General features: G+C 35.3%; 6 protein-coding genes, 2 long non-coding RNA genes and 1 pseudogene across 11 annotated transcripts in view; 5 read left to right on the top strand and 4 right to left on the bottom strand.

Moving 5' to 3' along the window:
- Window positions 1-3,421: 3,421 nt before the first annotated feature.
- Window positions 3,422-6,108, bottom strand: LOC148934149 (uncharacterized; annotated as a pseudogene).
- Window positions 6,109-8,445: 2,337 nt separating this feature from the next.
- LOC125223849 (trihelix transcription factor GT-3b-like) lies at window positions 8,446-11,767 on the top strand. The gene is made up of 2 exons (XM_048127149.2): window positions 8,446-8,957; window positions 10,881-11,767. Exons 1-2 carry the CDS (start codon window positions 8,592-8,594, stop codon window positions 11,454-11,456), a joined length of 942 nt encoding a protein of 313 aa, XP_047983106.1. The 5' UTR covers window positions 8,446-8,591; the 3' UTR covers window positions 11,457-11,767.
- A 120-nt stretch (window positions 11,768-11,887) lies between these two features.
- LOC125220063 (uncharacterized) lies at window positions 11,888-14,243 on the bottom strand. The gene is made up of 2 exons (XR_007176284.2): window positions 14,055-14,243; window positions 11,888-12,174 (listed from the first exon to the last, which is right to left on the bottom strand). It is a non-coding gene; the product is annotated as an uncharacterized LOC125220063 (long non-coding RNA).
- A 1,179-nt stretch (window positions 14,244-15,422) lies between these two features.
- LOC125222675 (LRR receptor-like serine/threonine-protein kinase FEI 1) lies at window positions 15,423-22,720 on the top strand. Its single transcript, XM_048125415.2, has 14 exons — window positions 15,423-15,691; window positions 16,448-16,682; window positions 16,962-17,097; window positions 17,394-17,465; window positions 17,553-17,624; window positions 18,209-18,280; window positions 18,683-18,754; window positions 18,838-18,909; window positions 19,031-19,125; window positions 19,846-20,010; window positions 20,097-20,429; window positions 20,818-21,063; window positions 21,501-21,634; window positions 22,169-22,720. The coding sequence occupies exons 2-14, from the start codon at window positions 16,589-16,591 to the stop codon at window positions 22,385-22,387; spliced, it is 1,782 nt and encodes a 593-aa protein (XP_047981372.1). The 5' UTR covers window positions 15,423-15,691; window positions 16,448-16,588; the 3' UTR covers window positions 22,388-22,720.
- A 4,336-nt stretch (window positions 22,721-27,056) lies between these two features.
- On the top strand, window positions 27,057-30,375 carry LOC125185426 (F-box/FBD/LRR-repeat protein At1g13570-like). 2 transcript variants are annotated; one of them, XM_048081953.2, is made up of 6 exons: window positions 27,057-27,271; window positions 27,842-28,652; window positions 28,739-28,900; window positions 28,968-29,262; window positions 29,496-29,638; window positions 29,952-30,375. In XM_048081953.2, exons 1-4 carry the CDS (start codon window positions 27,162-27,164, stop codon window positions 29,259-29,261), a joined length of 1,377 nt encoding a protein of 458 aa, XP_047937910.1. In that variant the 5' UTR covers window positions 27,057-27,161; the 3' UTR covers window position 29,262; window positions 29,496-29,638; window positions 29,952-30,375. The 2 variants fall into 2 exon arrangements, with proteins under 2 accessions (XP_047937910.1, XP_047937909.1); XM_048081952.2 differs by having other exon boundaries at window positions 27,058-27,271; window positions 28,968-29,257.
- A 298-nt stretch (window positions 30,376-30,673) lies between these two features.
- On the bottom strand, window positions 30,674-32,989 carry LOC125219313 (protein NUCLEAR FUSION DEFECTIVE 4-like). Its single transcript, XM_048121254.2, has 3 exons — window positions 32,594-32,989; window positions 31,310-32,184; window positions 30,674-31,236 (listed from the first exon to the last, which is right to left on the bottom strand). Exons 1-3 carry the CDS (start codon window positions 32,900-32,902, stop codon window positions 30,741-30,743), a joined length of 1,680 nt encoding a protein of 559 aa, XP_047977211.1. The 5' UTR covers window positions 32,903-32,989; the 3' UTR covers window positions 30,674-30,740.
- Window positions 32,990-47,937: 14,948 nt separating this feature from the next.
- LOC125220372 (uncharacterized) lies at window positions 47,938-49,110 on the top strand. Its single transcript, XM_048122541.2, has 4 exons — window positions 47,938-48,144; window positions 48,220-48,323; window positions 48,744-48,918; window positions 49,000-49,110. Exons 1-4 carry the CDS (start codon window positions 47,941-47,943, stop codon window positions 49,108-49,110), a joined length of 594 nt encoding a protein of 197 aa, XP_047978498.2. The 5' UTR covers window positions 47,938-47,940.
- Window positions 49,111-49,966: 856 nt separating this feature from the next.
- On the top strand, window positions 49,967-51,106 carry ATLEA4-1 (Late embryogenesis abundant protein, group 1 protein). The gene is made up of 2 exons (XM_048127786.2): window positions 49,967-50,057; window positions 50,667-51,106. The coding sequence occupies exons 1-2, from the start codon at window positions 49,971-49,973 to the stop codon at window positions 50,943-50,945; spliced, it is 366 nt and encodes a 121-aa protein (XP_047983743.1). The 5' UTR covers window positions 49,967-49,970; the 3' UTR covers window positions 50,946-51,106.
- A 1,248-nt stretch (window positions 51,107-52,354) lies between these two features.
- Window positions 52,355-55,042, bottom strand: part of LOC125219302 (uncharacterized) — a 3,825-nt gene continuing 1,137 nt past the window's right edge. The window contains exons 2-4 of one of the 3 annotated variants that reach the window (XR_016136743.1): window positions 53,901-55,042; window positions 52,904-53,455; window positions 52,355-52,772 (exon numbers count right to left, since the gene is read on the bottom strand). The exon at window positions 53,901-55,042 is cut by the window's right edge and continues 457 nt beyond it. This is a non-coding gene — a long non-coding RNA (uncharacterized LOC125219302). Of the gene's footprint in view, window positions 52,773-52,903 lie in introns of all 3 variants that reach the window. The other 2 variants (XR_016136744.1, XR_016136742.1) reach the window with 2 other exon arrangements.

Genomic DNA, 55,042 nt, shown 5'->3' with positions numbered 1-55,042 from the left:
TGGTTTAAGAAAAGTGTTTGAATATGTAATAAATAGAGCGTGTTAATAGAATATGAAACTTTTTTGGTATAAAAATTGATTCATTGGATTTGTTAGATTAAATTCAATATGAAATTAAATTATGATGGTTAAACTCGAATGGTGGTGATGGTTAAGAAAATTTGATTGGTTAAATTTGATTAATTAAACTTGTTGTTACACAATTAAATGGAAAAAAAGGGAAACGCACGACAAGTTGCATACAAATAAAATTTGCGTTCAAATTTATCCAAAAACGAGGTGGGAAGTTGTACAATTCCATGGAGGGAAAATTTACATGACATTCAAAAACCCATCTTCACCTATAACAAGAAGGGAAACCATACCGCCATTAATGAAAATTTACAAGAAATTTAAAAGTCAATCTACAACTACAATAAATACATTCATTTTCATAATCAGCTGCTCCACTCTATTCCACCGATCAAAAAAGGGAAACATACTTAAAGTTGGAATACCTTCATTACTGGGCAATGGAGCAGGAGCAACACGCCACTTTGTCCTTGAACTGCCAAGAGAAGAACCTTGTGCAGTTTCTTCTACAGGAAAGTCAAGCTGGAGTGCTTCCACGTGGTTCTTTTACAGAGGCACCCAAAAAACTCAAAATCCATAGAAGGACAACAATGAAATTATGGAAGATCACCCAGTAGCAAATGAAGAGAGGGGATCCTGTTATGATGAAAGGCAAAGCAAAAGGTTATCAGCACCAAGATAAACTCATGCTTGATGAAGAAAGGGTTAGAAACTTGTCTATACTTTAAGAGATCAACAACAAGGAAGCTTGCTTCTAAGATTGACATAAGCAAGTCAACAGTTGGTAGATTGGTTAAGAATAAATAGATAAGACCATACAAGTGTAGTTGAACCTACACTGGCTCAAGCAAATAAAATTGCAAGGATGAGATGGTGTCTTGCCTATATTCAGCCAACAATAGCTGAAAGTAAACTTCTTTACCATTCAATGCACAACACATTTCATATCGATGAAAAATGATTCTATGTGACAAAGGCATCACACCAATACTACTTGTTGTCAGATGACATGTCTTTGTAAGTCCAAGATATTCCTCACTAAAGTGATGTTCATGTGTGTTGTTAACAGGCCACATGTTTGGGAATGATGGGCATACCATATTTGATGGTAAAATAGGCATATTCTCATTTACACAACAAGTACCTAGAGGTGCCCACGGTTCAGGAACCGGCGGTTACGGTTCGGAACCGCCGGTTCCGGTTTTAGAAATTGTTGAACCGGAACCGAACCGCGATGGTGTTTCACGGTTACGGTTACGGTTCTAAACCGCCGGTTTAGGTTTCGGTTCGGAACCGACGGTTTTCCGGCATTTTTTATGGTTTTTCACGGTTTCGAATCACCGGTTTTTTGCGGTTCCGGCTTGGTTTCAACGTTTTCCGGCGGTTTTTCACGGTTCCAATTTGGAACTGCTCGGAACCGGCGGTTTCGGTTCGAAAATTTTTGAACCTGAACCGAACCACGGTTCAAAAATCGACGGTTTCGGTTCGGATAAATTCTCACGGTTTTGGTTTGGAACCGTAACCGGCGGTTACGGTTTCGCTTTTAACCGCCGATTCGGTAAACCTTGGGCAGGTCTACAAGTACCAGCGTGAAGAAATTCAAAGAACAAGCCGAAAGGGACACTCAAGACAAAGCCTATTCAATCAGTGAAGAATGAAGTCATGAAAGATTGTCTCCTCGACCAGGTATGGCAATTATTTTCTGTCACATTACTATAAGCATTATTAATGTCATCACTTAGTTATATACATACATCATGTACAAATTATACCAACAATCAAGGCTAAGTAGCCAGCCAGTGCAAGCAAGCAGAAAGGCATCCAACAATATAATGCAAAATGATAGGGTTGACAACGGAAGAACAAATAAATCAGAGAATTAGATCTATTTAGCTTATTATTTAGACAAAATCTATTCGCGTAATTATCACATGGATTATGCTCAAAACTTGAATTAAAACATGCTTTTGATTAATTGAAACCTAAAACATGATTTTCTACGGAGAGCAATGTTATGGATGTCGTATGGCGGCTTACAGGGGTAAGCCAAAAAACCGCCACAAGGATATGGCGTATCGGTATGGCGATCGATAAATTAATTAATAAAATATTAGTAATATATGCATACATAAATTCAAAAAATTGAAAAATAATAAAAATTGTAAATATCAACTACTAAAATAATAAATAAAACAGAAAGTCATAAGCAATTATATATTATGATTATAATAATAAGTCCTAGTTCAATAATTAAAATATAATGTTATCATCGTAATATATATAAAATCTAAATTAAAACTATCCTCAATCATCACCATCCACAACATAATCATCCTTCCCAACATAGTCATTCTCATCCTCATCCTCATCCTCATCTATATCATCGTCCTATGGGTCTTCCGGCTCCAACGAAGTATATCCTTCTTCTTCATCTTCCGATTCTTCGTCCACAAGTTCGCTTTCTTCAACCACTGTCAATCTGCCTTTATTTTTTCTAGATATGCATGTGGTTATTGAGGCTTTCCTAGAACTTGATGATGTAGAAGTTTCTTTTCTTTTCTTAGACCTAGACCCATTACTCCCTCTGTTCCATAGTAGTGGAGTCATTTTGCCATTTTGGTATGTTCCGTAGTAGTAGAGTCATTTCTCTTTTTAGTAAAAGTCAACACGTTTCTTCTCACTTACTGTTCCCTCTCTCTTACTTTATTCTCTCTACCTTTTCCTTTCACTTACTTTATTTTTATTTAGTGCATTACACATCATTTTCTTAATCTTTATGCCGAAAAGAAATGTGTCTCCACTACTATGAAACAGATGGAGTATAAGTGATAGGCTCTTCAACTCCCGACGCCTCGTACACAGTATCCCAATCAAGCGAATCTCCATCAAAAACCATATCATTTCCTTCACCTTCAGCACCGTCGAACTCTCCAACCAACCACTTGTTACAGTGATCAAAGTAATCGAGTGAAAGAGGATCGAGTTTATTTCTTTGTTCGTACCTCTATAATTTTTTTGGTTGTATTTCACATAAACCAAATCATATAACTTTTCATGCTCGAGCCTATTTCTCTTTATCGAATGAATCTGCCACATAAATATAATAATAGGTTTATAATTATAATATTATATTATAAGTTTAAAATTGAAAACTAAAATCTAATAAAAGGTTTGTCAATTACCTGCTAAAAAACACTTCAATTACGCTCACACCCTGAAGCACTACTTAAACCTTTCATCGCGGATTTTTGCAATAGAGGAGCTGAGGCGCCATGCAAACTCCACCAATTAGCTACAAAGCCAAATAAAGTACCTAGATTAGAAATTAGAACTCGGAAATTTAATGGCGTTAAGTGTAAAGATTCAGACCAGAAGGCAATTCTTTAATTTGCTCTTTTGCAATTTCATCAACAAAAAAGCATGATGCAGCTTTGTAAATTTCCAACTGCTTCATTGTCTCTTTTTGGACTTCTTTCTTTGGAACAACTCGTTTGATGCATTCAAACAACCCTGAAGTTATCTCAACATCAAATCGCATTTCTGGATGATCATAAAAGATGGCCAGATTCAAAAAGTAGCCAGCTGCATGCAATGGCCTATGGAGTTGGCAATTCCACCTTCTATCAGTGATCTCGAAAACATTGGAGTATCTTTGCTCAAGACCATTAAAAGACTTCGCGATTGTTTCATTTGCCTTCTCCATTGCCTCAAAAATATGGCCCATTGTCGGTTTCCTTTCACCACCCACCAATCTAAGAACTCTACAAGGGGAGTCATAACTTTGAGAATGTAAACCACATTATTCTAGAAAAGAGAATATTGTGTTGTCCTAGCTGCTTCCTTCCCCTTAGCTTCTTTTGAAAGCTTGTTTTGGATCCATTCATTAGAAATAGACATTTTCCTAATGTTATATTTCTCCTTTTGCAACCTTTCTAATGATAAAAAGGATGTAGCAAACCGAGTGATGGCCGGCCTGCTGGGGTTTGGTGCCCCTTGCACAGCGGAAGACTTGTACAAAACAAATAAATCAGACGTAGGATCTATTTGACCGATTATGCGATTAATCAATTCACATGTTAAACAGATAATTGCATGCTAGAACGCAAATAATATATGCTCAAAGAAAGTAAATCCTAAAACATGAATTCTACGGTTTAGAGTTACTGATTTGATTCTCCAAAGAATCGTCGATTGCTCGCGCCTTTTCCATGTGATGATCTTCAATACTAGACCACGGATCTTCTCTCTGGTTCCCGAACTGTATCTCGATATCAGGGTGGGCTGATCTCATCAAAATACTAGGACTCGAATAAAGAAGACAGAAGAAATCCTTCTCCAATTAGGAGAGAAATTCGAACTCCTCTAGGTAGAGGGAGACGAAATTTTGCTATTGGAAAAATTATAATTTCTGTCTCCTTTATTCTCCTATTTATATTAAGTTCCTTTTGGGCCCAGACAGAGATCTATGGAAGGTTTTGGATATGGGCTCACCCCAATTAGCTTTTTACTAATTAAATTGAACCCACAATTTAATACAAGCTTATATTGGAATATTACGAGCAGCTACTACAGAAGTAATATTGACCTCCCCATCCAAATCCGAAATTACAAGTAATCCGGGTTTCCGTTGTTTATATTATTTATTTCCCGCGCTTAAGATATAAATGTCGATTAATTAATTAATGTCTGCTACGGACTTAATTAATTAATATCTTATTAAATCCAAGAGTAGACTTAGCAAGAAACACTTATTTATTATTCATAGAGTAATAAAACTCCAACTGACCAGTTTTCTTAATAATAAAACCTTGTTCGAGCTCCTCTTGAGGACATTATCAAACGAGACTCACCTCGCACACGATTCAACACAATAGCAATCCTAGCACCACTAGATATTAATCACCACTGCCCAATATATCAGGATTATTGGGTTGCGAAAAACCCGCACCATTTGATAAGTCAAAGTAGCGCATAATCAATACCGTATGCTCAATGCTAACATATGTAGATTAAGAAATACTCCCTCCGTCCACGATTAATAGTCTCATTTCTAAATGGCGCGGGTTTTAAGAAATGTTAAGAAAAGTGGGTGGAAAAAAATTAGTGGAACATGGGTCCCACTTGTATATATTAGTTTTAAATGATATGTGAGTGGAATGAGTTAGTGGAATGTGGGGTCTCTTTACCATTTATGGTAATTATGAACCGGGACTCTTATTCGTGGACGGGCCAAAATGGAAAAACGGGACTCTTATTCGTGGACGGAGGGAGTAGTATTTTATCATGACCTAGTTTTTCAGCAGATAGCATAAAGACACGTCTTGCTGTTAGATCCGTTCAGTGCTATACCACACCAATGTCATCTTATTTCAGTAAGGCTTAGAAATATGCGGACTGACATTGCAACCTTTCACGATAGGTAGCCAAAGCTTATCTATGTTGTGAAATTCTTCTTTCTCTTTTGCAAAGCATTGCATAGAACTGGTCGTGTTACCTTAAAGTGGACGTCGCCCACAACCGGTCTACTAAGCAAAAGACTTAGGCTTTGTTTGCTTCTTATATATATAAATGTTCGTAAAACATCTTATAAATGCATAAGCAAACACAATGTAATAATAATAGTGATTCTATTCGTGCGAAACTTCTCGAATAATACTGAATCGGGTTAAAAGTAGATTGTAGAGTTTTTCGTTTACAAGCAAGATTCTATTCGCGCAAAACCTGCTCGAAACATGCTTTTCAGTATACCAAACCTAACAAGGAGATCTTTGGTTTTGCAATAAAGCTTCAAGGCCTACACGTGGAAAAATAGCAAATCACTTCGATTCTTTGGGGAATCACAATTATAAGATTCAATATCATAATTTAATACTATAAAATTATGTGATTAATTGCGCATTAGCCTGTCTCTATATGTTGAAGCATGAAATTGAATTGATCCACATAATCACCTAAATAGATTTTTTTTTGTGAATTTATTTAATTTGCAAGTTCTTCTGTGCAAACCCCAACAGACTCACCCCACACACGATTCATTGCAATAACAATACTAGCACCTCTAGACATTGATCACCAGTACCCAGGATATCAAGATTCTTGGATTACGAAAAATTCACACCATTTGATAAATCAAAGTAGTGCATAATCAATATTGTATGCTCAATGTTATGTCAACAATGATTAAGAAATAACAATCACCAAGACCTCGACTTTCATTAAATAGCAAAAAAGACTTATCTCAATTGTTAGATCCTTTAGTGCTATACCACACCAGTCTCGTTTATTTCCTAAGGTAAGGAAACATGCGGACTGACACTGTAACCTTTCGCGATAGGTGGCCAAAGCCTATCTAGGTTGTGAAATTTTGTTTCTCTTCTACAAAGAACTGATTGCGTCACCTTCTGTGAACGTCGTTCACGACCAATCTACTGTTAGAGTTTGTATACTAGAAATCACCTTTCGAGTGATTGAATACTGTTTAAACTCTTATTTTATTTTCCAAATGAATAAACAGATTATTTTTGTCATAATGTTGTTATGTTTAACATTTAATGGATGTTTATTACATGTTTAAATGTATAGGTAACTTAACAAAGTCTAAGTCTTTGTTTTAGTAGACCGATTGTGGGCGTCGTTCACTTTAAGGTAACACGGTCAGTTCTGAACAAAGAAAAAGAAGAATTTCACAACGTAGATAGACTATCGTGAAAGGTTGCAATGTCAGTCCGATTATTTCTAAGCCTTACTGAAACAAAATGACGTTGGTGTGGTATAGCACTGAATGGATCTAACAGCGAGACAGTCTTTATGCTATCTACTGAAAGACGAGGTCTTGTAAATTATTGTTTCTTAATCAATGTACGTTAGCATTGAGCATACGGTATTGATTATGCACTACTTTGACTTACCAAATGGTACGGGTTTTTCGCAACCCAATAAGCCTGGTATATTGGGTAGTGGTGATTAATATCTAGTGGTGCTAGGATTGCTATTATGTTGAATCGTGCGCGAGGTGAGTTTCGTTTGATAACATACGATATTAATTGAAAACTACTTTGACTTATCAAATGGTAAGGGTATTTCGTTGCCTAAGAATCCTGATAGATTGGGTAGTAATCACTAATGTCTAGGTGGTGCTAGTATTGTTATTGCAATGAATCGTGTGATGGGAGAGGCCAGTCTGATAATATCCTCAAGAGGTGTTTAGAAAAAGGTTTTATTATTCAGAAAATTGGCCCGTTGGAATTTATTCCATGAATAATAAATAATGATTCTGAACTAGACCACTCTTGGAAAAAGAAATTAATTAATAAAAGTCAGATAGCAGACTTGATATTAATTAATGGATATTTATATCTTTAACACGAGAAATGATTTAATTAAAGAGGAAGTCCCGAAATACTCGTAATTTCGGTTTGGACGGGCAGTCAATATTATATCTATAGTGGATGATAATAATATTTAAGTTTGGGCTTGAATGAAATTAGTTTTAATTTAATTAGTGAAAGCCTGAACTGTGGCCCAATCCAATCCTCCATAGATCCCTGGTCTGGCCCAAAATAATTAACTCAATATAAAAGTGAGAAGAAAAGAAGACAGAATTATTATACCGATATTATTTTTCTCGTTCTCTGCAATCAAGAGTGAAGGGTATTTAGGGTTCTTCTTAAATTCTTCTCCTGCTTTTGAGGATTTGACAAGCTTTGCCCACACAAAGGTCAATTCCGAGTTAAAGGGAACAGATCAGAAGATTTGTGGTAGAGATCAATTGAAGAAGGAGTTCGAATTCAATTACTTGAATCCATACGGTAAATCTTATGATTTTAATTGCATATATTCAGTACGATTTGTGATTATATGCTTATGAACATATTTCTAGTTTTACAATCTGATAAAAGCACGGGCGCCACGTCGTCCGCGGTCGAACTTTCGGGTTAGGTGCTCGTCCGTCACCGTGCAGTGGGAGGACGAGAGCAGATGAGGCGACGAACGATGGATCGTCCGGACGAAAATCACCCCATTGTGGATGCCTAATATAATTAATCGTCCTTCTGTAGTAGGGGTGTTTCTTTCACGGAATTTAAGAAAAATTGTATTAAGTGAGTTAAACAAAGAGAAAATAAATTTTTCTATAAAAAAAAGTAAAAAACTAAAGAAGCAATAAAATAAGAGAAAATTAAAATTATCTTTTTTTATCAAAAAAAATATGACTCAGCTAAGATAATCCAAAAGAAATACTATCTCTGAGTTATTTATTTTTCTTACAAAATTTCCCCCAATGTCTCCCGCATTAAATTATCCTCTGTAAGAAAGTCAAACTCCGAAAACATTCATTTTTCTTGTCCAAAAATCATAAATGCAATTTTAAAGAATAGTATGGAGAGAGAGTGGATACCGGACAGCGAGGAGTCGAAAATTAGATACCAATCCGCATTATAATCATGTACTACTACTTGTATTCTACACTGATGGAGCACTACTAAATTAATCGAAAACCTTCAAATCCCCCCAAAATAACCATGTACGGCAACATCGGAGATGTCACCACCACCCATCACCACCTCCTCCCAAGCAGCAGCGCCGGAAATCCCAATACTACATATCCCCTCCTCCACCAGCAGCAGCAGCAGCAGCTTCACCAAACCATGATGATCCCCCTCCCGCCACCTTTTGACGACGAGTTCCCGACGAGAGACGAGAGGCTCCCGCCGTGGAGCAACCAAGAAACGAGGGACTTGATCGAAATGAGGGCTCAGGTCGAATTGGCCGCCAAAACGAATACAAATTTGTGGGAAATGGTCGCAGACAGAATGAGGGACAGGGGCTACTGGAGAACTGCCGATCACTGCAAATGGAAGTGGAAAAATCTTGTTACTGCATTCAAGGTCTTTACATAATTACTTTTATTTTATTCTAAATGTGTATCCATGCATTACTTTTTTGTGATTATTTCTTGATTTTTGACATAGTTGAACTGGTAAGTTTGCATTTCTTTTGTGTTTATGAAAGAGATTATGTAGGGATTCCCTTTCCCTTTCCAAAGTGTGAGTCTTTGTCGAATTGGACTGTTTCTTGGTTTATGTTATGTCAAGATTGATAACAAAGATTTGATTTTTATTCTACTTGTGAGGTTGATGTGGAAATTTTGGCAATGCAATTAGGGTTTTGTCTGATAATCTGATTCTTGGCCTAAAGATTTGTGCTTTTACATGCTAGAGATAATGATAAGTTAGAGAGAAATCAATTTTTTAGTTGTTCGTGCACTGCCCTTTTTGCCGAGGTGGGATGAGGCAAACCTAGATGTTGTAATGATGCACCCGTTGCTTGTCTGGCCCGTGACTTCTTCAGTCCTGCTTTTGGCGAATTATGTCGAGTGATGTAAATAGTAACATCCAGGTCGATTTAGTGAATGCTCAGCATGCTAGAGATAGTTGCTCTTGCCATGATAAATTTTAATGAATGTAGAGGCATTCCATATGCTATCTTTTTTATCTGTAACTTCTTCAAGTTATGGTTTTTGTGGCGACTTTCTGGTTTTTTCAGCAATTTGTCGCATCTTGTCCTAATGTGTGAAACCTCATGATTTCTTGCCGTATGTCATGATGAGTAGGTCGGTCGAATGAGTCAGTGTCGTGGAGAAATAAGATTCGATTTAGCTGGATTCATCTCCATACAACGGATATGACTTTTAAATATGCTGAGCTAATTCTACAGTTCTGATTCTATAGTCAAGCATGTCGTTTAGTTTGATTCTCCGGTTAATTTTTTGCTATTTGTTGACATATGATTGTGTCGTAAATATAGTGAAATTTCTGTATAATATAAGAACAGAGTAAGCTATTTGGAAACCATTTAAACAAAATGCCATAAATACAAGCATCTCATGCTAAATTTACCTCATTAAAAGAAAATTTTAGTTAAAGATTGGTTGAGAAATGCTAACTACTCCTGCAATAGCTTAATTAAACAATAAATTTGCCATGTAAATAATGAATTCAAAGGATTCTGGAATCTGACTAGGACTTGTTCAACATATTTGAAAGGATTGTCTCGGAAATAAATATGTCGTTACAATGGAATGGGAATATTGATTTTGAGTCATAACTTTTATTGAAGGAAATGAACTCTTTACTGATACTTTGTCTCGGAAGTCTCATACCTCTAGCTCCTGCCCCGCACTTTAACTGTGACAGAACACAGTGACATATTTCAATATGTAAATTGAGTATGTGTAGCTAAGTAGTGCCGCATGACATGTTTATCTAACAAGTGACATTTATATATGATCATTCAGTATATTGCCGAGTGATTTTTTTTGTTATGATCTTTTACTTTGATTTTATTCGACATTAAACTGTTAGACCTAAATACATGTAAGGAGTCGTCCCCAATTTCTTGTCTCTTTATTAACTTCCCAAATTTTTGGTACTATTCAATTTAATAAATCTGTGCAGTGATATGTTTCCAACATTTTCCTAGATTTCTCTTGCATAGTAGTTATATAACGGATATTTTATCTTGCATACACCTAGATTTCGATGCTCTCACAAATATGGAAACGGAGTAGTATTTGCTTTTCAAAATTGTTTGGATCTTGAAAGTGAGAACTCATTTCTGTGGCAAGTGTTGAGTAAATTCAGATTAAGGTATTCTTTAGATCATGTAAGGTTCTTATTTATTTTTGCGAAGTCGTTTCTTCTTTTGGTAACAACATGCTTGTTGATGTAGAAATAGTTAGGATAAAGCAGTGATGGATGGATTCAATTCGCTTAGGGTCGAGATCTGAAGATATGTCTTCTATACTGCAGGAGCAAGAAGCATCTAATGTGGATACTGTTCACCCTTTTTTCAATGAACTGCACGCAGTATTCACAGCCAGGGTGAACCGGATTCAGCAAACTCAGGCCAAAGCTGACACTGTCATTGCCAAAGGAAGAAAGAGGCTTAACAGTGCTTCAGGGGATCAATCCAATGAAGAATTCATTGAAGAGCAGAATGATGATGAAGAGGTTGAAGTCAATCATCAGGCTGGGAAAGTGAGAGCGGTTCCAAAACGAAAAGCTGGAACAGAAAAACGACAAAAGGCAAGAGAGCCACTGCATAATGTCATTGGGGAGGTAATGAGGAATTTTATGCAGCAGCAACAGATGATCGATATGGAGTGGAGAGCGTCAATGGAGAAGCGTGCTCAAGAGAGGGAACGATTTGAGCAGGAATGGCAGCAGAAGATGGAGAGGCTCGAACGAGAGAAGCTGATGATGGAACAAGCGTGGAGAGAGAGGGAAGAGGAACGGAGAGTGAGAGAAGAGAGCAGAACTGAACAGAGGGATGCGTTGCTAACAGCACTGTTGAACAAGCTTATCCGTGAGGACGAGACTGCTTAGGCATAATCTAGACGAAGGCTTAACATCCCATTTTTCAATTGCTTATATCATGGGATCACATATTGAAAAAGAATGAAACTACAGTTATATCAACCTGTGTTGGGTTTTGAATATTATGGCAGCATATTTATCTTTGTTCTTATACATCTGCGTTGACGATTTCGTTTTAGGTGCATGATCGTTGTTTGAGGTGAATACTGAGCATTTTTTACATTAGCTTCCATAACTGCTGAACATTTAAGGATTTTGTACATACTGAAGGATTCAAATTTTAACAAGAATAAACATCGTCGTATGATTTCATTCGATAATGTTTATGGTTGCTGGTTAGAAAGATTTAGGAGCACATGTTCAACTACTTTTGAAGGGATCACCGTGTCTGTAACTCACTAGAGGCCCGGGAAACAAAGGAAAGATGTCTACGAGTGAGATATCCAGAAACAAGAAGAATTAAAAGGTGCCCAGGGCCAACCATACAAAGCAGAGAGTACAATATATTCATTTGTAGATTCCCTTGCAGGTAATAATTGGGGTACATTCTTATAAACAGAACAGGGGAACTCAACATCATGTGTTCTGGAGTTAAATTACATTTTGAACCAAGAAAACCAAAAGCTTTTAGAGTCGAGAGCTGTTATCCTGAGTTGCTTGGAGGCTTTTCTTTTGGGTGCTTGGAGCTGTAATGATCAACAAGCTGATTCTGATTCGCTAGCTGGGCCTGCAATTTCGAACCATAACTGAGTAAGATGGATTGTCAGATAGAGCAACATGGCAAATTATATTATCAACCAGATGTTTAGGGTACAGACAAGAGAGATTTGGCGGTTACCACTGAAACTACTCTAAGCCAAAATTTAAGTAACAACACTATCATATTCTTCCAAAAGAAAATTCTGAAAGCACACAGAGATTTTCTAGGTATGTTTCATCGTGGGTTCCTTGTTTTTTATATTAACATAACCAGTGCATTACGTTGTAGAAAATATACAACATGAGATTTAGTAAAGGTCACCACTAAAGCAATTACAGTGATGCTGAAACCAATCCTCCTGGGAGAGATTATAGATGCCCAACATTAGACGTGCTTTCAGCATCTTGAAGATCTCCCTTTTAGCTACTCCTCGACCGAATCCTTGAGTTTATGTTAAAACACATATCTAGAAGCTTCCTAAGCATATGATGTTGACGTAAAAGGCTAAACGAGATAATGGGAACGTAATTCTATGCAAGGAAGCCAGTATCCCCATGTAAAAGGCTTAACGAGATAATGTGAACTTAATTTTATGTAAGGAAGCAAGTATCCTCATGTAAAAGGCTAAACGAGAAAACAGTGTTTTAGAAGTAATGATATCAATAGGAAAAGCAATCCATCACATTATGGAATGTAGGTTGCCTAGACCATTACTCCTTCATTATACTAACATATGCATGTGGGAAACCAATGCAGAAGTAGAAAATCGAACAGAAAGGAAAAAGAAAAACGGGTCACAACTTCGCTAATCCTCAGGGATCTACAAGGGAAAATATCTATGGAGAGGCATTCCTAAATGTAGAATGGCACTATCAGTGAGTTTCTCTAAACAAAGAACCAGACACTGAGAAAGTAGAAGTGGCCTGCAATTTAAGTAGTGGAATCTGCCTTGTAGCCCTAACAGTTTTGCCTTACGATTATCAAAGATTTTGTATCAACTACATTTCAAAAAAAGAATCCAATAGAAGCTGCATTATAAAATCTCCATATAACTATCCTCGATATCAAACAGCTCCTTATTCTATCCCAAGCTTATTCATAAACAGTGTTGCAATCACAAGCTGAAGAAGAAGAGGACGCACGCATAGGTGGAAGAATAGGAATGCCATGTGGAGAAGTGAGTTGGAATTGACACATCAGCAAATAAAAACGTGTATTCAACAATCTAACAAGCAGGAGAGAGAGAGAGAGGGCAACTAAATAAAAGGGCATCTTGGCAGCTGGTTTGGCATTCAGGAAAATAGTGTGTTAGCTTGCGAGTTAGGGTCATCGTGAGAATCCGGTGATTCGGTGATTCTCCCTTGAGCTCGGGCTGAGGATCGTGGATCCGAAGCACTTCTATCTTAGCTTAGTTCGCATTTCATTATCGTTCAATTCCTTTGTTCTTATTTGATCATCTGAAACTATCAAATCATCCGTATTACATTCGGCAATTGGTGTTATTAGTTGATTACTTGAGTTCTCTGTTTTTGTATAAATTGTGGTGTTGATCTTGTTGATTTGGCATTGATTGTTGGTGTTGTGGTGTGGATTGTGGAGTTGTTGTGTCGATTATGCTGTGGATCGTGCGTAGGTGTGATTGAGCTTGCGATTTCAGTTCTTCCATAACTAAAATCGCAACAAACAGGAAACTCATGATCCAAATTACCAGATACAATCCATAATTCACCAACATTTGCCCTAATTTAGATCAACACACTTTGACATAGAGCAATAATCCCATAGTTCAACTCATTTACAAAGTTATCAAACACAATTATTAAGCAATAGTAAAAGAGAAGAGAAAAGAAAAGAGAGAAAGATGAGATTTGAATCTTCAATTCGACACATCTATCGGAAGAAATTACCCGACAAATAGAGCAGACGACTTGGAGGCCGACGGCGCGGGCTTCGATCTGTGAGCCTTTGGACTTCTGATTCTTTTCGGCGTTCTTTTTCTGAGCTTCGATCTTCTGTTTCCCTCTCTTCATCTCCTTTATCAAACACCTTCACTGTGTGCTGTCTTGTTTGCGTGTTGTGATGACTCGAAATGTTCCGTTGAAATTGAAGAATCAAAATTAGAGTATATATATTTTTCTTCCGTCCCAAGATAAGTGAGCCAAAACTTTTCGGCATCGAGATTAAAAAAAATGGGGTTTTGTTAGTAAAGTGAGAAGTAAATAAAAAAAGAGAGTAAGAGCATCCACAGATCGTCCGTCATATCGTCCGCCACTGTGGAGTCGCGGACGATGGGTTAACCATCGTCCGCGGACGAAGCGCGGACAATGCTCATCGTCCGTCGCATCGTCAGCCATTGTGGCATCGCGGACGATGCGACGCGTTTTTTATTTTTAATTTAATTTTATTTAATTTTCAAAACCTATATATTCTCACTTTTTTTCACTCATTTTTCACTTCTTTCACTCTCAAATTCACACTACATATTCTACACTTCAAACAAAATGAATCTCGGAGATTACCCAAATCCGAATAGTCCGAATAAAGTAGAGAGAAAAAAGTAAGAGAGAAGATGCCAAAAAAGGAAATGACTCGCTTATCTTTTGACACAAGAATTTAGGAAAGTTGAGAGAAGAGAAAAAGTAAGAAAGACAAAGGAAAAAAATGTATAAAATATGAAAGAAAGTTTTCATTTTTGAAATTAGACTATTTTTCGTGGACATCCTAACTAAATGAGACTTTTTTCATGAACAGATAGTAGTATTTTTTTACTCTTTTCGTTTCCTAAAAATAGGAATTCTTTCATTTTTTCATCTGTTTTTAAAAAATAGAAACTTCTTATTTTAGAAAATAGATTCTACAATCTACTAACATTAAATTTACTATTTTTTTTTTCATTTCTCTTATTATTTCTTCTTTTTTTTACTTAATTGATTTTGCATTAAAATTTGCACCATTTTCAAAATTTCTATTTTTAAAATACTGAGAAAGTATAATACTAACATAGAATAAAAATGTGTAACATTCTTCGAAAATTGATTAAGGAAAAGAAAAGTACTCGCACAATTGCATTTTTCCTTTTTATCAGGGTGCGAAACGATAATAATAAAATCTCAAGGTGGCGAAATGTAACACTAGAAACTAGTTAAACGGGCAAAAAATAGAATCTTGAAATCTGCTTGACAGCAGATCACCGGCGTCGGTCACACGCGCGAAGTATCGCGGTCGCACGTGCCGCCACTCTGTTCTCATTCGCTGATACTGAATTCCCTTTTAATTCTCAGAAATCTCTCTCTTTCTCTCTCTATCTTCTCTCACTCAAATCCAGCAACACTACACTCTTGCCGTTCGTGCCGATACATACATGCACGCTATATGTATACAGACACAGATGCATGTATGGTTTTAGAGAGAGAAACTGGACGGTGTTGCCTGCGATTATCTGCTTCGTGCTATTGAACACCTGCAAAGCTCCTTCCTCAATTTCCATCAATTTCTAATTTATCTCTGCGCTGAATCAATTCTGCTTCTTCTACTGCCGTTTTAGGTTTTTATCTAATATTTTATCATCTGGATGTGTATTCTGTATCTTCTTTGTCACTATCTAGCGCTAATTCCGTTTTTGCTGTTGCTGTGATGCTTCTGAAAGTTGTCCATTGGTTTCGCATTTGATTGTTGGTTTAATTGGAAGAGATGTTGGCAAAGTAAATATTGTTTGATCCTAGATATTAGTTCAGTACCGGTGATTGATGCGTTCTCTGCCATTGTTGTGGCTATATATCTTTTCACCCTGTTGCTTGGAAATGACTTTCATCATGTTGGTAGGTTCTGCAGTAGCCACTAAAATGCACTTAAGCTCCTATATCTGAGCTCAATCATGTACAGATCTTATTGTGAGCTGAATTGGAGCTTGTGGACTATCACTCCTGAAAAGAACCTGAACCATCCAAATTTAGACCATATTTTGGCTGGAAAAAGGATTTGGTTGAACTTGCACGGTGCATTTTTTGGCGTCATAAAGTGTTAACCAGAATTACGTGCGTGTGTGACAAAGCAAAAAGACGATTGGAGTTTAAATTGAAAAGCAGATTTTTCTCAACAAGTTTTGAATTCGTAGTATTGTGCTTGCATCATATGAAAATTGGTTGTGTCTGGTTATAATTCATGAGCTTCTGCATGCTGCATTATTGCCCAAATTCACAATCACAAACGCCAAGTTTGATGCGTGATGTTCGTTTTTCTTGACCTTTGCTCTTTCTTATTGTGTATCACAATCAACTAACTATGCTAATTTTATTTTCAGGAGGTTCTTTTACTGCAACCTCTAAAATTGGTTGCTCTTGAATTATCAACTTAGCAACCACCAGATGTCCTGTAGAGTTATATTACAGCTCTGCTCCTCTGATGATTTAAGCTTATCATATCATGCGTGATCAACACCACAATGGGCAGCTTCCCTGTGAATTATTGGCAGTTGCTTTCATGGATTCTATTGCTTTACAATCTGGCAAAAGAGCTTGAAGCTCTCACCCTCGACGGTATGCTGGTTAATCATTAGTTCAACATATTTTTTGGTTAGCTTAGTAGAGTGAGAGATGAGATTGGCTGAGTTTCGTCTGACTAAGTACTCTAATAACATAAACTCAAACACATTGATGAATTGTACAGTGATTTCCCCTAGAAAAATCGTGTACTTTTAAGCAGTTAACATTTCTATATCGTATCACAGAGAATTTTTCTTTACTTTTTTTGTTGACGTATGTTTGGAACTGACATATCACGTATGGGAAGCTCATGGTTGGACTTTTGGTTTGCAGGTCAGGCTCTTGTCAGTTTTAGGACAGCGGTAACTAGTCCAGATGGTATTCTGCAGCAGTGGAGACCAGAGGATGAAAACCCATGCAGGTGGAAGGGAGTAAGATGTGACTTGAAGTCAAAGAGAGTAACAGCCTTGTAAATTCCTTGATACTTCAGATATTAATCATCTACATAAAGAAACACAAAATTCTCATCTTGTCCTTTTAGAACTGCAATTTATGAGGACTTGTACTTAGTTTCTCTTTGCTCTTTACCATTATTCCATCTTTTGTGTCTTTCTGAATTTGTCCTGTTCTTACTTGAATGACCTTTCTGATCTAGTTGCTGAAAACATAATAAGAAACTCTGCATGTTGATTTGATTTATAGTAGAATGTTGTGCATAATGCATATAGCTAACACATAATGTGATTGACTTCTTATATAATGCAGGATCCTTTCGAACCACAAATTGAGTGGATCTATATCTGCTGACATTGGAAAATTAGAAAACCTGCAACTTCTGTATGTATCCTTTTTCATCTTTTGCTATTATTTTTTTCCTCATGACCCCACCTGTTATTGTTGATGACATGAACTACTTGTTTGTAGAGCTCTTCATGACAACAATTTTTATGGAGCAATCCCTCCAGAACTTGGGAACTGTACACAGCTGCAGTCCGTGTAAATTTTCTGATCCTATTATCTACTCCGTTCTCAAGATTGATGTAATTTTAAATATATAAATTTGGACTGTCCTCGTTATTTATATTATGTTGATGACCATCTGAAGTCTAAAGAGCTCCTATGTACTGTATTTGGTGTGAAGTGAGCGAAAGCTTCAATATGCCTATATGCCGTAAGTGTAGAAACTCTCGTTAAAGCTACGACTACCGACTGTTCCACGGTCCATTTGTAGAAAGAGAGAGTGAAATAAGTATGATAAATTTCTTCTAAATATGTGCAGACGTTAAGCACTTGTGTCCTGATTAAGAAGGTCTTCTCAAGTAGTCTCTTCTCCAATTTCTTTGAAGTTAGAACATAAAAGTATTCCTTGAGTAGTTTAAAGAAATTAGGGTGGGTTAACCAGGTGATGCTGGGTTTAGCTCAGCATATTTGTCTTACATTGTGTACTGATCTTTGATTATCAGAATAAAGATGTAGAGATCGCTGCATTTTTTCACTTGTATCGTTGTCTTTTTTTCCATCTGCTTATCTTTTGGGGAGTATAGATCTAGAGTGGTAATCTTCATTTACTTTTTGCACAGGTATTTACAAGGTAACTACTTTAGTGGACCAATTCCAAGCGAGCTTGGGAACCTGTCTCAGCTTGAAAATCTGTAAGTAACTTTAAAGACTGAAATATCAATATTTTTTATGTTCAATCTTTCCTCTGTTAATTGGAGTGCATAAGAATAGACGTTTGTTTAATGGTACTTGACGTTCTCAAAAGACTTTCTCGTTGTGTCGAAGTCATATTTAACACTTTTTTTTTTTTTTAAACTCTTTGACAATGTGCTCTCCCAGAAACAGAATTCTAGAACCCTTGATCAACTAGATGAGCTTTTGATGAATCATTTTCCCAATACTCTATTATGAGAAACAATCTCTTTTCATTAATATGAGCAGAATCTGAACATTTTGGTATATATTTTAGACATTGTATTGCTTAAATAACCTCTTTCATTGGGTGAAAGCCTCCTCCTTTCTGAAGGTTGATATTGCTATGTTGTTTTCTCTAGGGATGTCTCGAGCAATTCTCTTAGTGGAACAATTCCTGCTTCACTTGGAAATTTGAACAAGCTTTCAAGTTTGTGAGTTGACACTGGATTTTCAAGTAATGTTATTCTTATACTATTTTCTTTAGCCTAATATGTTATCCCTATGATGTTTGAAGCAATGTTTCAACAAATTTTCTGGTGGGGCCCATACCTTCTGAGGGTGTTCTTGCAAACTTCCAGAATAATTCGTAAGTGGCTAATTTTGTGTGTAGCTACATTGCCTGCTTGATCTGATCCTAGTAAGACGAATTTGCTTTCATGGGATTTTATTTTTTATATTGCATTTCTGATTTAAGTTTCTCGGTGCAGCTTCGTAGGAAACCGGGGGTTGTGTGGCAAGCAAATCCAAATATGCAAGAGTAATGCTAGTGGTTCTTCCTCGTCTTTACGGCCTACAGATTCAGGTACAAATGTAAAATGTTATGATGGAGGAATATTTATAGCCAGTACCCTTCCTAGCCAGTTTTTATTCTGTATTGGTATCTTTTCTAGTGCATGATAAAAAGTCCTGTTTGTAGGCATTAAACAAGTATTCATTAGCTCTAAGCCATACGGTTCTGATATTAGAAATACAAATAAGCAGAATATAGTTGATTTTATCATATAAGTGTCACTCATTACAATTTCAGGTGATGAAGTCAGATTACATGTTCTTTTAGCTGGCATTTGATTTTTTGGTTTCATTCCTTGATTTAGGAATGTAATACCTGGACCTTTTTTCACTAGTTTTTTGACTGTATGTATAATTCATGCTCTTTTCTGAAAAGAGTAGACACTTCAAAACGTTAGTACAAACTCATTGGCTTCAATGTTTGAATTGAGAGGCATAATTTGGGGGATTAATGTGGCATTCAGGACAATGAAGGGTCATTCTGATCCACAGCATAAATCCCATATGTTACAACTGTATATATTTTTAAAACTTATCAAGTCTGCACTGTGCAGTTAATATTATAGTGGTTGGACATTTGTCACATTTCTTGGATTTTTCGAAAGATAAATGCGATGCTGAATGCCTTTTAAGATACTTGAATAAGATGATGTGGTTAGCTACTTTTATTGTATTTTCCAATCTTGTCTTTTCTGAAGAATTGCATGACCTTGATATTTTATGATACTTATAGCTTCATTCCAAGCCAAGAAGAAATATTCAGGTAGGCTTCTAATCAGTGCACTGGCCACAGTGGGTGCCTTGCTTCTGGTAGCCCTCATGTGCTTCTGGGGTTGTTTCCTATATAAGAAGCTTGGTAAAAACGATCGAAAAGGCCTTGCTGTTGATGTTGGTGAAGGTACGCACTAGTATCCCTGCATAGAAAAATGATATGCAACTTGTATCTGATAATTCTCCATGATCCATGCTTATGTTTTCCTTCAGGAACATCAGTTGTCATATTTCATGGAGACCTGCCATATTCTTCAAAGGACATCATAAAAAAATTGGAGACTTTAAATGAAGAGCATGTAATTGGTGCAGGCGGATTTGGTACTGTTTACAAGCTCACAATGGATGACGGCAATGTGTTTGCCTTAAAAAGGATTTCAAAGGTCAATGGAGGCTTTAATCGCTTTTTCGAGAGGGAGCTTGAAATTCTTGGAAGCATCAAACACAGATACCTTGTGAACCTGCGAGGATACTGCAACTCCCCAACATCACAATTGTTAATATATGATTTTTTATCTGGAGGCAGCCTTGATGAAGCTCTACAGGGTTAGTACCCTTCTGTTCTCGTTTTCTTTTTCTTTTTAATACTTGAGTTTCTGAATCTTGAAATTCCTGAACTGGCTTCACTAAAAAAATTGCATTATGCTACATTTCTTGAAGCAAGATAATTTTATTTAACTGACTAATTTTTATGGAACACATTTTTGGAGTAAAACTTGTTAGAATTTCAACTTCTCTGTGGTTTTCGAGTCTGTTGCTTGAGCTTCATCACACTCAATTGTAGACAGTATAACCCTTCAAAGTGAGTTCCGTTATCATAGGTCTCTTTGAGGGTTTTTTTTTTTTTACTATTAGTTTAAATCCCTTGCCTCCCTCATTCAGTAGCTTTTGTCTTCTTTCTATTTATTGATTATTTATTTTATCTCTTTTGCAGAGAGAGCGGAGCAACTTGATTGGGAGACTCGATTAAATATTATTATGGGAGCTGCAAAGGGCCTAGCCTACCTGCATCATGATTGTTCACCTAGAATAATTCACCGAGACATAAAGTCAAGCAACATTTTGCTTGATGGAAATTTTGATGCTAGAGTTTCTGACTTCGGATTGGCTAAACTATTGAAGGACGAGGAATCCCACATCACAACCATTGTTGCTGGGACATTTGGTTATCTGGCTCCAGGTTAGTGTCATATTTTACATGATTTTAGTTTTCTTTTAACATTTTTTTCAGTCAAGGTAACATGCAAACACACTGAGAATGATTTTCAAATCTTGAGCTGAAGATGTCACTTATGATTTGTGGTTTGTGATGCCATTTTCTTTATCTTCATGCCAGTTAAATCTTTTAGTTTTGAATCATCTGGTTACGTCGGACAAACTTGGAATTTCCATTCTCTGAATGTGGTGTGGGTGTTTAATCAAGCTCTACTATACTAATATTTGTTGTAATATCATAGCCAAGCATAATAAGATGTATCTTTTCTGAACTCGCTTGTCCAGTTATTATACTTTGCCAATGTTACCTACTTGTACAAGAATTTCTTTCTCATTCATCTTCACTGATGAGATAAATTTATCTTTTGATTCTGACTTCTTTGTCAATGTATTATTGGCCAGAGTACATGCAGAGTGGTAGAGCTACTCAAAAGTCTGATGTTTATAGTTTTGGTGTTCTCTTGCTTGAAATTGTGAGCGGAAAGCGGCCTACAGATGCATCTTTCATCGAAAAGGGCCTTAACATTGTTGGATGGGTATGTCTACGCCTTCCAGTACTTACGAGATATACTCCCTCTGCCCCATAAAATAGGCCGAATTTCCTTTTCCATCCGTCATAGAAATATTCCATATCCATTTATGGGAACTTTTTTCTCCTTTTTTTACTTTGTCATTTATGGGTCCCACTATCCACTACATTATTTCAACCATTTTTCCTCTTTACTTTACCAATTATGCATTAAAACCTGCGCCATCCCCAATTAGCCTATTTCTATGGGACGGAGGAGAAGTTTTGTTTTTATAGTCAGCCTTTATGTCCTTTCTAAGTTTTTGTAGTTAAGATATACAGGGAAAACGTAGTACAAATTTTTGGTTGCGGTCCATTAGGTTTTCTAGGAGAACTGACATTAGCGCTCTTGTAAAATTTGATATGCTGTTGGAGTTTTTTCGCTAGTCCTTCCATATAACATCAGTCTATTTTAGTGAAGGTTCATAAATTTCTGTGGAAATCTGTTGCTAATTATCGTGTAAAGGATTACCAATAAGAGTGAAATCTATTTGTTACACAGTTAAAATTCCTGGCTTCCGAGAACAGACAACGAGAAATAGTCGATCTACACTGTGAAAGAGTGCAGGCCGAAACCTTCGATGCCCTACTTGCAGTCGCCGCCCAATGTGTTTCTTCATGCCCCGAGAATCGTCCCACAATGCAGCAGGTAGTTCAAATTCTTGAATCTGAAATCATGACTCCGTGCCCTAGTGATTTCTACGACTCGAGCTCCGACTGAGGGTATTCATCCATGTGGAACCAAGAGAGGTCGACCAACTACATCAACTGCACCACCACCTTGCAGCAAAGATCGGAAGCAACGAGAAGATAGAAACCAAAAGTTAATTCATTCCTTTTGTGATCGAATATGATTTGAGTGATTGGTCTGCCATTTCCGCTTTCCTAGTCGTGCCTCCGATTCTTCTGCTGTTGGTGTTGATAGATAGCTCTGACCGTCAGCCTATATCCTGGTTGCCGGTGTCTTCTTTTCGTTGTAATCCTCAGACTCAATTGTATATGAAATGGTTTAACTTAATTTACAGTCTGCAAATTGAAGGATCTTTATTGTTGATTGTGGTTTCATGTGTAATATTTGTAATTTATGGAGTATGTATGAGTAACTAGTGTTGAGAGTTTTTGGTTATGTAATGTGACAGATGAGTACACTACATGGCATGGTTTTATTTCAATAAGAAGACACAGAAGTTTGAAACAGAACACAGTTAGAGAAACACACGAGAGAGTAAAGAAATGCAGACGTTGAGTTGTGCTAAGAAACTAAGAAGGCATGATTTAGTAAACTGAAAGAATTTGTGATGATGGATTTGCAACACTAATTAGCTCCATTTTCACCCGTCCAATAAAAATATGGGCATTTCCATTTAGGAAAAGTTATAACCAATTCATTATCATATATATCAATTTATTTAGTATTTATACTAATATGACTTACAATTACAATTCATTAAACACTAATAATAAAGCAAGTCTCACTATCCACCAACACTACTTTAATTACTCTTCTCCTTATATCTCGTACTTTACCAATTGTACACTAATCCCGTACCATTTTAAATGCCCATATTTTTATGGACGGAAAGAGTATTAGAGCATCGGTGCTCTTGCTGAAGAGCACCACCGTGCCGAAGAAAAGGGTGACACGGCAGCGTTCCATTCGGCGTGATGCCCAATCGCCCCATGCGCGATTGGCATGTTTTATTTCGTTATTTTTTTTTAAAATTCATAAAAAAATTGAAAATAATTTGAAAAATAATTTTTTTTTTCAGATTCCCATAAATATAGCCATTTTTCGACCTTTTTTTTTTACATCAAAGAGTAGTAATATCAGTCAATGTTTCTCATCAAATGTCAATTTTTACTTAAGATAGGTATGTTTTTGTTTATGGTCGCAATTCCCAATTTTGTAGCCTATATATATATATATAAGCCTTTTCTTGTGTCTTCAATTAGGAAGTAACAAGATTCATCAATTATTCAATTAGGAAGCAACAAGATTCATCAATTATGTAGTTTTTAATTTTTTAGTAATTTGTAATATTATTTTGGGTATTTTGAATGTATTTTAATATTATGAAAATGTTTTTAGTAATTGAAGTTTTTAAATTGAATAATAGAATGGTGAGACCCTTAATAGTGTAAGAGCATACTTTGTGGAAGAGTATGTGGGTGTTGTGCTCTTGTGGAAGAACAAATAATTAAAAATGAATAAATGTGGCTTCGGGCCCACATCCATGCTCTTGCCAAAGAGCATGGATGGGGATAGAGCTGCTTAAGGTTTACCGAACCGGCGGTTAAAACCGAAACCGTAACCAGCGGTTACGGTTCCGAACCGAAACCGCGAAAAATATTCCGAACCGAAACCGTGAATTTTAGAATCGTGGTTCGGTTCAGGTTCCAAATTTTTTGAACCGAAACCGCGACCGAACCGCCGGTTCCGGACGGTTCCGAACCGTCGGTTTCACGGTTCCGAACCGCCAATGTAATGATAAATTTAAACATAGTTAATCCTTATATTAAAACAATACACCATTAAATAAAAAATTGTTGAATGATCCGGTTTATGAGTTTTATATTTATATAAGTAAATTTCATTTTTAGATTTGGTAATATCCGTAGAAACAATAATGTGGGACAAAATTTTATAGCAAAAATAACTTTATAATACTATTTGGTAAAATTGGATTGTAATTTGGAAAACATAAGAGAAAAGATAACAAAATAAAAATAACTAAATTACAAGATGGAGTCTATGGAGTATGGTTATGGTAATAACTTTATAATACTATTTCCGATTTTCTTAATTAACATAGTTTTTTACGTATGGAGTCTATAGAGTATGGATCATTATTAATAAATATTTATCGAACATTTTTTAATAAAACTTAGAAGAATTGATTACTTTAAATAAAACATAATACTCAAATTAACATTGGTTAATGAATTTGTAGTCTTCAAAATTGATCAGTTGAGTCTTCAAAATTGATTGGTTGGCGGTTGGCGATGGCTGCGTTATTTAAAATTGATTGCACAAAACACCATTTCTTTTATTTATTTATTCTTAAATGTTTATTTTAAATTCAAATTGGATCTCATTTCTCTCTATATTTATCTATAAATTCTCCTCTCTATCCTCACTTACACTCGCCTCATTTTAGTGTTAACAAGAATTTCTCTCTTCAATCTCTCAATTTAAACTATCCATTTCCCTGTTCCAATTTATTTTATAATTTCAAACTATATGACAAAAAATTTAAGGAAAAAACTGTGAAATCGCAAAACCGAACCTAAACCGCTATGAACCGTTTGAAAACCGGCGGTTCGGAACCGAAACCGAAACCGAAACCTTGAAACAGCCTCACGGTTCGGTTTCGGTTCCATATTTCCCAAAATCGGAACCGGCGGTTCCCAACCGAAACCGCCGGTTCATGAACCGTGGGCAGGTCTAGATGGGGATGCTCTTAGTCATTATATTACAGAATTTGGGAGAATTTTTATACGAGTACTCTCTCTGTCCCAAGAAAGTTGAGTAACTTTTCTTGCACTCGTTTTGAAAAAATTGTACTCCTTCCGTCCCAAGATATTAGACTCATATACCATTTTGGGGTGTCCCAACATACTTGAGTCATTTCTATATATAGTAAAAATTTACTTTATTAACAACTCCACTTACACAACTAAACAATATATCCTAAATTCCTGTGCCCAAAAGAAAGGGGTCTAATATCTTGAGACGGAGGGAGTAATAAATAGTTAAAGTGGGTAAATAGTAAAGTAAAAACGAGAATATTGCACATAAGAATCTTATCTACATTACTTTCTCTTATACTTTACCCACTATGTCTATTATAATTTGTCACCACTTGATTAGTTACGGATTTTAAGAAATGTAATAGAATGAGTTGAAAAAGTTAGTAGTATATGGATCCTATTTTTATATATTAGTTTTATAATAAAATATGAGTCAGAATGAGTAACTGGAATGTAGGGTCCACTACCAAAAATGATAAAAGTGAAAGGTGACAAATTTTGAGTGACGGATGAAAATGGAATAAGTAACAAATTTTCAGAGACGGAGGGAGTATTATTTATCCACTCTATTTATTTATTATGATTTTTTCAAAATGAGTAGAAGAAAAAAAAAAGTGACTCAATTTTTTGGGATAAAAGAAGTATGACTATTTTTCATGAATTTAACAAGTAAACAGAAATAGTCATGAATCACTGTGTCAATTTTCTCAAAAGTCAGTTTTCGAACAAATCAAATCGTAGATATTGGAATGTGTCGGTGGAATAGAACAATCGGCAAGATGAAATATTACCTAACTTGAGAAAAATAAGAATGTTTTAATCATGAAACATATGGTAAAAGAAATTTAATTTAATTTTAGATTTGACACCTTCTCCATACACAATTAAAAATCTCAGCGGATAAGGTCAGTTGTAAATCGCCACATTTCTCCATTAAATCCCAAATGAATGAAATCCTTCTTCCTACCATCGCCTAACATTTTCTTGGAACCTTCGACAATCATTGGTACATGTATGATGTATCTGTATGCGTGTTAACATAGACATGAAGTGACGGAGAGGAGAGATGAAATTTGGAACGAAATTTTTGACCGTATTAAAATAACTACATCATTCCCATTAAATATCTTATATTTGACGGATAATAAATTTAAAATTTTGCTTAACATTGGAAACTTTTTGACCGTATTAAACTACATCATTCCCATTAAATATCTTATATTTGACGGATAATAAATTTAAAATTTTGCTTAACATTGGAAACTTTTTGACCGTATTAAAATATCTTCATCAGATCCATTAAATATTTTATATTTGACGGATAATAAATTTAAAAATTTGTTTAACATTGGGAACATAAGTGGATGGAAATAATTAATGGAATGTGGATCTACTTTTATATACTTTTATTGTCTTTTTAGGAATGAGATTTAAGAAATTGATATGGTGAAATTTAAAGTAAAAAAAAATTAAAACAAAAGAGATGAATAGAAAGTATAATAGGAGAGTATATAGACTTTTTTGCTAAAAAAAAATGAAATGACTCAATTACTTTGATACATATAACGTAGTACTCCGATCTCCGTATTAGTTTTATAATAGTAGTAATTATGCATAGAATGAGTTAGTGAAATATGATATCTATTTATTAAAAATAATAAAAATAAAATAAAATATTTATTTAAAATCATGTAAATAAAAAAATATGAGACATTTTGAATTTTCTCTTCTTCATTCTAATTATTTATATTTATCGTTAATACTTACTACCACTTATAGAGTAAGAATGGACCAACACGTGTGATTTGGTTTGATTATAATATTAAATTTGGTACAACAGCCGATCACTAAAACTATAAACAAATAAGATATCTCTATAGTGACAGTTTGGCAAATCCTTATCGAATCAACAAGAAAGAATCGAAATTTATATGATTTGCTGGAGAACTTGTTAACCCACATCGATGTCTCCCTGGTTATACATTCTAAATGGTTTGCTGTTCCTCGCTTTCTTCCTCAAATTGTTCAATATTCTCACCAGAAGCAAACTTTCTCAAGAGAGAGGACATTCTTGGTAACCAATAAAGCTTCTTTTTTTTTTTAATTTTAATTTTAATTTCTGGGTTTAGGAGTACGCTTGCTTTTATTGGTTGATTCTTCTCGTTCTTGATTTTTGAAATGGGAATGTGTATATTCCGATTGTAAGTTGTTTTTGTATGAGAGTATGAATTGAGAATCAATGGAGTTTGTAATCTGGTAATATATTTGACTTGCCTCTGCTTGTGTGCGTGGGAGAGAGAGAGAGAGAGAGAGAGAGGGATGTGAGAAGTGTAGTATTATTTTTATAGTAGAGAGAGAGAGAGGGATGTGAGAAGTGTAGTATTATTTTTATAGTTCTGCATAATTTGATAGATTAGGGTGGTGTTTGGTTTTCTAGATAGAATAGTACCAAGATATAATCTAGGATTAAGTTGTGAGATTTGACTATGACTAATTATCACGTGATTATCCATCCAGTATGAACCAAAACACACTACATATTTAATCCGAGATACAATCTTGCAAACTGTGGATTAGGGGTGTTTTGAGATGCTTGTTTTTGTGTATTAAGAGTGGTTTCTGAAGTTTGGTGTATTGTGTCCAGTCCTGTCTATGAGGAGATGGATGATCTAGCATCCGGGGTGGACACGATCACCACTTTGCCTCGTAGCATAATCGAGAACATTCTTAGTCGTTTGCCTCTGCGAGAGATGGTGAGGACTAGCCTATTATCGAGGGAATGGAAGCACAGATGGCTCACCTGCCCAGAACTCGTGTTTGATGTTTGCTTCGACCAGATGTTCTTGAAAGGTCGCGAGCTTAACCCAATTATTCACCATGTTCTGAGGCATCATCGAGGACCTCTTCTGAGATTCACGGTCCAAGTCCCTTCTCTCAGAAGTTGCCCTGAAATCGATGAATGGCTTCACCTCCTCCCAAACGACACCCTCCAGGACTTATTTCTCCGTGTCTCCATTGGTGGGGAACATAGGCTAACGACTCATCTCTTCACTTTCCGACACCTAAGAAACTTGAGGCTCGAGAGCTGTACATTTGACCCTCCTCTCGGATTTGAGGGATTCAACAAGCTTGTGACCCTCCAGCTTCAGAATGTTGGTCTCGTTCCCGACAGGTTTGGGGATTTCTTGGCGTCTTGCTCTGCAATCCAAACACTGATACTGTTCCACTGTACTTCCTTCAATTGCCTTGAAATCACCGGTCCCAGATTGAAACTTTTCGAGTTTAATGGGATATTTATTTCCATTTCTTTCAAGAACTGCCCCCTTCTTAGAGATGTTAGATTGGCTTTCTCGCCCGAGTCCAACGTGGAAAATGGCTTCTCGTTTAGCTTGGCAGAGTCCCTAAGCTGTCTCCCTGCACTTGAGGAGCTAGAACTGCAAGCAAACGCGTTGGAGGTATCAAAACTTGTCAATTATAGCTTCTTAACTCTCTCATCATATTAACTGTATTTGCATTCCCAACTGATTCTTCGGGTTTATAGGGCCTTTTTAGGTATGGTGCAGCGCCCGAAAAACTGGCCGTTGCATTGAAATCACTGAAAAATCTTCACCTCACCAATATGTATTTCGAAAAGATTGCAGAGATTGCATCTGCAATTTCCATCATCAGAAGCTGTCCCATTTTACAGAAACTTAGAATCACAGTAAGTTTCAGTCATCCTTCAAATTCTCTTCTCGGTGAATTAGATCAGGTATGGTGCTCGCTTGCAGGGTTATACCTATGAAGCGGTCGACTCAGTTGCCGGTTTCCTGCGATCACAAGAACCATTGAAGTGTTTGGCTCGGCTTAAGTCCATCAAGATGCAGCTCTTCTGTGGGAACGACTCCGAAATGGAGTTCCTCAAATATATGTTATCCTCTGCAGCTGCACTCGAGGAAATAGCAATCGCTCCTCACCCAGGTTGCATCACAGACGGGGGAGAGGCAATCTTGAACGAGCTTAAACAGTACCCTCGAGCATCCTCAAGGGCCGAATTCATCAGCCTAGACGGACACACCCGGTAAAGTAAAGTTTCTCTTAGCTCTGTTTTATGTTAGATTTATTGAGCCTGATGAAAGTCAATAGAACTTTTCTTGAAGAAAAAAACACATTTTTTCAGTAGTAAAGATACTTAGCCATAATTAAACACTTGATTTAGGCAAAAAGGTCACTTCGTTCTTCACACTCAATGTGAAAATTCATCGGATGCAGATTCCCATAAATAACCGAATACTGCATTCTTGATATGTGCTTTATAGGTGGTGAGGTGAAACCACCTCATTGCATAGAACATCTTGAACATCAATCGTGCATCTGGACCACGGGCAAGATGCTGCTCCGGATGCGTTGGACTCGCGCAAGCCAGGCAGTAAGACAGACACCTGAGAAGGATTCAAGAGAGGTAAAGTTTGGTTGTGTATAGTGTTGTGTTAGTACTACAATTTAAAGAATTTGTGATGATGGGATTGAAAGTAAACATGAGTAGCAGGCAAATAAATTGTGCGTACATGTTTTCTGAAGATTAAAAAAAATTGCAATGAATCTAATACAAATTTGGTTCAACTGCTGCCTTCAAACAAAAATAATGTAATTGTTGCATGTGTATCAAATTGACGATTATAAGCAGTTGACGTGAATCAAATTGTAGTCTCGTTTTATCATGTTTTTATGCACTTGTTAAGGTGAAGTTTAGACTCATTTTGATCACATTTCAGGGCCAAAGGCTAGAGCAAGAATATAAGGAGCAAAGAACGAAATTCGGACCAAGAAAAGGGAGAACCGAGTGATGAAGCTTGGTTACCTAAAATTGAGTCCAGTATTCGAGAACATTCTACCTTGGTCGGGTAGGATTGGTCCATATAGTGATGCCGGTTTTAAAACCCAGTTCGATCCAGATTTGAGTAATAGCTCATGCATCAGCCTCCCAGTACGGAGAAAGAACGAAAAAATGTAGACGTCCAGAGCTGAAGAAAGGATTGAAGCTTCATCTGCCATGGTATTCAAAATAATTAACATTGTAAATGTGACCATCACGAGTTGCTAGATCTTCGAATAGCTCCTAGTTTATAGTAGAGTTTGATTAAACATGTTTACCCTTTATTGTAAGTTCTAATTTGATAAGATTTGTATTTTGTGTCAGCATTTTTTGTAGTCAAACTAAATAATTTATTCAATTTATGCTACCAATCAAAACCTCGACATTGATGACTAATTTACGTGATTATACAAAATTAAATAATTTCATTTGTTAAATTTGAGTTTATATAAAAAAAAATGAAATGGAAGGGAGAAGCTGAGAAACGAAAGATGAGAAACAAGATGTTAGAGAATTTCATTTATGTATTCATCAGTGAAATTATACTCTAAAAACTCATTATTTTATAGAATTACCCCTAGATGGGTTATCTACCTCGATGCGAAAATCAGAAAACTCATCTAAATTCAAATTTTTCTTTAAATTTTGTTAATCATTTTGTTAATGTGCAATCAATCATACAAGATTATCAACCTGTGTGTACTAGCTCACTAAGACAGATAGTTGGTCTTCTACTTGTCCCAAATCTGTGATAAGCATGCCTAGTTCTCAAGAACAGCATCACACTACACACTACTCCCACAACCGAAACACAGCCCCACCCCACAAATGTCAGCCAATAGCACTCTCTCCCCATACACACCAACGCCTCGCCTAAGCCTGCAGCACCGGGCGTGGCATTGGAGTCGTAAACTGTTGCTGCCAGGTAGCCGTAGACGAGGGATCCAATGGGTATGTTGGTGATGAGGATGTTGTGGTTCATACTCACACCACATGGCCCGAAGAGCTCCGAGGTTATTGAAACCGCGGCAGCGAATATAAAGCCCGAGCTCAGCCCGATCAGAGCTGTCCCTGCTTGGATCGCCAGGGCGTTGCCTCCAAATGCACCGAGAAGGGAGAAGGCGACTGGCGTGGGGAGGAGAGCGATGGCCAGCCAACCAGTTCTTGAGAAGGAAACCTTATTCCTGCAAATATGATAATTTAAGTTTCTGCAAATATATGCAAAATGGAAGATGATCGGTGTGCCTACTTGCTTACATTGGTATGAAGTCGGGAGCAGCGGAGAGGAGGCGGCCGAAGAAGGAGAAGGAGGCGTATATGGCGATGAGCTTTGATGTCATCAAACCATGCCCGAGCGACTGAGCAATCTGCCCAAGATTGTTGCTGTACACAAGCCCTAAAGTTCCCCCACAGATATATGCGATGTAGTATAGCCAGAACTCCAACCTTCGGACGAGCATTCCTGCTTTGTGTTCTTCCCCGAGCATCACTGTTTCACCGGAACTACCTTCTTCAACACTGCTGTTCTCTCTGGAAATGCCATTAGGTGCAGCGGAGTAGGCTGGTTCATTTTCACGGCTAAGGAGCTGTTTATGTAGCTGGAGATTATCAGCCTCATCATCATCAGCAGCAAGAATGAAGCTAGAGGAGATTGTGCGGTTAAGCCACTCTCCGTCGTAAAAAATGCCGGGGATCCCTAAAGGGAGGATCAGGAGAAAGATGGCGCCATACAAGAGGAGGCGGGCCATTGATGAATCTGATGGATGGAGGAAGAGGAGATACAGGCCTGTGAAGAAAGCTAGCACATTTAGCCCGAGGAACGTGCGTTTGTCGCGCTTCACAACATCAGGATCCGGAGAATATAGAGGAGGAGGTTGGTGAAGAATGGGAATCAGAGCCACAACGGATATGAAGAGGGGGATCAATGCATTGAGAAGGAGGTAAACAGCTGATGAGGAACTGTCGATTGACTTCACTGCGAGGTTGTACAGAGCAGCGCTTACACCATTGAAGCTGACGGTGAGGGAGAGCGCGAACGGCATTGCAGAGGGGAAATTCTTGATGCAGAGAACAAAGCAGACTGTGTTGAACCAGCAGATGCTGCAACCAGCTAACAAGCAAAGTATAAATACCTACAGTTAAAATTTAGGGATCAATTCAATCAAGTCAATCACTATAAATGATTAAAATTGGGGAGAAACGCACACACAAACACACATTGGCATTTCAATTCAGTGATGCAAAATTTCATATACAAAGGAGCAGATAGTAATACGAATAGAGGATTGAGACACCAATGCATCATCAAGAGAAATTCATCAAATTGAAGATCAATAACACCAATGTAAAAGGAGTATGAAGGAATAAGATTTCTTCAGGAATTCAAATATTTCCAGATCAATCCAACCAAATCAAATTACTAGCGAATTTGCAAGATTACGAGATTGCATTCTTGCATTTTACTGTAACTCGATAATATAGAAAATTGGAGGTGAATCAGCAAAACCTAATCAAATTGGGGGAAAAGAGAAAACAACAAACCACGGAATACGGCAGCGTAATCACTTTAGCAACGACGAGCCATTGCACGCCGTAGCCGACGAGCCCCATCGCCGCGGCGGCGAACATTACCGCCCAAAGCGGCATCCACATGACGGCAAGACCTGCCGACCAGCCCAAGGCCTTGCCGAGGTCGGAGGCGGTGGCGAGATAGTTGAGCTGGACCTGCGAAACCCCCAAAACCGACTTGAGCTCGGAAGAGTAGGCCGAAAAGTCGAGGTTAGTCCCCGTGAAGGCCTGTATCCAAATGGTGGCCGCGAGCACCATCCATTTCCCCGATTGGGCCACCATTGTTGAGAAGAGAGTAGCGTTTGGTGTTAGAGCAAAGCGAAAGCGAGTGTAGTAAAAGGTGAGTTTGGTGAGAGAAGAGGTGTTTGGTGATGCTGTTGCGTGCACGGTCGTTTATAGTAAGCAGTATTATTAATTCCCGCATAAAGTGAACCACATTTTTTTATAGTGATAGTATTTTATTTTTTAAGAAATTATTTAATCTTATAAAAAATGAGAGAATGAGTTAGTAAAAAATAGAACTTATTTTTATATATTAATATTATAATAAAAATATAATAAGTTACGTGAACGGTGGTCCCTTATCGAAAATGAAAAAAAAATAAACGAGACTTTAAATCACGGACATTCCAAAATAGCAAAACGGGACATTATTTCATTGACGGAGGAAGTATTACTTCGATTTCATTAGTGTTGGAACATATTCCTTTTTAGGATGTTCAATTAAAGTTGGCACATTTCCTCTTTTAATAAAAGTCAACACTTATCCCTCTTATTTTACTCTTCATATTCCTAACTTATGACTTAAAAGTGATTATGTAACAGCAGTACATTACTTACTCCATCCCCATTAAGTATCATATTTTGTTATTTTCGTCCATTCCTCAGTGTTATTTTAATTTTATCGTAAATGATAACTAGCCGCTGCTGGGGTTTGGTGTCTTGTACAAAACAAATAAATTAGATACGGATCTATTTGACCGATTATGCGATTAATCAATTCACATGTTAAACAGAAAATTGCATGCTAGAACGCAAATAATTCATGCTCATAGAAAGTAAATCCTAAACATGAATACTACGGTTTAGAGTTACCGATTTGATTCTCCAAAGAATCGACGATTGCTCGCGCCTTCTCCACATGATGATCTTCAATACTAGACCACAGATCTTCTCTCTGGTTCCCGAACTGTATCTCGATATCAGGGTGGGCTGATCTTATCAAAATACTAGGACTCGAATAAAGAAGACAGAAGAAATCCTTTTGGGAAAAGGAGTAGAAATCGAAATCTCCTTCAGCTGGGGGGGCCGAAAATTTCGAAAAATTTCAAGTATGAAAATTGTGATTCTTCTGTCTCATTTATTCTCCTATTTATATTAAGTTCCTTATGGGCCCAGACAGGGATCTATGGAAGGTTTTGGATATGGGCTCCCCCAATTAGCTTTTTACTAATTAAATTGAACCCACAATTTAATACAAGCTTATATTGGAATATTACGAGCAGCCACTACAGAAGTAATATTGAACTCTCCCCATCCAAATCCGAAATTACAAGTAATCCGGGTTTCCGTTATTTATTATTTATTTCCCGCGCTTAAGATATAAATGTCCATTAATTAATTAATGTCTGCTATGGACTTAATTAATTAATATCTTATTAATTCCAAGAGTGGACTTAGCAAGAAACACTTATTTATTATTCATAGAGTAATAAAACTCCAACTGGCCAGTTTTCCGAATAATAAAACCTTGTTCGAGCTCCTCTTGAGGACATTATCAAACGAGACTCACCTCGTGCACGTTTCAACATAATAGCAATCCTAGCACCGCTAGATATTAATCACCACTACCCAATATATCAGGATTATTGGGTTGCGAAAAACCCGCACCATTTGATAAGTCAAAGTAGTGCATAATCAATACCGTATGCTCAATGCTAACATATGTAGATTAAGAAATAACATTTTATCAAGACCTAGTCTTTCAGTAGATAGCATAATGACACGTCTTGCTGTTAGATCCGTTCAGTGCTATACCACACCAATGTCAAATTATTTCAGTAAGGCTTAGAAATATGTGGACTGACATTGCAACCTTTCACGTTAGGTAGCCAAAGCCTATCTAGGTTGTGAAATTCTTCTTTTTCTTTTGCAAAGCATTGCATAGATCTGACCGTGTTACCTTAAAGTGGACGACGCCCACAACCGGTCTACTAAGCAAAAGACTTAGACTTTGTTTACTTCTTATGCATTTAAATGTTTGTAAAACATCTTATAAATGCACAAGCAAACACAATGTAATAATAATAGTGATTCTATTCGTGCGAGACTGCTCGAATAATACTGAATCTGGTTAAAAGTGGATTGTAGAGTTTTACGTATACAAGCAAGATTCTATTCGCGCGAACCTTGCTCGAAACATGCTTTTCAGTATACCAAACCTAACAGCCGCCACAACCCACTAACTTATTTCACTCATATTTTCAGTATAAAATTAATACAGGAGTATATATAGTGAGACTCATATTCCACTAACTTATTCAACTCACTTTTCTTTACATTTCTTAAAATGCATGCCGAAACCAAATAGGACACTTAACAGGGGACGAATAGAGTACTCCCTCCGTCTCACTCAAGATGACCACATTCTTGAGTGGCACGAGATTTTAGAAAGTGTTGTTAGGTGGAATAAAGTAGAGATGAAAAAAGTAGTTGAATATTTTAATGAGGAGAGATGAGAGAGAGGGCTATTTCCAAAATAGGAAAGTGGCCATCTTGATTGTGACAAACAAAAAAAGAAAGGTGACCATCTTGAATGAGACGGAGGGAGTATTATTTTGTGAGTTAAAAAGTGAATAGTGCATTCTATAAGAAAACAAATACTCCTACCTCTTTTGTCAGCCTTTACTCGTCATTAGTTTTTTTTTTATTCATCCACCAATAATTGTCACACTTACTTTTTATTCCTCCCATCCTACTTTAGGAGTCTTAATTTAATTCGGATGAGTTTTAAGAAATTTAAAGGAAAATTAGTTGAAAAACATAGTGGAATGTTAGTCTTATGTTTATATATTAGTTTTATAATAAAATGTGAGTGGAGTGTGATAGTAGAATGCGGGGCTTATTACCATTTATGAAATATTTTAACTGGAACACCTAATGTGAGACAGACTAAATCTATGACTCCTAAAATGGGACATATGAAGTAGTACTACTTTTGGTATTGAATCCCACATTACACTAACTCATTTCCACTTATATTTATTAGTATAAAACTAATTCTCCTCCGTCCATGAAAAATAGACAAGATTGTGAATGGCTCGGGATTTAGTGTTTAATTGGTAAAGTAAGAGAGAGATAAGAAAAGTAAGAGAGATGGAGGGAAAATGTAGTGAAATGAGTGTTAGTGGATTGTGGATTCACATTTAGAATGATGTGTAGGATTAGTATTGGTTGACAACTTTTCTTTTTGAACTTGGTCTAAAGATTGACTAAAATGGCGAAACTTATCTATTGACTCAAATTCGATTAATTTTTTCAACTTAGTTTCTATTACATTTTTAAAAAACCGTGCCGCATCTAAGTGTACGAATTAATGGTGGACGAAGAAACTATTAAAGATTACTCCATATTTATATTTAATAAACATGCTTCTTTCGGTAAATATGAACTATTTTCTTTTTAGTTAGTCTCTTATAATATATTTTTAAATTTAGGAGTATTTAAGTTATTCCAATTAGTAATAAGGATCTCACTATTTACTAACATTACTTTCTCTATATTTTCTCTTCATCTCTCTTAATTTACCAATTTCACATCGTGCCCTACTAAAGATTTATACTCCCTACATCCTCTATTTATAGTCCTATTTTGATTTGGCATGAATTTTAAGAATGTATTTTGACTTTGTGAAGAAAAATGAGGAAATGAATTATTGAAATGTGACTCCACTTTTATATATTTATTTTATAATAGAATGTGAGAGTAATGATTTAGGTGAATGGTGAAGTCCACCCACTTTGAATGAAAAGATAAATGAGACTTTAAATCGCAAACATCTTAAAATGATAAAATAAGACACTTTTTTCACGGACGGAGTGAGTACTCATTTATCAGGGAAGAAGGGAGTATCGATTTAAATAGAATGAACATTCAACAGAGTACATGACAAAACCTATCTCGCAACAGCATCACTAATTATTTACACAAAACTCAAACTCATTTTAGTGTAAATGTGACATTAAATATGATTTTACTCCAATAATTTACGCTAAACTCAAACTTAAATGAATAATCTCTATATTATGCATTTTTTACTCACAAAATTTGAATTTTTTTTGGTTTTGGTTAAGTGTAAACCTAAATATAGGTATTTTTCACTCAAAAACCAAAAATGGGATTAGTTTTTGAGCACTATTAAAGCTAGTTACCTATCATTTTAGATTTTAGTATACTATTGGAGATGGTCTAAAAGTTGAAAATCTATGTTAATTTAAAAAATTTACATTTCAATTTTTATAAAAATATTTACGCAGAAGTAACTACTTAAGACCCAATTTATTCGATATCCTTGTACTCCAAGGTAGTTGAGTTGTACTCCTTCTGTCCCACATTAGAAGTCCCGGTTGAGTTCGACACGAGTTTTAAGAAATATAAAGGAAAGTTGATGATAAAAGATAGTGGAATGTGAGTCCTACTTTTATATATTAGTTTTATAATAAAATGTAAAAAAGATAGTGGAATGTGAGTCCTACTTTTATATATTAGTTTTATAATAAAATATGAGTGAGAAAAGGTGAGAGGAATGTGAGGCCTATTACCAATAATGGAATATTCCAACCGGCACTCCTAAAGTGGGACACCCAAAAGTAGTAAACCGGGACTCCTAAAGTGGGACGGAGGGAGTATTTCTTTTTCAGTTATTCCTAGGTAGTTAAATTATTTTCTTTTTTGTCAAATACGTTATCTTCTCTTTTACTCCCTCCGTCTCTCTGTAACTGAGTCATATTTCTTTTTGGGTTGTCCCACTGTAGCTGAGTCGTTTCCTTTTTGGCAAAAAACAACAACTTTTCTTCTCTCTTACTTTACACTCTGTTACTTTATTCTCTTTTCATCTTTCTACCTTTTTCCTTTCCTACTTTATTATTCGTTTACTTAACTCACATAACCCAACTTTTCTTAAATCTCGTGTCGAGAAGAAACGCCTCTACTACATAGGGATGAAGAGAGTAGTATATTCTCTCGCTTAGTTTACTCTATCTACTTTAAACAATAACACATCAATTTTTTAAAATTCAAATAAAATGTCACATTTTTTATTGGCCTAGATTTTAAGAAATTGTTGACTTTGTAAAAGAAGGTGGTAGAAAAAGCTGTTGGAATGTGAGTCATTTTTGCAAATCCGTCCTCCAGAATCAATTGTGTTGTCTCTGCGGGCCGTGGAAATGTGAGTCCTATTTTTAGATAGTACTCCCTCTGATGCAAAGCGTATGTAGAAAAAGACTGAACGGAGAATTAATCAAAGAAACCCTAGTTTCGGTGAAAAAACGAAAATAATACTATTAATCAAAGTCTGTCTTTTAAGTTTAACAATGAAGCCTTTATATAGACAAAGAAAAATCCTAAACTTATTGAAAATAAAACTAGAAGGAAAATAACTAAAAGGAAAATAAGCAAAATAGGAAAACCTAATTTGTAGAAGGAAAAACAATTACTCCTAATATTTTTTCATCTACTAATTCTATTAACTAGGAAATAAATAAAACCTAAAATATAATTTTCTTAGCCTCCAAATCTTGTCTTTTATAACTGCATCATACTCCCCTTCTCAAAAAAGTCTCATCCTCGAGTCTGTCCTCGAGTCTGCTTTATTGAAATAGCATCTTAACCTATTGAAAATTTCTCCGACTACAACAATCATCGTCCTGCTAGTTAAGTGGTCTCCAAAGTTTTAATACATCTTTATGTATTAATCCATCAAGTTTTTGGTCATGAGCTGCAGATGCATCATAGGACTGAAAAGTCAGCGTGTGGTTGCTAAATGGATAGTCTCCTCTGGCCTCACTAACTCCAGCCCATTTGTCGACAGAGTGGTTATGTACGTATATAATTCTCTGAATCATTAAATGGCTCTAGTGCTTATTAACTGAATCAGATGCTGGATTGCTCTTAAAGTCTTCAAGTTCTTTAGTCAACAAATTCCCAGCCATGGGCTGTAGGAGGCGGTTTCCCCTTTCAACCTCGTCGTACTCCTCATCGCCATGGATGACAACGCCCTCGTCTTCGACAACGTCGTCAAATTTCACAGAAGGAGACGGAGATTTGTGCATTAATCCAGGGAGCTCATAGAATATATCCTCGTCGTATACCGGCTTATCATACACAGGCATCGACAATATATCCTCGTCGTATACGAGCTTATCATACACCGGCATCAGCAATATATCCTTGTCGTATACAGGCTTGTCATACACCGACATCGACAGTATTTTGTTGTTACTATTTTTCGGTGGTTCGGGGAGCTCACAGAATATATCCTCATCGTATACAGGCGTATCATACACCGGCATCGAAAATATATTGCTATTACTATTTTTCGACAGTTCATCCGCATCATATGATGTAAAGACGTCGCTGAATAATGGATCGTCTATTGAACGACGCTCCGGCGCAATAGAACTCATCTGGTTGGATTTTCCACGACGCTTCTCCGGTCGCGCCGATCGTCGCTGTAGGTCTCAGACCTATTTTCGCAGATCACTGTTCTCGATGTCGCGATGGAGGTCTCAAACCTGTTGTTTGTCTCAGATCATCGTTCTCGATGTCGCGTAGATCACGTTGTCGTGCAACCTCTTCGTTTGGGAGATCTCCACGTCCCCCACCACGACCGCCGCCACAAGCATCGCCACGTCTACCGCCATGTCTACGTTCAACCATTGATAATCAACTTGGATCATGATATTAAATGATGCAAAACATATGGAGAAAAAGACTGAACGAAGAATTAATCAAAGAAACCCTAGTTTCTGTGAAAAAACGAAAATAATATTATTAATCAAAGTCCGTCTTTTCAGTTCAACAATGAAGCCTTTATATAGGCAAATGAAAATCCTAAACTTATGGAAAATAAAACTAGAAGGAAAATAACTAAAAGGAAAATAATCAAAATAGGAAAAATTAATTTGTAGAAGGAAGAACAATGTAACAGCCCGCCCTCCTAGGGTACAATAAATGCGGCGGCTGCTACCCGAAACCGACTCCAAAGAAGTAAACACAGACTAGGGTTTCATTTAAAGAGTACTGACCAAAAGAATTGAAAGAGATATCAGAGTATTAAATACAACAACTTAACCTAGAAGATTAAAGGAAGAAAAATATCATAAATGGCGATCAAAATATCTTAAGAGCACGGCTCATTATCCAAGACACATCACAAGAAAAGACTAAGGCTTCAAACCGAAGGCAAGATGCAAATATTAAAAAAAAAAATTCTAAAGAGTATCAAAAATTCAGCGGAACACGACCAAGAGAAAGTATAGCTATGTATGAAGACACAACTACGCTTGAAGTTCAACATATCCTTTTTAATTCATTAATCTGCTCAACACCCGCCACCACTCGTCGTCATTCAACCTGCACATAAGGAAAACACATGCAGGGCTGAGTATTTGGAAATACTCAGCGAGCTCGTTGCCAAAACATTTTATAAGTTATGCCACCCTTACCAAGTGAACTCGAGTTTTAAGCAGTTATAAAAGGAATATCACGAGTATCACAAAATGTATTTTCATAGACTGGCCAGTCAAAATAACCTCCCATTTTCTCATCAATTAACAATCACAAACATTCCATGGTGCGACGAAAGTGTGGACACACTTTTCGCCCACGAGACCGGCCGACTAGCAAGGACGGCTCTCGATCCCATTGTGTACACAGCCTGGTAGGGCTTGCGGCCCATACACAGACCCGAATTCGTATAAGCATATCCAACAATCACATTTAAACAAACATAGGCATGACATAACAGTTAAACCACCCTTATAACCCCGAACAACATTTTGATAAAATAAAAGAGAGTTTTTAGAGTAAAGCCCACCTCGACTGCTTAGTTTTCAAGTAGATTCGCTTTTCCGTTATCCGGCTTCGCAACCAAAGTGTCACACCCAAATCTTTCTTGACGTATAGACTTATAATAAATAAATTCAAAATTTAAAATGAATGATCCACGTGTAAACTACATAAAATTCACATATTACATCAGGTACATATTTCAAAATATTCTAAACTGTAGTGGGACCCTCTCACCACTCTATATACTATACATTTATCTACATGCAAAAATGATGAGGAGGAGAAGGTTGCCAAAAATGCGTCAGCCGCCGACCCTTATAATAACTGTAACTCACATCAACCCACGCATCATTGATATCTTATTCCTGAAAAATATTAGTGGTTTATATGAGCCACAACTCAGTGTATATAAATATTACCTTTAATTTCACACACATATATCAAACTCATTCTTTCATCAAAATATATCACCGGAAGTAATAAATATCATAAACAATTTAACATTCATATGCATATGCCTCTCCATTCTTTTTATTATTCTGTGACACATCAAGCCTGGTATCTGCCCGGGATTTCCATTGTATACGACCCGTAGGTCCCTTTTCATTATTTGACCTTTCCACGAAGGCCCCTCTTTGCTTTTTGACCTTTCCACGAAGGCCCCTCTTTGCATATTAACCTTTCCACGAAGGCCCCTCTTTGATTTGACCTTTCCACGAAGGTCCCTCTTTGCATATATTCTTTGACCCGTAGGTCCATTATCATTGAATATGACCCGTAGGTCTTTTTCCATTGTATATCAGATCCAGAGCAAGACTGTCACATATCCTCTTTAATTCCATGGTTCAAATAATTCCAATACCATGCATCAATCATATCCATTGCACCAATTACATACCCATATATTTCATCAATTAACTCCAATACTATAGATAAACATATCCATTGCACAAATCATATATCCACATCACATTTCACCATCAATATCAAGTAACACATAACCATTTAGTCTCATATCATATAATTCAAATATTCACTTCAATTTAACACGTAGCAATCAATCACATAAAATATGTAAAATTAAAAGTGTGATTTATACACGCCTGATTACGACGGATGATATAGTCGAATTCCTTGATTCCTTAAGCTTCATCTACAGATCTTTAATCCAAATTAATGGTCCTCGGGTTGAACTCACTCTCTCTCTCTTCCTAATTTAACAGCTCGCGATCCTTTCTTCTATTTGTTTTTCCTCCCTCTATTTTTCTTCTAAGTTTTTTTTCCAATATTCCTATAGAATATATATATATATAGTAGTAGTACGAAAATGTCTCGGTTATTTGCCGACTTATGTCTATTAATTAAAATATTAGTAACCCAAATGGCATGTATATAGTTAATCATAGTGATACGTGTCACCCATATACATTATGAACAAAAATAATCATTTAATATTCTAAATAAAAATATATAAAATTAAGCTTACTTAATTATTAAGATACTAGTCAAAATACACAATATATATCCCATGCACACGTTTACATATTCCTATATATGTATAACATACAATTATGTAAATAACACTATAAATATACACTAATAAATGAATATCTATCAGTATGCAAATTGACGCATGTTTCGGGTTAGAGATGTCACACAAAGTTTCACCTTTTAATCACATAGGCACATATCACAAATTAGATTCAATACTACTCTTACTCATGCATGTCTCATTACTTTTCCCTTTTCCCAACGATTTATCTTATCATTACTAATTAATCAAGATCATGTTTATCGCACACGAAGACTTAACCATCAAACACACACTACACAACACATCAACACACACACACACGGCACACGCACACACACGCCACACACACACACGGCACACACACATACACGTCCCCACATCCCTTTTATCCCTCTTTCACTCAACCAAGATGCATGAGGGTTCAAGAAGACCGATTAATCGGTTAGAAGAAGAAAAAGAAGAGGTAGAAGAAGAACAAACATAACTCTTAAACAAAAATACCTTTTTAGCGAAAAACAATCGGTAGAAAACAAGTATTAGCCTTGATTCTTCAAAGTTCTTGGATTAAACTTCAATTTCTTCTCAAAGGATGAAGGATTAATGGAGTAATGTAGAAGAAAAATTGAGAGAGTGTGTGGGAGGGTGGGGGCCGAAAATTATGGGGGCTAGGGTTGATGTCTCTCTTATTTATAGTGCTCAACAAGATCTTTAGGTAATTAGAATAGAATATTTGGTAAGATCTCATTCTCCCCAATTAAATAAAATAAAATAATATTGTGAAGTAGGGAAGAAGAATTAACAAAAATAGACTAGGTATCAAGCATGGCAATTTTCGAAAATTAGGTCCTCTAACTAGCCATGGTTTCGTTTTGGTATATTTTACGGAGTAGAATAAAATATCACGGAGCAAAATAAAATAAAAATTCTCCCCCATTGGCCTAGAAATAGGCGTGTATTTTGAGCCTAATTAAGGCATGGATTTTTTTGAATATTAATTAAAATAAGGTATGGTAAGGATCTCTTGAAGTATGGAAAGATTTGGTAGAATATTTAAATTCTAGGTATGGAAAGAAATCAAATAAGAGGTCAAATAAAATAAAACAATTCCTTTCTTCTACATGTGATTTTCGAAAATCACAAAGAAATAGTGCCTAGTATTTATGGAAATTTTCTCTAATATTCCCACTCACCCTTAATCAAATAATTCATCTCATAAATTAATTAATCACATATGCCACATCATAATAGTCAACAAATTTAACTTTTCAAACTTCTCAATCAAATAAACTCATGTAATAAATTCACTTATCAAATAATTCACATCTTCCACGTCATCGATAATAAATTTTAGGGCTCTAAAATTAGGGTTCTAAATTCCGGGATGTTACAAACAATTACTCATAATATTTTTTCATCAACTAATTCTATTAACTAGGAAATAAATAAAACCTAAAATATAATCTTCTTAGCCTCCAAATCTTATCTTCTATAACTGCATCACCCTCCGTCCCATAATAGATGTCACACTTTCCTTTTTAGTTTCTCCTAATGTCACATTTTCTTTTTTAGAAAAAAGTTCTGTCTCACATTAATATAAATATACTATTTTCTCTCTCTCCACTCACCACACAAAACAACATATCTTAAAATCCTGTGTCATTCCCCAAGTGTGCCATCTATTATGGGACGGAATACTTCCTCCGCTTGAAAGTTTGTCACACTTCTTTCCTGCACTCGTTTTGTAAAAATTAATAAATAGTTAGAGTAGAAAGAGTGTAACGTAAGAGAGAAAATAATTTAGTTAAGACTTTTCTCTACATAATTCTCCTTCATACTTTATTCTCTCCCTACTTTAACTATTTATATTATTTTTACAAAACTAGTGCAAAGAAAATGTTGTGATAAATTTTAGGGGACCGAGAGAATAATAAAATGTGAGTGGGGATATATTAAAAAATAAATATTCAGTTGTGCGAACAGAAAAAAGAAAAAGAAAAGAAATATCTACAGGAATAATATAGAGCATGATACACGTTTGAGTAGTTTGATTATTGTGACTAGTTAGTTGAGGTGGATGGGCTGTAGTGCTGTACTATATTGAGGAAGGGAGTTAGTTTTTTCTTTTTTTAGGGAAATAATTAAGAGTGAACTAATTCAAAATTGTCAAAATTCAAGAAACCCTAATTGCAGCGTACAATATATAATTATAAATGTTCACAGATCGCGTATAACGTCAAGAAAAAACAGAGAATCCAAAATTTGTTTCAAGGAATCCCAAAACATATTGGAGACAAATCATAAACTTTATTTCCGCTAATTTAGTTTTTAGTTTTCAAGATAATTGCATCACATTGATTAACATGGTGCATGCCATGGTAAATACTTTGCATTAATTACTGTATAAAAAATGAAAACAAACAATCAATTCATTGATATAATAAAAAAACAGATACAAAATAATTGCTTCATTTGTAAACAAGTTGCATTGCAGTGATAAACATTTTTGTATTAATTGTCGTATAAAAAAAAACATACATTCACATGAATAATTGTTCATTTTTGTAGGCAGTTAATGCAAAATATTTATCATGGCAATACAACATAACATATTAACCCATGTGATGCAATATCTGGAAAACCAAAAACTAAGTTCCGCGAAAATCAACTCCACAATTTGTTATCCTTATTTTTTGGGATTCCTTAAATTTAAATTTAAAATTAGGATTTTCTATTTTTTCTCCTCGTTACTCCTACTATGCAACCATATATATACTGTACAATGCATGCGACCCAGGTTCCATGAATTTTGACCATCCAGATTCAAATTCTATGGATGATATTGGTGGTATGTTATTACTCTAATTGGTCGAAGAACATTAGTGCTCATCTCTCTCTATATATATGGATTGCATTTTCTGAAAAATGATCAATAATGGTTCTCTGTCTACTACCTTTGTGGTGACTCGAACCTCTAACTTATTGGTTAGAGAGAAAACGTGTGACCAACTAAGCTGCGCTTCATCGTTATACATACGAACATGACATCATAGAGGTAAACACGTCTGACTGACAGATGCATTATATACACATATACTATTCGAAAACACACATACATTTTTTGACCATTAAACTGAACTAGGGTCATTTATCTATATTGAACTTGAGTCATTATATACAAATTAATTTTTTTATGTAAATTTTTTAGTACGAACATATGCAATTGAGATTTTGTTAGAATCATCATAATACTATCATTAATTTAATATATGGTTCCTGAAAAAATAATTTAAATAAAGAAAATTACATAAAATTGATTTTTTTGAAATATTTTTAGGATTGCTAAAATGTCAACCTTATAATAATGATTCAAGTTGATTATGTAAATCACTTCTAAGACATTATAACAACTAGTGTCACACCCCCATGTACAACTCAATTTAATTTCATCACAATAATTCACATTTAAAAATCACACAAACATGTAAAACTCTTTAAATATACAGCCCCAAAATATAAAAGTAAGCAATTTTATAAATCAACCAATTGCATACACATACTTAAAATAGTTATATAAGATTTACGTTATTTATATACAATTAATCAAAGTTTCCAATAATGGCAATCAATTAGGTGCATACACATCGAAAAATTATAACATAGTTTTACAACAATGACATTCACGTTATTGTTTTCAAAATTCCCCTTTTATAATTTTCTAGAAAAGTGTGTGTATACGTGGATAAATATGGTTTTATATCAAATTACATATTACTATGAAATAATAATTGTAGATTTGTAGTAATATAATGAGAGTTATTGTATAGATGGGTTGAGCTTATCATTTAATTTATACAATTTTGTACAATTTATGTAAGAATTTAATAACTAAAACAACTTATTAGATTGATAAAAATATAGTACTCCATCATACTTTTCATTTGCCCCATCTACGATAAGATTATTTTTTTAACTTCTCTAATTTTAAAACTAAAGAACTTATCATTTTATTCATTAAAAGTTACAACGAAAATTAAGACATAATTTTATAAAAATTACAATGACATTCATGTTATTATTTTAATTATATATGTATCGATAAAATTAAATCAATGAATCCTATTAATAATTAACTGTTTTTCTAATGTCTTGCATATTAATTAGGTTTAATAAAACTAAATTAATATGTCAAAAACTAAATAAGTTATATACTTAAATACTCCTCATTGTCCCAACTAAATTAGGGTATTTCTTTTAGCCAGGATGATTAAGAAATTGTGTTATATATAATTAAAATAATATAGAGATAATAAAGTGCGAGAGATAAAAATGAGTAAAGTTGATGGCGTTCTTCTTCTCCAAATTTCTCCAAGTCCAGTTCCTTATTTCTGACGTAATTTTCTTTCATTGTTTACCCCTATTTGTATTCTTCTCTGTATTTATTTAATTTTCCACTTCATTTCTCTGCTTCGCTTTTGTGGAGTCTCTCTGCTTTGGGGTTGGAGGTGAGGCTCGATCTTGATATTTTCAATTAAGAGAAGGGAGTTGTTTGATGATATATAATAGTATTCGATAAGTGGGGAAATTTATAGGAGAAATTTATAGTATTTCGATTAAGGCTTGGGAATTTACGAGGAGTTTCTTGTCTAACCAAATTCACTATAATTTGTTCGTAAGTAACAGTTATCCCAGAGTTGACAAATCGTGCAGATTGACGGATCAACTAACCCAATAAGGTTAAACCCTAATCCAACACAAAATTGTCGGGTATCAACCCATTAACTTCGTGCATGTTCGTGCGGATTATCATGTTATGTCGAAAAATGTCAGCTTCACTGTTAATTAACAAAAAAAAATTGTAACATAATTTTATACTAATATTTCTAATAGCATTTATATTAATCTACAATACTATTGATAAATCCATAACTAATCCAAAATTGATTCGTAAAATAAATTTAAGCGGTTGATTATTATAATCTAAAGGAAATAATTTAGCCTTAATTTTGATATAAAAAACATAATCTAGCGTAAACTGCAAGTTGTTGCAATTTGGATATACTTGGGCATGTAGACAAAAGCGACTTAATATTTGACCTATACTAATGATATACGGTATATATATCTCTTAATATAAAATAACATGTAGTTTAATTAGGAAACTCCTAGCTCTCCCTATATATATGATTATTATCCACATAAATTATACGCTATCAGACATCATTAAATACAGGATCCACATAGAAAATTTTTGGAGCTTAATTTTGATCAATTCAGCGCTGTCCAGGAAGTTTATCGAGATATAGATTAGGTAAGAAATCATTTAACTTTTAATTTTAATTCTCTCTTTTATTTAGGGTTCAATGTTATGGAGAATTAAGTCGAGGGACCAATGAGCATGACCGTATATATTTATAGATATACTTTAATGAACGAAGAGTTTGCTACTATACTATCAAGGTGATAGTTAATGAACAACAATAGTAATCTTTAGGGTTTGATCAAAATACGGTTTAATTCACAGTTTTAATTAACTTGAGGTAAGAATATCTGGTTAGGGAACAATTTTTGAAATTATGTCATATAATAGTATGACATAGAAACATTAGTTTAAATAAATAGTCTAGGCGAAGATTCCTAAAGCAATTAGATAAAATGCCAAAAAAACAGTTAAGAGAAATTTTATGCAAATTATAAATTTCTGCAGATCAACATTTACATGGGGAACCGACAGATGAATTGTCTGTTTGGAAGGAGTCCATCAAAAACGAAGTCCAAGCTGGCGACGATGGCCAAGCTCGCGGTCTCTAGAATCGCAAACCTGAAGAACCGTCACACCGTGAAGCTTAACATAGCGCGCTCAGACGCCCTCCTTCTGCTGAAAGAAGAAGGATATCCAAGACTAGGACTCGCCCTCACTAAAGTAATTCAATTTTATTTATGTTTTTATTATTAATGCTATTATTTTTGGGCGTGTTTGACTGAGTTTCCTTAACAGGCAGAGTTAGCCATCATCGAGCAGAAAAAATTGGACATGTACGCCATTATCGAGGTGTACTGCCGCCTCCTTATTGAGAGAATCGATGTGATCGTAGACAGCAAGTAAGAAATACTATTTCAATAATGGGATATTTCATACGAACTTTAAGTGAATTCTGGTATTTCATACGAACTTTAAAAGTGGTTTTAAAAATTACAAAGTTTTAAACTGGTACAAATTTTTCACGATGACTCATTCTTCGTAGATCTACGAGACACCTTCTAATTCAAGAATTAGGGTGTCGAAACAACGTCGTTTCATATATGATTTAGACTAAGCCACAAAGATAAAAATATTATATTTGGAACGAGTCGAAAAAAATTGCGCCCTTTCAAAAGTTTCTGATTTAATACCACTTTTATAGTCCGTGAGAAATAAGGAATTCATCAAAAGTTTATGATTTTTATGACCAATATCCCTTAATAATAACTCTATTTTTTTTATACCTCCTATGTTTTACTATGTGGAAAACGAACATGTAGGGAATGCCCTAGTGATTTGAAGGAAATGGTTGCTAGCTTGATATTTGCTGCTTCAAGATGTGGAGGATTAATCCCAGAGCTGGAAAAGATTCGTCAAAAGCTCACATCCAAATATGGAAAAGATTTTGCATGTAGTGCCATTGAAATAAAAAATAACTGTGGAGTGCATCCGAAGGTACATATATTCAATTTTTTACCATCTTAAGATAAAAATTAAATAGTTATAATATATTGATGTTGTTTTTTGTTTTTTTAGATGGTTAGTAAGTCATCATCACTGCCAGCAAGCATGGAAGCAAAGGAGAATTTGCTCAAGAAAATCGCCAAAGATAATAACATCGCTTACCACACATCACTTAAGAATTAGCCCTTTACTCAATGTAGCATTTGTAGGTAGATTCTTTTAGATTGAATTTTATGTTTTTCGTGTAATTTATATCTTTGAGTTTTGTATATGTTTATTTTAAACTAATATTCACTTCATTTGTCCAATTGAAGTTAAGTTGTATTTTTATTTTTATTTTGCAATTTTATTGTATTTAAGTCGTATTTTTTTCATTTATATACTCTATTCATTCTATTATTTTATTCTCTTTTAATTAATTGATTTATTTATTTTCTTATAATTTATTTTTTTCACTTAATTTATTAAGCAATAGTATTTTTAAAATTTCTGTCTAAACGCAATGCATCAACTATAATTAGACGCATGGAGTAATAATTAAGAAATTGAATCATCAGCAATCGACATATGCGTATGGAATTGGATCTAGTTACAACTTTCAAGTAACATTAAAACCTCAATATACAAAATACTACTCCCTCCGTTGCCATTAGGGTCCAATTTATTGGCAGCATGAGACATGAGTTACCTCCGTCTCCCAAAATTTGATACACTTTGACTCGGCACGGGTTTTAAGAAATGTAATGGAAAGTGGGTTGAAAAAGTTGGTGGAATATGGGTCCTACTTTTAAAGTATTAGTTTTATAATAAAATGTGAGTAAGAATGAGTTAGTGAAATATGAGGTCCACTACTAAAAATGATAAAAGTGAAGTGTGTCAAATTTTTAGGAACGGACCGAAATGGTAAACTGTGTCAAATTTTGGAGGACGGAGGTAGTAATAAGCAGATAAGTGGATCTGCATGCACGGACACGTGTTGTCTCTTAGAGTGGAATGGTTTCTATAAATAAATCATCACCATATTCATATTTATCGGTCTCAATATGCAATCAGCAAAACAAAAAGCCGCCGACGCCGCTGCCGTCGCTAAGGAGCACGTCGAAATTCTCAGAGCCAAAGCACAAGAAAAGGTATTCAATAATCATTCATATTGAAACTTCATATCTTATATTCATAAATTAGTAATCCTAACTTTAAAGTTTTAATTGAATGAGTGACTAATTTTTAATACTATATATTTCCTCCATTCTTTATTAATAGAGATATTTTATTTTAGTACGAAGTTTAAAAATAGTGTGTTAAATTGACGGTGAAAAAGTAAAAGAGAGTAAAGTAAGAGAGATGGAAAGAGAATAAAGTAAGAGAGAATTACTTTTTTGTCAAAAGTAGAAACAACTCAATTAATTTGAAACTTTTTAAAATAGAAAAACAACTCTATTAACATGGAATGGAGAAAATATTTTATTCATTTGTTAAAATAATTTTTTTGAAATCACATAAGTTTTAGTGGAAATTGGTAAAATAAGAAAGTAATGAAAAAAAAAATTAAAGTAAAAAATGAATTCTACTTTATTATAGAAAAATGTTTTTTTTATGGGGAAAAAATATATAGATGGAGTATTTTAATAGACTTTTTATAGGGAAAAAACATATAGTTTCAAAAGAGTTTCTTACTACGTATGGAGTATTTTAAGTGACTTAAGTTAACTGAAAGTATGATAATTTTAATTGTAATGTAGGCGGAGAAAGCGGCGGCGCCGACCAAGGAAGGGAGAGAGATTGCTCATGAGAGGAGGAAGGTGAAGGAAGCCGAAGCGAAGATGAAGATGCACACTGCCAAAGCCGACCACGCTGCTGACAAGCTTCAAGCAGCGCAGCATGGAGGGCTTTGTGGTATTGGGTGCAACCATCCCCATCGCGGATATCAGGAGCCATATGTTGGCTCTGCCTACCCGCCAACTGTGGCTCCTGCCTATCCGCCTGGTGGCTATCCACCAGGCTGGATTCCCCCAAAGTGATGTAGCTAATTCGTAATTTTCGCGTGTTTTTTGAGTTTAATGATCACACCTTTCTAGTTTACACTTTAATTTGAAGGTTCATGGATCTTGTACTTTCTTTCATTATTTGTTCTTGATACAACTCTTATATTCTTACATAATAGAGGTCTTGGTCCTAATCAGATTCTATCTCACTTTCTTTCATTGCAGAAAATACTATTTTGACAGAGAATTTGCCATGATATACTTTTTCATTCATAATATCATGAAAAATGGATAATTTTTTTTTACTTATACTTTATTATATTAGTATTGACAATAGGCCTAAAATTTGACAAATCAATTATCAACCTGAATGGCTGAATCGGCTTATAAAAAAGTGTTGTTGGATTGAATGCATATTTCTAAAAAGTGGTTGGATTGAATGCATGTTTCTGAAGTCGAAGGGATAGAAAGTTTGATTGGATTTGATCGGAGGTTTGCTGATAAACATAACTTCAAAATGTTTTAAAAAATTATTTGATTTATGAACAAAGATAAGTTAAAAAAAAAAATATTTGATTTATGAAGAAAGATAAGTTAAAAAATTTAATAATAAGTCAAAAAAGTTAACAGAAATGATGGTTCTAGTAATCCATATTAATTTTATACTCCTATAATAGATGATATACTTATAGAGAGAAAATAATATATTTAATTAATTTAAAAGAGTTTTTCTTATAAAGGAATTGTGACATGTTTTATGAAATAAACTAAAAAGGAAAATGTGACGTCTGTTATGGGACGAAGGCACAAAGAGAATAATAAATTGTGATTAAAAAATAAAGGGAGTAACAAATTGTGATTTATAAGGATAAATTGTGATTAAAAAATAAAGGGAGTAATAAATTGTGATTTATAAGGAATTGTGACATGTTTTATGAAATAAATTAAAAAAAGGATGTGACATCTATTATGACACGAAGGAAATAATAAATTGTGATTGAAAAATATTAGTGAAATATGAGATGTGCATACCAAAAATAGAAAAATTGTCAATAAATTTTTAAATTATGGATATTTCAAAATAGTAAAATTGAGTTTTAAATTTTTAGACGGAGAGAATGTGTACATCTCAAAATAGTAAAGTGTTGATTGTCTATCGGCAAAGTTTGCCACTTTCATTGCATAGATCTCGGAATGCAAACCTTTTTATTTTATTTTATGGCTTAGTATATTCATGATTTTTTGTTTTATTCCAGTTACCTTGATAAATAATTTAAAATTTTAAAAATTAAGAATCTCTACTTCAGATTATAGAATCATTAAGAGAGTAAACTCACTCATCATTAATCATTCGCAAGCATCACCGAATAGATTGTTGAAAGAGTTTCCTATCATTCATCAAGAATGCAAATAATGAAAAACTGGTAAAACAAAAGCATGGAAACTGTATTTTTCGGTGTGGAGTTTCCAAATATAAATATCAACAAATCAGGAATGTGTTTCAATCTGCTAAAGATTTTACCTCATAAATAAGATACCATAATTTTATATGACAACCAAATTGTTTCATACTACAAGATGTTCTATTCCACAAAAGATCCTTCAATGAAATCTAGTTGCTCTGCAATTTGATCCACGGGCCCACGGCCACCATTGCACGCGACGCTGCTCCAATCGAGCCATCATATCTGAGATGTAGATCATACGGAGGACACATTAATCAGTCTGAAATTGCATAAATGTCTATTCAATGACTAAAATCTTTGGTTAATGTCTGCATCACTATAGCGCCTCCACTTCCATGCTTCGAAGAGTTCAAGCATCTCGCGCAGAACCAGCTCTCGTGAGTCGAGGTGACAAGATCTGTTGAAAAAACAAAATCAAGAAAAGCAGTGGAGCAAGAAAATCAAGATTCGTTGAAACGATACAGTAACTAAGAAATCATTTCCTTAGCAAAAGAATTGTTCCTGCAATGGCTGTGTCGTTGAGCTTACATGCCAAGGATGAAGAAGGTTTCCGTCTGAAGTTTGTTTCTCTTGACAAAACCAATAAACCGACTGATTTCAATCGGATCTGCTTTTATGCCTTCTTGCTCTGCACTGCAAGAAATACAAAACCATGTGCTACGATCTTACTACGTGACTTCCCAATCTTAGCTCGTAACACACAAATCCACCAACACTTCAATGAATCAAACGAGAATATGCAACACTATTAATGATCACAAGAAGAGGAATTGTATAGATCGTAATCCGAATGAAAACAACAACAAAGCGTAGGAAAATATAGAGAGGATGGCCTAGATCCACGATCTAAGCACAGCTACAATCACAACATAACATCAACAACCGCAACATGAATGGCCGAGCTTCCTTTTATACTCTGCTCCTTCACACTCTTCGCGCTTCTTCTCCACGTCAGCTCCATTCTTCACGTGCCATCGCCTGCTCACGCCACCTCAGCTTTACTCTCACATGCTCGCGCCTTGTCCACGTCACCGCCACCTCAGCTTAGTAGTTAAGATGTAGCATGCACCATTTATTGATCTAGCATGGCTTATTTGAATCATCAACTACTTATGCGTTGCATGCATGTATGCTAAGGTATGGATATAGTCATGCATGCCTAAACCAAACAGAGATAATTAATAGCACGGTCCATACTCCATACACTCTATATCCACCATTGATCCAATATCCGTGAGCGCGTAACAACTAAAGCGTGCGCTCAGCTATACGACAACCCTGTAGTATCATTCAAAGTGTAATTTTTTTCTAATCTTCAAGACCCTAGTTTAGAAACATCAAAACTTAATTCTAAACTGAAACTGCAAAAAACCGAAGAAGAATATTACATAAAAACTAATGTGACAGTCAAGCAAATAAATCATTTCACCAAAGATTACAAATAGGCTATTGATCATTTTATACACAGAAAACTAGTCCGATCAAATCTTGTCTTTTAAACCAAACAATGCCATCAAATGCTTACATGGTGGATACTAGGCGAGAAGGTCCTGTGGGAACATAGTTGATCAATAGAGCAGCCTTCAAATCTTCAACTCTCGCAGCTTTCCGATCTCTTTTTGGTTGAAAATTTGCAAGACGAGAGCTTGACTGAACGGATGGCACGTGCAAACGGAAACTCAACACCCACAAAAAGTAATGATTTTTACTAAATATTTGTCTCGTTTTTGCCCGATTTTTTAAACTAAATACATGAATTTTTGTTTTTCCATAGTTGAATCTACGGTGTTCATCGACATTGTCGGACAATAAGTTAAAACAACATCGTTTTTAATAGAACAAGGTAATGTCAATAATTACACACGTTTTGAGATTTTCTAGTTTTTTCTCGAACTTTGAGTTTATCTTGTTTTCTCGGATGGAATAATTGTAAGTCATAACACATCAACACATCACATGTATCTTCAATAGCGAGATGAATTTTCAGTTTGAGCCGTGTTCAAATCAAATCATGTGAGATAGCCGTATCCACAAATTGTAATTCTGCTACAATGAATCATAAAACTACAAAACCATATGAAATTTGAAAGATAAAAATCACAAATAATGCATAATATTTCATAAAGTTTGTAATTCATTCAAGAGGAAGCAACAAAGTTAATAGAATAAAATTGATAACAAAGCTAAACTAGAGCAATCCACAAAACAACTCTAATCATCTGATCAAATTTTTGTTGAGGAAAAATCAGAAAATCGCAAAATTCATGTATTTAGGAAAAAGAAAAAAAAATGTCAAACATTCATGTATTTACATTTACATACAAATAATCCATCACATTGCATTTCCATTCCATTCAAAAAACATAAAACATATAATGGGAGATGGTAGAAAGGATCCAAGGACAATAACAACACAAGCAAGTACTAGCAAAAAACCAAATGTACAATTACCACCAAAAGATGGCATGAAACTCTGATTTAGAATGCTCAATATCAGATGTAGACATCTACCATGTGAGCAACCAACACAAAGGGCCACAATATTCACACAAGAATGAAACAAAATTGTGTTAGCTGAGTGACATATTATGCAACCTTTCTCAATTGGCTACATATACACCTTGTATGAGCTGCTGAGAAGGGAAAAGAAAATGGCCTTTAATCACC

The sequence above is a fragment of the Salvia hispanica genome, chromosome 1 (genome assembly GCF_029641045.1).
Source record: "Salvia hispanica isolate PSC_SH4W2 chromosome 1, Shi_PSC_v1, whole genome shotgun sequence".
NCBI lineage: Eukaryota > Viridiplantae > Streptophyta > Magnoliopsida > Lamiales > Lamiaceae > Salvia > Salvia hispanica.
This window is presented reverse-complemented; position numbering and strand designations above follow the sequence as displayed.

Excerpts from the sequence above, each read along its gene's own strand:
- LOC125220372 (XM_048122541.2), top strand. The coding sequence starts at position 47,941 with ATGGGGAACCGACAGATGAATTGTCTGTTTGGAAGGAGTCCATCAAAA. Across the intron at positions 48,145-48,219 it reads TAGGACTCGCCCTCACTAAA|GCAGAGTTAGCCATCATCGA; the intron begins GTAATTCAATTT and ends TTTCCTTAACAG. Across the intron at positions 48,324-48,743 it reads GATGTGATCGTAGACAGCAA|GGAATGCCCTAGTGATTTGA; the intron begins GTAAGAAATACT and ends ACGAACATGTAG.
- LOC125222675 (XM_048125415.2), top strand. The coding sequence starts at position 16,589 with ATGGGCAGCTTCCCTGTGAATTATTGGCAGTTGCTTTCATGGATTCTA. Across the intron at positions 17,466-17,552 it reads TTAGAAAACCTGCAACTTCT|AGCTCTTCATGACAACAATT; the intron begins GTATGTATCCTT and ends ACTTGTTTGTAG. Across the intron at positions 20,011-20,096 it reads TGCTGTTGATGTTGGTGAAG|GAACATCAGTTGTCATATTT; the intron begins GTACGCACTAGT and ends GTTTTCCTTCAG.
- LOC125223849 (XM_048127149.2), top strand. The coding sequence starts at position 8,592 with ATGTACGGCAACATCGGAGATGTCACCACCACCCATCACCACCTCCTC. Across the intron at positions 8,958-10,880 it reads ATCTTGTTACTGCATTCAAG|GAGCAAGAAGCATCTAATGT; the intron begins GTCTTTACATAA and ends TCTATACTGCAG.
- ATLEA4-1 (XM_048127786.2), top strand. The coding sequence starts at position 49,971 with ATGCAATCAGCAAAACAAAAAGCCGCCGACGCCGCTGCCGTCGCTAAG. Across the intron at positions 50,058-50,666 it reads GAGCCAAAGCACAAGAAAAG|GCGGAGAAAGCGGCGGCGCC; the intron begins GTATTCAATAAT and ends ATTGTAATGTAG.
- LOC125219313 (XM_048121254.2), bottom strand. The coding sequence starts at position 32,902 with ATGGTGGCCCAATCGGGGAAATGGATGGTGCTCGCGGCCACCATTTGG. Across the intron at positions 32,185-32,593 it reads TTACGCTGCCGTATTCCGTG|GTATTTATACTTTGCTTGTT; the intron begins GTTTGTTGTTTT and ends TTTTAACTGTAG. Across the intron at positions 31,237-31,309 it reads GCTCCCGACTTCATACCAAT|GAATAAGGTTTCCTTCTCAA; the intron begins GTAAGCAAGTAG and ends TCATATTTGCAG.
- LOC125185426 (XM_048081952.2), top strand. The coding sequence starts at position 27,162 with ATGTCTCCCTGGTTATACATTCTAAATGGTTTGCTGTTCCTCGCTTTC. Across the intron at positions 28,653-28,738 it reads TGCAAGCAAACGCGTTGGAG|GGCCTTTTTAGGTATGGTGC; the intron begins GTATCAAAACTT and ends TCGGGTTTATAG. Across the intron at positions 28,901-28,967 it reads TACAGAAACTTAGAATCACA|GGTTATACCTATGAAGCGGT; the intron begins GTAAGTTTCAGT and ends GCTCGCTTGCAG.